Raw genomic sequence first — 72,089 nt, forward strand, 5'->3', positions numbered from 1 at the left:
ATTATAATAAATTAAAAAAATAAGGTACGTCCATAACGTATATCGAACAAGACATCGTGAATGATCATGATCGACCTTAACTGTGTCGTCGGTCCACCCGGTCTGGTTGACCCTCCAGAACTTTCGTCACCAAAGGCCGTGTGCCACACTCACTGCCACTATAGGTAAGCAATTCTCTGATCTACATCGGTGACATTAGTTCTTATGCGAACATCCTCATTTTTCAATGAATCATAAAAATCGGCATTGAAGGGAACCTTAACATTAATATAAAGGTAACCTTATCTTCACTTTAGTATATTTTAACATCAAAAATTCCAATTTTTTCAATAACTTGGTAACAATCATTGTAGAAATTTTGACCTTTTTTGAAATTTTAGCTAAAATTAGATTTGAGTTCTTTTCATCGAAGAGGACATGTTTTATTAAATTTGTTTTTACTGTGATCGAGTGACTTTTCCTTCTCCTCTGGGGTTTTAAATTTTTAGCAGATTGTTTGTCTTGTCGATAGGCTTTAGTGATCTTTTTACTTCCCGTTTATATTTGTTCTCTTTGATTACTAAAGTATAGAAATTGTAATCGTCTCCATAAAACTTTCATGAAACAAAACCCTGGAAAAAAACAGTAGCGGAGACTGACAAATTTGACCACGATCCACAGTCATGAGGAAATGATAAAAAAGAAGAAAAAAGGAATTAAGAAATGTTTATAACCATATTACTGTCATATATGAACACAGCAAAATTTTATAAAAATTTTTCGATGACATATATATAATAGAAACAATTACAACATTTTTATTTAAGAACCACTAGAGAATGGACCTTTCATAGGTGTCACTTTCAGTATACTTTGGAGAGTTTACTATCACTATCCATCAACGAAAACTATTTATCTTGGTATCGCTTTACAACGCGCGGTGACGAGGGTTTCTCATTAATCAAAAGATGTTTACAAAAGTACGCTTTAAGCGATTTACTTTTTACTGTCATGCTTGTAAAATTTAAAACAAAAGAAATAATTCTTCATGGTTCCTATTTATTAAAGGCACGTAACTAAAATTTTTCTAGATTTTTTTATTATAAAAAATCTTGCAACACATAGCTAAGAATGTAAAATATATAAAAACACGACATAAATTTATGAAAAGTGTACAAATATTTATTTGCGTGTAGTCCAAACTTGCTATCAAATTACCACACTTTCGAAAGTCTTCTGTTGCAAAACTTTAGCAAAAAAATTTATTTGTCACTAACATGAGATTTGTTTTATGAATAGTCAACTTCTTGATACGTGAAAAGTTACTATTCGTCCTTAGAGAATATTATCCTTGTATAAAATATGTAAGAATTTCGCAGATAATTTTAAACTTTTGTTATGTTGTGTAAAGTTGTTTGACGATTATAAAAAAATATTAAATACTTCTTTCCAGTTTAGTACGACCTTAGATTTTAATATACAATATCTCCTGCAATTTATTAATTATATTTCGTTAAGAGAATAGCTGACTTTTATAAGAAATGTCATTTGTCTAATTGCCTGCGATGTCAAATACCATTATCATTATTTTAGCCCTAGGACGTCCACTGCTGACACAATGCTACTACCCTAATAGTAAGTCTAACACTCCCTCCCGTACCTTCGGCATCTCCGTCAGAGCAGCAGAAATCTTGGAAATCCCAAGCTAGGTCTCCTTCTTCCGCCTATGAGTTCAAAGTTCTCGCGTGATATCTCGCCAATACAGACCTTGACAATATATATACATAAGCTGGGAATCCTCCGGTCGGAGGAGCGCTTTCTGTTCATTACGGAACATTCGACGCTTCTTGCTGCTCATAAATCGGAATTCAATTAAATTCCCCATTTGACCAGATTATGTCTTCGGTCCGCTTAGTAGGCGGCCTAACCACTCGTGACTCATAGTCGCATAATGCTCTTGGTTGCGATCTGCCGCGCCCACTGATTTTTCTTGCTTTCTGTTCTGTTGTTCTGTGGATCTCTCACCGAAGCTTCGAACATATTTCTTTCCGTTGACTCTGTTATATAAATTAAATAAGATTCATGAAAATTATTCCTTCCATAATTCAACTTTATTTCATTACATGGAAAATAAACGAACGGTTTTATGAAAAATTGTAAATAGTTGCATGGACTTTGTATCAGATCGAGGTGCGGGTCAGTCACCGGCGGAGAAAACAGGTTATATATCATTGACATATTAGCCGATAGACCCCCCACTGCAAGGCATACGCCTCCATTAAAAATCTCCAAGATGACCGGTATTACAATAATTAAAGCATATCTCAAATATTTCTTTCCTATTAAAATCGTTGTAATATTGATTGACCTCATGTATTCCTAATATTTAATTATTTAGTATATAACATTCCCTGCTGGATTTCATGTTCTAGGAAAAATAATTGTACCTATTTGTTTAGGCATTCTTCTTTATATAGTAGACATGAAATGTTTGGCCATCAGTTAAGACATTTTTGAGACAAAAATTCTGTTATCTTTCTCCGAAAGAATGTAAGGCTAGAAAAAAAAAGATAAAAGTGATAAAACATTCTGTATATTTTGACAACTTAATTTTTATCGGAATTCCAGTTAAAGAAGAAATTTTATTTTCACATAATATTTGTATCAAAAAAGTAATATTAGAATAACATTATTAAAACGGATTTATTAGAGATGTAAAAATTTATAAAAATTATTACTTGAAGTATAAATTCATAGATCGATTCTGAGTAAATAATTTGATATTTTTCTAATGTTAATCCCCAATAAATGTAAGTAAAATTACGGAACATCGCAAAAGCCAAAAGAAGACAAGACAAAATGGCGAAAACGTGCCGTGTTTCTATTAAGGGAGCTATATTGTTAATACGATTTAAGAAGATATATGTGAAACTCGGTATCTGTAAAGTAAAATAAACAATTAAGTTTTTTTGGTTTTTATTGGGTATATAAATTGATTCACTTTTTATTTAAAATTATTTAGGTTTTTATTAAGCAACATAAAAATATTTTCACTACCGGTAACGGACGTTGTCAATGATTTCAGCTGTTGAGTTTGAGAAAGCGGACATGACTTATTTTTAACCAGCAATCATAAATTAAAAAAAATCTATAACGTACACAAATTCATAACAATCGTCAACATGACAGCCGACACATGACCACTGGAAGGCATAATAAGACTCCCCCAAAGACCGCCACAATCACTGGTCTTATCCGAATCCAGTGATTTCCCACGACCTTTACTATTTTAAATTATATATTAACATTAACAATATTGAAAAAAAGTGTAAGCATTTATCGTTTTAATCACTGTCAGCTTATGTCTATAACTTTAAATTGTTTAATATAAAAATCCTTCCGTAGATGTAAGATTCTTAAGAACTTTTTATATCTAAATGTAAATAACACGAGGAGGTGTATTACCGTCTAATTTGACAGTAACAATATAATATTCAATATGTCGCGTTAGTAACGGATCGTTTCACATGAATAGAAATGATATATAAGATCTGCTTTCCCAATAAAGAATATTCGCTCACTGCCTACTCTCACAATCGCGTTATTGTTTTTTCTTACGAAAATAGTTCAATTTTATAAAGAAAATTCTTCCTATATTTTCGAATGGCAGTATTGTTAAGAAACACGTCAATAAAACCTACAACTGCTGTAAATGTCAAAACGGTTCTTAGTAGAACTAATTGTATCAAGGCAATCTACTAATTTAGTTGTTCCGGGATTTCCTACAAAACAACAACATCGCTTTTCGTACATATTATTTTTACCAAATCTGCGAACTTCCCGGTGTTAAGAGAAGCAAGACTACTTTCATTCAGATAGAGCATCTCTCGATTAGGCCTCGCACTTTCAAGGTGCTTGCCGTGGCAGTCTGAGCAGAGTATCAGTACACAAGGACGTTCGGACAGGACCTTTCCTTGTAGTCTTGTCGGACATGCTGGGCCAGTCGGCATGAAAGGCCGTGACCTCCTTCTGTGAGTCTATTATGATTCAGGCAGTTGAACAGGAGAGGAGACAGGTGAACATGTGTTTTGTGACGCCACGGACCGACAAAGGCTTTACTCTACCACCTACGGACCTTCATAGTCACAAGTGTTTAACCGCCGCTCGCTTCAGCTACTCCGAGGCGGACGATATACACATATAGACGAGGTTACGATCTATTGTGATAGAAGTAGCTTGAACAACGCATACTTTTACCGACTGTCGCGAAATCCGAACGGAGTTACCAGAATCGCTGTGGACAACCACCGATGGGCATTTAGTGGGTAAGAATCCCTCATATTCGTATCCTCTTCCCTAGAGACGAGTATCTTTAACATGCTGATGGATTCTCTCTTAAAATAAAAAGATAGATGATCCTCCGAGTTTCCTCTGAGAGGTAAATTCTACTGATAGTAATATACGAGTATATAACTTGTGTATATAGCTTGTAATGTATCATAATACATTATTGTACAAGCTTTTGAACTACAAAAACCTCCTTACTACCGCTATTTTACATCACCACAGAGGTTAATTCAATAACAATAAATGTGAATAATTGCTTACAAATTATGATTTTGTTTCGAATTACACGAAGACAAAAGTTAAGAGCTACAAACTTAAGAGACAAAACTTAAGAGCTTAGAAAAAGGATTAATGATTATCTTAGTAAGGTTATTCAATGAAAATTAGCAAATTGATTCGCCGGTCTAACATAAATTTATTTACTTTAAGAAACAACAATGAAAACTTTTTTCTGTTAACCCTTTCAGGACCATAAGGTTACGGTACCTTATTTAATTAATTTAGCTAGATGTAATGAATTAATAGGCATCCTAAAAACATAATTTATACTAAAAATTCAAAAAAGTTTTACAGTTTTTTTGGAAATTTATGGGACAAATATGTCCCTATGGTCGCTAAGGGTTACTTTCTACTTAAACTCAAAATTTTGGTTTACTTGTTGGTAAGTCTGTTTTGTTGTAAATAATGTACATTTGTTACTTAGTGTACTTTTTTTTACTTGTTTATGAATAATATAAATATAATAGGGCAAGTTATTTGTGGTACTCGGCGAAACAATTCCTGTTGTTAGATGATTGGTTAGTGATTAGATGGATTGTTTTTTTGAGACGTTGAAGGTTCAGGTGATTCTTGCCGTTGAAGAGTCGTCGTCTCTTCAACATCGACATCAAATACCCTTTGGTCATCATCCTGTACTAGAAGTCTTTGGTCTTCGTCATCAAGCACTAAGTCATCTTCCTCATCGCTATTGTCGCCCACAAAAATTTGAAGAATTTTACTTTTTCGAAGTTCAAAAACTCCACGTCCCTTACGAAACATATTCTGAGAAAAATATGAATAAGAAAATGATAGCATTTTGGTATATCACCAGGCCAAAAGTTAAGAAATTCCGTATAAAAAGTATCCCTTTACGCCGACAGGGACATCCGTGTCCCATAATCTTTATAACGATTTATCACAGAAAACAACATAAATACATTACTACTGAATATTTAGGATAACCATTTACTTACCAGGTAATGATAATTTGACACTGTAAAAACTTGAAAAGTACTTTTACAATATCAATTATTTATTCCAAACAGCAGATCATTCGCGCCAAAAGAACTCTAACGTTCCGATGACGATAAACAACAAACGGTGTTAGTTATCCTATATTGCTAGTAAAAAATAATAAAAAGGTACTTTCCGAAATATTAAAACAAAAAAATAATTTACAATGGTTACGTAAATATTTAATTAATCCATGATTTTTGCTTGGGACACCGGCGTCCCCGTGGTCGTGAAAGGGTTAATATCCTGTAGTATTACAAATTTTATTACCAGGGTAAAGTAACTTTTTACAAGCCAAGCGAAGCTGAATCTAATATTTTGCTATTAATATAAATAATCACCATTTCTATAAATAGTAAACGTAATCTTCTAACCATACCACGTAATTAACGATTATGAAAAAAAAACCTAAACATAAGCCCTTATCGAATTTAGTACTAATTGTACAATGACTTGTATAAGTCAATAACGATTTTGGACACATTTTTCTTTGTGGTATTTTATTAAATACATACGGTAGCTATATAATTTAACAATATTTGATTCAGATACTAACAATAAAATATTAAACATTAGCACGATACTTGCGATGTAATAATTTGTTTGAAAACTTTTAGGTTACTCCGCTGGCTGAACATGAACATTTTAGATCCAAGAATTAGAAGACTGTACCTTGATAAGTTAATAATTTTGCTATTGAAAGATAAATTGTAGTCACTATTGTAAACGCAATGGTTACAAATTTACCTTCTTTTGTGCTAGTAAGCACTTTACAAGGCGAGAAATACATTGTCCTGCGGGATTGGCGTCTTTGAAAGTGTCAGAAACACAATGATGCCTTGCCCTATGTTCGGAAACAATATTGCTCAAGGACTACTGTTTGACTGCAGATATCGATTGATACTAATTCGCATTCCTGCCAAAGTCAAAATACCTGAAAAGGAATGTGTGATTACCACCATCATCAATGTACTCGCATGATGTCCAATGCTGGGCAAGGGCCTCCTCCGTATATAAACATTAGAACCGTTAAGAGCTGCCTTGCATCTTGCGTTTTAGACGAATATATCGAGGTCGTCTGTCTATCTTATGGGTGAGCTTCCTACGCTACGCTTTTTTTTTTGTATCGTTCCCGTATCTTTGGGAAGGACGGGGACGTTTTTTGTCGTATTAATTTTTTTTCCACTGTCCTTTTCATTTTCGTTCTCTACTATCATTCTTCACAATCTATCGTTCCTCATTTATTTTTACGCCCAACCGGCATTTGGAGTCGACTTGGAGTCCTCTGAATGCGGGACAGTGGGTTACCAGGTGGACCACGGTCTGGACCACGCCCGGTTCACAGAAGCACGAGGGGTCCTCTTTGTGCTTGAACCGGTAAAGATACTTAGAGGACCCCCCGTGAAGAGCTGGACCAAAACTGCGTCCACCTCGACACTGCGGAGCACTCGGTAGGCTGAGATGGCGTCCGGGAAAAATTTCCGCGTTGTCAACGCCGTCGTATCTTCCACATACCTCCTATTCGACACGTCAAGTGTTCCCAGCCTAAGCTGTCGCTTAACGAATGAAATGGGGCATTACTCATAGTCCGGTCTTCTTTTGCACTTCAGGTCCGCGTCCTTGGCCAGTTGATTCGCCCTCTCATTCCCCTCCGTCCCCGCGTGCGCTTTCATACAGTATAATCTTACATCCTTCCCTGCTTCTCTCACTTTCATAATATTCTCTTTCACTCTTAACGCTAAAGGATGGAGGGTGTCAGATACTGTCAGCAACTGTCTGGAGAGCGGACCGCGATTCCCTACGCTGCGCTTGCCAGTTTATGGGCTCCATGCAAGTACTTTAAGGACCCAGTAGCCATTCGTCCTGTGGCTTGCCTACTGCAACTTCCTCGTGCTCCGTTAGACTATGCCAGTCTTCGGATCTGCTCGTTCCTAATTTGATTTCGTAGAGAAATTCTAATCCGAGTCCTGTCTATGGCTCATTGATCAAATGAGATCTTGCCAATGAGGCTAGAAGTAAGAGATCACATTTTAGTGCTTTAAGTTATTCCTGGCAACATAAATTTTTCATAAACTTTCGTATAAGGTTTTAGATAATATTCGACGTTTCCCGAACGCTGCTTTGCTGAGATGAATTCTTTGATTGATTTATTAACTAACGAGTTATTAATAAATTATAAACATAAATGTTTACAGTGTGCTCAATTGAGATAAATTAAAAAAATATTATTTTTTTAGACTTTAACACCTTTGTTAGAATAATTCTAAAATTTCAAAGCTTTCATTTAGTAATCTCACAATAAATTATCACTCACAATAAAATTCTGTTAAGAATTACTTTGTACGCGGAGCTATTGGTCTCATATGTCATGAAAATCTTTTTAAAAATATTTTATTCTTAATCGAATGAAATATTCTAATTTACAATATAATGTTCATTTACCACCATAATAGAGTAGAGTTTAATAGAATGATAAAATTGACTAGTAAATGTCGCACAAGAGTATTCCAATTGAACTATTTTGATAATTAATGAAGATAGGTCACGTCGGAAACGACTGCGAGCCGACTTTCATTATTTATCTTTATTCGTTTCAATAAGAACGGAAATGGGTTTTGTCAGGAAAAGCAACATTTATTGCAGCCTGTTTGTTAACTATTGACGAAATTTACATTTATGTTATTTATTAAATATTAAAAAAACTATTTGTGTACTAGTGGGTAAAGTATATGGAGACGATTTAAACGGTAATTCTATATGCTGCTCAATGTAGTGACTGCTAAAGTTACTATGATCTTAGTTTTAAATTAAATTTCATTTATTAATATTTTTTTTAATAATAACATCGTACATAACTTTATTAAAGGACTAACTAGCTATTAATATTCAAGGTATGACTACTGTCCCTAAGCACTAAGGTTGAAATTGGATGCCGACTCGCCGGTGAGTTAATAAAAATGAATAACCCTTGGGAAATGTCGATGTTATGATCACTGGTGTGATAGCCACGATTTTTTTTTAATATTGATGTTGAACGCGTTGTAATATTAGTGAATTTAAAACTAATTGTCATTATTAACGTATCCTCTTGTTTTAATTTGGAAAAAGTAACTGTTTTTTTTTAGGTTACAACTTTCTTTTTTTATATTACTATTTTTTTTCTGTTATAGTTTTCATATTTTTGTATATTAAGGACAAAAACATTCTCTACAAAATATTTATGAAAATTTCAAAGTTCTTGAATTTTGTTTAATATTACGACGGGCAGAGTTTTATAGAGATATTTTATATATAAATTTAAAAACTGTTTGAAATATAATTGTGAAACCAGCATGCAAATTTAAACGTTTAGATATATGAATATTTATGACATAAGTATAATATCCCCGTCATCTGTCACGGGATTTGGGCCGGGTCTTATTATATGTAGACTCTTTCCTAAGACTTCTCTCTCGTTGCCCAGCACAGTCATCTCTGTCTTTTCATCTTTTTCTGGTCTAGATATATTTGAAATCAAAAACTGAAATCGATCTAGACGACATTATTTTTTCTTTTGTATGATTATTTTCCTGTGTTATATTTAGAATTGTTTATACATACATAAAATACAGTATAATTATTTTTACTCTAAACCTAGATTTAGATTTTACTTGGGAAGACACCGGCTTCTGTGAATTTTAGTTGGACCTAGCTTCGTCTTTAGACGTTTTTGGGCTACCCGCATCCAGCAACTTCTCCAGACCTTAACTGTATCGTTGCTCCATCCAGGAGGGGACCTACCCACGCCGACTCTTCCTGCTCGTGGTCGCCACTGAAGAACATTAGGATTACTAGTATTAATTCTAATTACAGAAAAAACACTAGCGTGTGCATTGTAAAGATATCGTAAACATTGTAGAAAGCGAAATTAAAACTTTCATAGTAAAATATTTTTATTCTAAAAATTCAGTTTTATTTTGCTCTCGTTAAATGAAAAGCTCGCAGTTATTTAAAAAGATTCACAGAAGGTTTATTTTACGACCGTTAGGATTTTATGCCGCTTTCATCGAGAATGCTAAACCAAATGATTTATAAATTTATATCCTTTAAGCTGTCCTGTTTTATACAGATTATTAAATTGAAAGAAGAGTAAATGAAATTACATTAGCTTGCCGTGATGTATCTAGAATGCATTGTAATATAATTTACAAATTACAAAAAAAAATTACAATCAATGGAATATAACTCACAAATGTTTTTGAAACCAATAACTTTCTTCCATATTTTAATATGGTAATAATAAATCATGCACTTAATCGTTATTTTTAAGAACAAAAAGAAAATCGAATTATAAATGGTGAGAAGGTTACGAGGACAGCAATTATTTTTACAGAAAAATGCTAAATTGAAAATATGACAACACGATCTTAAAACGATTCTAATGAAAGATAAGAAAATTTCCTCCGACGAATTTCCTTGATTATATTTAAATGAGATTTTAATGTTTCAAACTTGAATTAATTGAAATCAGAATACTATTAGGACAAAGCAATTTTTAAATGGATCTTTTAATTATAACATAATATTCAAAAATTTAAAAGGTATTCTCCTTAAAATTCCTGATATATTATGCTTAAAATAACATTTTTTTTAATTTCGTTTTTTGACCAGCATAAATGCCAAAATTTATGGATGCTATCATTCACTCATTGCATTTTAATTAGAAAAAACTAGTTGAAATATTTTTGTGTTATCCCGTTTTAATTTAGTCTAGTCAAACTTTGTTAGCAAATAAAATCACGTTCAGACAAACAAAACAAGCAGTACATTAACCTACGTACATTCGTTTGCAAACAATGTTTGGTGACCTACGAAATCCAGGTTAAGTGAAATAAAATAAATGCTATTTCCTGTGTAAATTCTAAGCATTTCATGTTAAGTTTTATATATTTTTTACGCTTTTGATTATCGATGTTTAATAACAGCTAATTAAAGAATAATTTTCGTGTTAACTATCGAGTAAATAAGAAGTATTTTTAATAAGATACATTTCTGCAATATGGATCCTGCTAGAGTAGCTTTTAGAGATTTTTATAAATATCTTAATGCTTTGTACATAAGTTATATATTAAAATAAACAATTATCTTTTGATATCAATAAAAATCTCTAGTTATCCCAATAATTAAACTTCTATTTTCATAGTACGGATACTACTTTTTCCTGGTCTTTCTATAGTAGATACAGTTCTATTAGGTGTAGACGAAGGTGTTGTTTGTTTAATACGAGCAGAAATCAGTTTGTAAATACAGTTTGTAGAAATGTGTTAATAATTAAGAAAAAGAAGTTTTATGACCTTGTAGGAGTTAAAGCCTATGAAAATCCGTGTCTTGGGCAATGAATATAAATGGCCTTAGATGTGTAGTGTTTATATTTGTATTTACACTTTTAGGTATTTAGTTTCCAGGGTTAGCAGATGATCTAACATATTTTGTCCAATTTTAGATCAAAATTATTGAGACCAAACTTGTTCAAGTTCTCAAGTAATTAAATAAAAGATGTTTTTTTATACAACAATCAAAACGATGGTCGTAACATTTAACTATAAATGCGAAACTCCTCACGATTGCATGAACTCGCAGAAATGAAGCACGTGCACGTGCGAGATTATTTGGCAATGGAGCATTGGGTTGCCAATTTTCGCTTATTACTACTAAGTCCCTCAATTTATTTACTACAACTATACCGCTTTACCCTTACGAAACCTTCATAAAATTTATATTCTAAAGGGGTCAAGAAGTTCTACTCTAGATTTTTAGAACGAAACGTTATTGGGTTCATATTAGTATACCTTTTATTCAGGGGATAAAAAAACAATTCCAGTATTTATTTGTACGAGAATTTTGTTTCTAAAGTAAGTTATCCAACATATATAGTATATATACTAACCTAACTATATTGAATCAACTATACTTAGTGGAAAGTCTTTAAAGTAAACATGCAATATACGTTTACCTACGCACAACAATTTCTTACGGGTTATTTCCATATCCATAGAATAGAGACAAATATTAATAAAAAGGAAAAAAGTGAACGAATTAAATAGAGAAAAAAAAACACAATTGTTTAATCAATAAAAGTGTAAAAAAATAAAATTAAATTATGAATTTATTAAATGTCATTATTATAGAACACTTGGATGATCGATCCGACGTAAAGCACGCTCGAACAAGTATTGACTTAAGAGCATAAGTTGGATCGCGCCGTATGGAAACATTTTCGAGCTGTGCCCTTAGTCCTATCCGTTAGTTTCTCTTATGCAATTATTTTACAATTTACTAATAAATTATTGTATTTTTTCTTTCTTAATAATTACTAACCATATACTACAAATTTTATACGATATCAAATTAATAAAATCTTGGTAACGTGCGTATGTAAGAAAATTATTGAAAGTTGTTTTTATTAAAAATCATGACTATTTTGAAAAGAGGACGTAAATTTTCTTTTAATAAACATTTTCTAGGCAACGGGCCAGTTTTTGCGTCAAGCGAATTGCTCTCGGACAATAAAGCAATACGAAACGTAACGCCGCTTTTATAATTAAAATTTCTTTCAGTTCACTCATTTAAGTCTCAATGACGTAAGTCCTTTTAATCCCGTTACTGAGAGAATTTTATTGATTTGATACTTACCTTTATTTACTTTAGCTGTAATTAGCGAAATAGGACATCCGTCCACGAGGACAGACAAGCTTGTTAATGTCGTCAGAAGGTGCTGGATTTAAGGCGCTTCCAGCCGTTCATATAAAAAATCTACGAGTAACATCCTGTGGTATAATGATGATTATGAACTATGCACAAATTGTGCAAAACTCTAAATATCTATAAGAGAGAACAAGGCTTTTATGTAATAGTGTGAAAGTATTATTTAGGCAATGATCGTACTAGAATTATATTTTTTGGTTAAAAGGACACTTAAATATTTATAATATATAGGGTGGGCCATAAATTTTTGCACTTTTGAAACATGTGTAGAAATAAAAGTACAAAAGCTATTTTGTTTATGATTTATTTACCGTAATTATCATTTATTAAAATTTATTTTTTAAAAATTACATCGTCGGGATGTGCTCCGTCTCGCCGTTGGCACTCCTGTAATCGACTACGTAAACTTTGGAAACTTGCTATTTGCAAAAATTATTGGCCCACCCTATGTATATTTAAGTTTTTTTTATTTTTAGTGATCGGTGTTCAAGATTTCAAAACCGGATACATAAAATATTTTTGCAACACGGCGGTCGACTGAATTAGTAATCCGGGATTTGAAAAAAAAAATAATTATTAGTCCTTGTTGTTTTGTTATTTTGAGATCCCATACTTTTAATATATGAAACACTCTTTAGTCCTACTAGTCTATTTTCTTGATCCAACAAAAATTTACACGGTATAGTTTATACTATAAACTAAAAAAATCAATGTACACAAAAACATCGTGTAGTTACGATGTAAGGATTTTAAACCGTTCTGTTAAAAGACTCCAATAATTTGAAGAGAGAGGAGAAAAGAAATAAAAAAGTAGACGAGGACGAAAAACCTAATTGTGAACAAAAGAAAAAAAAAACGAAATGAGCAGGTGACCGTTGCACGTGACGACAAATGATAAAAAACACACAGTCATAAAAAATTCAAATTTGTGGGGAGAAATGAAGAGTTATTCACAGAAAACAATGAAACTATTTATGTAAATAACACCAATAAAACAAACGACAACTGAAGGCTATTTATCAAAAATTACAAGAAAGTTCTCGATTGTATTTGTCGTTAATGCCTAAACTATCCTTTAATGACACCAAATTATTATTATTATTTTTATTGTAATAAATAGACATCGCGAGGAGAAACTATATGCAGACTACGCAAGACCGGTCATCGTGGCGATCTTTGGGGAAAGCTTTGGCCGTGCAGTGGGCCTCCATCGGCTGGAATGATGATGATGAAATAATATATTGACATAGAAATGTAACGCTTTTACATAGTATAAATAATTTGTAGTTCAAAGATAAGAAAAAAGCTAAATTTTTAAGTCCTTGCCATGTAAAAAAATGTAAATAATGTGTGTTAATCTCAAATCTCATAAATAATACATCGCTAAATCATTAAGTTAATCAGAAGATCAGTCTACCACACACATAGAAAAAGTTTTTTTTTTCATGACAAGAAAAAGTAGAAGAAAAACAAACTGAAAACAATTTATTGGAACTTTGTTCTATCTCAAACTTTAATTATAGCGAACTGAAAATAATATCCACACGGGACTGAATAGCCATTCGACTCCCAACGAAGTAGACGAAATAGTATTTTACACGAGCAATTGATCTTATTTTTAAAATGATTGCATTTAAGATAAAATTGAATTGAAATCCAATGTTAAGAACTCTGTCTTATCTTGCATGAGTAAGTGTACAATTAAAGGAAAGAGATCAGAAAAATAAATTTATTATTATTTACGAATCCATATAACTTGTCGTTTGAATTAGAGTCCAACGAACAAATTTTAGTTAAATGGATGAATATTCTATACAAGTAAAGTTTTGCAATCCAAAAATTTAGATAAAATTTTCATCACAATCACTTAATTTATACCTGCTTCTAATGACATAAATACATAGACTTATCACGGTGAAGGATTCATGGGCTGTCTTTATAAAAATTATTTAAAACTATTTTTTTTTGTTTTCAGCCCATAGACTCGCATTGCAAGACATAGATCTCCTCCAAATATATCTGTGGAGGATATATCATAATCGCCACGCTTTGCAGGCGGATTGGCCATCGCAGCGTGGTATTATTGTACACGGATGACGGTGCTGCCAATGTTCTGGAAATTTGTTTGTATGTAGTAGTAATCCTATATAATTAATGCACAAAGTGCGAATTATATAAAACTATATCGAACTCGCAACCTTTAAGCGCAAGTCTCATTCCTTTACGGTTGAGCTACCACTGCCCCTGACTCATATTTTGTTTATGTAATCATTAATTTTATAGCTAAATATAGTTTAATAATAGGCGGCTGGAATTTACTAGAATACTACTAATTAAAACGTTGAACTTGAATAACAAAGTATGTTATACTTTAGTTTGCAGATCACTGTTTCCGCGAACTCATTTCAAAGAAACTAAACAGCCTGCAAGGCTCTCAGCGTAAGAGGTACATATATATTAGGACTAAAAACCCACTACCACCAATTTGTGCAAGGTCCAAATAAGTAACTATTTACTCTGCTCTATAAGAACATGTCAAGTGATTGAATAAGTTAAAGCGCACCAAACAATATTAATAAATGTAAAACGAACTCACGTAATTTTGAAAAATTGGTCAAAGGAGTCGTGTTATTTATAAGAATTTGTCGTTTTGTTAAACGCAATAAAGCAACTCGTGGAGACATATTAATTAGAATTTAGAGTGAAAAAGGTTGCCGGGTAACGACCTTAGAAGAGCAACCAAGAAATAAGACACCTCATAAACTTGCGGTGCTAGATCAAAGTACCTAGGTAATTAGGGTTACCTAGTCTACGCTACGCTACTACTACTAGTCAAGAAATTATTAATTGTCAAAGGGCTGATCTTTACCTATGTACATAATTAAATTTAAAATAAATATTGAATCAATTTCCTTAGAATTTGAGTTATAATAATAATTATTTTTTATTTCCATAAAGCAAAATTTACAACAAAACTTGCTGCTTAACGTTTTGTTAAACAGGAACTTTTACTCTAAACTAAGTACATCTTGTCTTAGAGTGGATTCGGTCGTAATAACATTGGATTGCAGTGTTAGATTATAATGAAGAGTTTTAGATAAAGAAAAAGATTTTGATACAAACAGATGTTATTATTTCACAAAGTATTTGAAATTCAGGAAAAAAAAAATATTTAACATGTCTATTTTATTTGATTTTCATTGGACTTCCTAATCTATTAATATATAGCAAAGGTGGACTGATGACATAATTAAAGTCGCGGGAAGTCGATTGGTGCGTACAGCGCAAAACCGGTCATCGTGGCGATTTTTGGAGTAGGCTTATGCCTTGCAGTTGGTATCCATCGGCTGAAAAGAAGTAAAGAAGAACATAGCAAAGAAGCTCTACTAAATCACATAATCTTTTTCTTACACAAACATATATACTTTATACATATTAATAACAATCATGTCATCATAATTTTATATACTCTCTCCCCCATAGATTTCCAATTGGACAGATTGGAAGCAGTCAGCATCTTCCAACGACAACAGACAACATTAAAAATACGAAGATTAAAAAATATGACATAAAACCAAACAACAGTAGTCCTAAGAGTTGAATATATTTTACTATTAATTCTTCTTATTGCTACATAAAATATTCCGAATATATTACATGTAAATTAAATTTAAATTCGTAAAATTTTACTCCGCATATTTTATTAGCGATGTTTGTTGATAAATCCAATAGAAATTGAATAGAAATATTTACATCTGATTTAAGTCGACTAAATATGTTATTTTGCAAATATGTAAAGATTAAAATATATATTAGAAAAAATGAAGATGTATGTGCAGAACATTGAAAACAGTCTAAGCAATAGTGGTTGCTATTGCAGGAAAAAAAATTCAACTAATTGTAAATTATCAGTTTTTTATGATATTATTTAAAACGAGTTTTTTTTTTAATATTCAATAAAATAAACATATTTATACCTTTGACTTTACTTTCTAACCAATTTTAATCATATAAAAACAGAGATAGATTGGTAAAGAGATCGTAAAAGCCATTTTAATGAACGTCTTATAGCCGCTGGGTCTTCTTTTATGGCCATTGAATAGCATTCGCACAATAAAATTTAAGCAATTTCCAGACAGTTGTACGTTACTGTTTTCTTATAAGTGTTTGTTAAAATCATTATTAAAATAATAATTTTGTTGCAATTGTGGTATTTTTTACAAATATCAACACTTAATCGATATAAACGTAAGATCAATTAAAATAAATATTTTACATAAAAACGATATTAAATATGTTGTATCAAGCAACTTCTGGTGACTTGAATTATGTCGTTGGTCCGTCTAATAGTAGGACCTATCTATGCCGATCGACTCGTGGAGGCCACCCGAAGACCTTTCGGCCCCAACGATTGATCGCTGCACGAGTGATGCACTCCGCCCGCCGCCAATTCAGACGAGCAGTTCTAGCTACGTCCTTGACTTTGGTTCCTCTGTGTATCTCCTCATTTCTGAATTGATCTCAGCTCAAGACTGGATCACGGCGATCTTTGGTGGGGTTGACCTTGCAGTGGGCGTTTATCGGCTAAAAAGAATATGTGTTTATTAAATTTTTTACTTTAAACTACTACTAGATATAATTAACTAATCAAAGTATGATAATTATGAAAGATTTTTATAACGAATTTATACAAATTCGTTGTTATTGTTTGTGCATGACGCACAAGTCCTGTAATGTAAGAAGCGTCGCTAGTGACTTCTCCCAGCGCTAATGTATAATGTAATAATAAATAATGTATAATGTAAATAATGTAGTATAAAATGTTGTACTAATTATGTGAATTTTCTTTTAATAGCAGGACGGTGGTTCGGCATTTTTCGACACCTTATTATCAAAATAATAAACACATTTCCAGCGACAGTCGAAGCCTAAGCCTTGTTTCTTCTCTAGGAGGCTCATGCGCTCAATAACTCCAAAATAATCCGCGCCCTGCAGTGGATTTGGTACAGTACTTCCGGAATCGCTGTACAGAGCAGGAGAACAGAACATTGGAACTGCTTTCGAACGTTGACGGCGTAATGAAGGAATGTGGCGCTCGATACGGGGGGTATGGCTGTATAAAGCACGATACAGCAGTTGCGGTTGCATTATAATCAACCTGTCAGAAGCTTCTATTAGAGCGCACGAGCTTATTTACTATAAATAAGTTGTTTGAGGAGTTAGAGACTCCTACGGCGTTAGATTAAACTCGATGAAGATGTAAATGTCTTGACAAAAACTTTAAACTAAATTCAACTCTATTAGTCGTTTAGTGTTTGTTCAATGGCAAATTAGACAAAATTACAAAACACCTGTACTCGTAACTCACAAAGCAATTACCTAAACCTTCTACCCAAGCACTTCTTACTAATTTATTTCATTAAGTATTCGGACTAGTTCAAGAAAAAAACCTCAGAGAAACTTTCAGCTACATAGAGTTCAGTTCAGTACTTTTCAGTTAAATCTAGCATTTTTTGCATTATGTGACAATTGTAACGTAACAAAATGCATGTCGAATTTTTTTTAATTATATTCGGTCAAACAAAAAATTTATTTAGATCAACATATAAATTAAACGATTTAAGGAAAACGAGTTTTAAGTGTGTATGTGTATGCGTAAACATTTTTCTCTTTTTTACAGAATATCTGTAGTTTTTTAAACATTTCATTGATATAAATATAAACTAATCTGATACAATTTGAAAAGAAAATAAACGGGCCAATTTAAAAGCAATTGTGGAACAGAAGAAACTCCTCGAGAATTACTGTTCTATTCCGCAAAATAAAAGGTTTTAAAAGTAAATCGAGCTGTAGTGGGTCAGTATCCGATTGTTCGCTTTTAGTATCTTAAGATAAGAATAAATAGCGGAGAAAACATTTTGAAGAAAAACGAAAGTGTAAGAATTAAATGTAAGAAAGTGAGTGTGGCAAACATACTTTAAAATAGTTTATGTAAAAGAGATTTCACCAACACTTAATTACGCTACTTAAAAATTAATACAAAACAGTAAGATCGAAAAATGAAAATGGGGCAATATTTGTAGCACATTTTACTGTAATAAAAGCGTCGCCGACAGCGTTGTAAATTATTAACCAAAAGGCAAAATGTTATTTCTATACTTGACTACATTTCTACAGTATTTGCTTTTCGTCAGACGTCCCCTGAAGCTTTATAATAAATGGAATTTAATAATTTTCTCACACAGTATGTCTGTACACATGTTGTACATATAAATAACAATCACATCATCTTCATGATTTCGGTCTTAGGACACCCACTGTTGTAAATAGACATCTCTTGCCATTGAGCAGTACTCAACGTCTTCCGACGACCACACACATTCACATCGAACTAAAAGATACATACTCGTACATTACAAAGAAAACGAAAGTAACCCTTACAGTAGATTATGTTTCAGCGTTAACAATTATGCAAAATGAACACGGGTTCTACTTTATTTAACTCAAGACTGTTTGATAACAATGAAAATTTACCATATACGCATAAAGTATTTTGAATATATAAATATTTAAAGTAAATTAGAACTCCTTTCCTAAATATATACATATTTTATTCGCTATATTCGTTGAATCATTATTAAATCGGTCTTTAGAACTGATTCCATTTTTTTGATCTAAGTTGACTTAATATGTTATATTGAAAATATATAAAATAAAAACATATCTCAAATATATTCTGAAACGTGTTATTTTACTATTGTTTATATACTTTTATAACGTTCTTGAGTAAAGAGTTCTGTACTTTCTTTGTGTAGTGAAAGTTTTTTTTCAATATTTATTGAAATTGCACACATCGCAAAACAACCACGCATTTTAAATAAACCAACAAGGTTTGCGTAATGCGATTTTTTATTTATTTTGTATTTCATTTACGTATTTAAAAAAAAATAAGAAAAGAAAAAGATTTATTTAAAATGTTTACTTGTATCGTAAATAAATAAACTTAATAAACAACAGGCCTTGTCTTGACTATTAAGACACTTCTTTTATTAATGACTATTTTTAAAATTTATTTGTATATTCATAATACACCAAAATACTTTCTAAATTTATAAATTTCTTTCCATCACCGCATTGCGTTCGTGAGTTTGACGCAGTAGTTATTACGTCCAAAGAATGTCACTACCTACGGCGCTCTTCAGAAAGAAATTAAAATATTCTCTTGTTTACAATAATATTATGCATAATATTACATACATTATGGAACAAGTAAAAAAATATTACTAGTAAAATGTGAATGTTTTAAATTTTTCATATTCTAATAATTTTATTTTGACCTTACGATGATAAAAAATTTAATCAGTTAATCCCTCAAAATTTAGTACTAACATTACCAGTTGTAATAAATTTTATTCGTAAAAGAGAGTGTGGTAGAGTCTCTGAATACACAACGATAAAGAGATTTGGATTCGAAATTGAAACAACTTTATGCGGGAAAATTACAGACATTTTTCAATGAAATCCGGCACAGACTACCTAATACTTATTATTTAAATTTGCTTATTCATTAAACGGAAATATTAATGGGTTGAAATTCCTTTCTTATTGCTTATTATATTTATATCTATGGATATTGTAGCAATTTAATACTTCATCACTAATTTCAACACTTCATCACAAATCAAACCGAATGTACGCAAGATTAAAGTAAAGGAAATAGCATATTCATGGACTCCCTTAAACTTCTTTATCCCTAAAGAATTATAGCAATAAAATTGTTTACGTAAGTATCCAAGCGGAACTTTATTATTTCAAAAATTGTAAACCGTGTACAAAATTACTTTTACGTTAAAAGTATAAATTATAAGAGATATTTATTCATTCGACTAAAAAAATAAATAGCAACTACAACAAATGAATAATATAAAAAATATAGTTGTGTATATATATAAGAAACTGTTCTAATATTTATATATTTTATTTATACTCTTTTGTAAACCATAGGCAATAACTAGAAAAAATATTATAGACATATATGTATAAACATTGTTTTTAAAATTTTATAACCTGTACATACAATAGGTTCGTTAACTAAAACAAGGCGCTATTCAAATACTATTTTTATTTCACGTACTTTATTATTATATTACATTACTTATTTGGTATTATATTATCGTTATAACCTGTATTTCCTGTTAAAATCACCTTAAATTTATCTTAAAAATAAATAGAACGATATAAAATGTCCGTCACGTATTTCTAACGAGATTGTATAGGCGCTACTTCAACTCGCTCAGGTTTCACAGCAAGTAAATGTAAGCGGATTTCTGATTTGTATATTACAAAAGCTTCCCATGAATTTACTGTCAAATATCACTAAAAAAATTACTTTAACGTTTTTATACCATTTAAAAGTACATTTTAATATAATGCTTATCGTTGAAAAGATTGCACTATAATTTCTATGGATTGCATAAAAAGCTTTATTTAAACGACCTATTAGATGTCATTACGTAACAAAAATATATGTGTAGTTGTTTACACATTTCATGTACGTGAGGGGTATTTATAAAAATAAAGAGGCTTTCATTCCTCACCCTATTCTCTGATTCGACGTGATGTATGTGCAATAAGGCTTGAAAGAAATTCCAAGGAAGCCTCGAAAGCGTCGGGCGTACACAGTGAGACAACTCAACGTCCCCGTAACTACTTATTTGAGCAAATATTGCTTTAAGTTGTAAATCAAATATCATTAATAAAAGTTTTCAGCTCAAACCGAGAATAGGATATTTAACCTTAATTTTGAAGGAAATTTTAAGTCAAATGTTTATATTTGCATACGATAAAAATTAGTATTAAAATTTTTTAACCAGCTTTTCACTTATATAATCATTTAGTGCTATCTTTTAAACCAAAAAATCTAAATATCTACGAAGCTAATACGTCAATAACAAGAAGTTTAAAAAAAATTATAAGATAAAAATATTTAACAACTTAACGGGGAATAAATCTCCATTAATCTGCCAATTGACTTGCACTAATTGCTTTGCATCGCTAGAACACTTTGCGGAAGGAAAATTAGATTGCAATATTTTCCATTTACGGTGTAAAAAAGCGGTCGGCAATTAGCTCCAGTTGCCATAGATTTAATGAAACTTTGTTTGTTTTAACAAAACAAAATGTGTGAACAGAAAAATTATTGTATTATGGATAGAGTCAAAAGCATGACTATATAATATATTAACTACTTTTATAATTTATATACAAATATAAATTATAAAAGTGGTTATTGAGAAATCTTTTGTTTTAAGGAATTACCTCAAAATGTTTCGGATAATAACACTATATAAAAAATTATATTTATTATATTTAAAATGCTTATATAGGTACATGCAATGCGTTTGATGTTATTAACGTTTTAGCCGGTTTAGGCTTTGTTTAAATAGAGCTAGTGGAAACAGGAGGTCCACAAGCTAAGAAAAAAAAGTAGCAAAGTTTTTTCTAGTAAGTTATACATCATTAATCAAAATAAATAAGTACAGTAATATTTTGATACAGCAATCGTTAAGAACCTGCAACAGACTTTCTACAAACTACTTACTACAGGCCTCCGATCAGTAAACCAATTTGTTTACTTGGGTTCACTTATAATATCTGGTGGATATTGTTATGCTGAAGTAATACGGAGGGCGCAAACAGCATAAGCTTAAATAAAAAAATGGAAAACCAAAGTGAAACTAACGCAAGCCGTTATCTCCACGATATTTCTACTCTCTCGTGTAACGTGGACGCTTAAGTCGCCTATAAGCGAATGGATAGACACATTCGATATGATGTGAGTGATGTCAAAAATCAGCGCGATACACTAATTCGTATATCCTCAAGGAGTTCAAAATAAATACTCGACTATATACAGTTTGTTTGGGTAGGATCGTCAAGTACTTCGACCATATCGCAGAATAACTGAAGAGGTTTATATTGTCGTCAATTCAGAATATACGTAGCGTGCAAAATGATCGTGCGGAACTCTATAACAGTTTTAGAAAACCGGCATACAAATAGAAAACAATCGAGAAAATTGATATTATTGATCACGTCCCTCTTAACGATGAGGAAATGATTAAAGAGGAGTCTTACTACATCCTTTGTCGATAATTCGGAAATGAGTATAATATCCATCAATAGGCCTATGTGTTGAATAAGGCTTTTACGTTTTCTTCGAGGAATGTTTAATTTATACAGCGTTATTTTCGAATTTTTTTCATAACTTTTCATAAAAAAATTATTCTAATTTATTTTATAAATAAATAACCCGTACCGTGGACTGCCAGGAGAATCAACAGATTTGTTTCGTATCAACTTTGTATAAAGACCAGGCTATCCACCATCTACTACAAGTGATTTCTTGGCTACTCAGGCCACGTAGCTCGGGGGCAACCAGAGAATAAGCTGGTTGTCGTAGAAAAAGTAGGGGGAAAGAGATCAAGAGGGCAATCGCCAACTCGATGAGTAAACTCTTGTACCGTTGATTACGGGATGAGTCCCGTCCAGAGTTTGCTCAGAGTTTGTTATTATGAGCACTAACAGAAACACTCAGAAAAGCCTAACAGGAAGGGTGCTACTTTCAGCAATGAAAATAAACGATCAAAAAGAAGTTTAAAAGTTACTGGTTCTGGTTATCTCAGAAAGTACACCTAAAACCAACACCGTTAAAGCATTTCATTTTTCTTTCCTCAATTATATATAGATAATTACTTTTATAAGCCTAATCTATAAATAAATTGGCCATTACATTATCATCAACACTAATCCAAAACAATAAGTTTTGTTAAATAGAGACGTATGGATTAATTACTATTTACCACTTTATTTCCCTTTTAAAAAGTAGCTTTTACTTTCAATGCATGTAGTGGTATATATAATCTTTGACATATTATGTATTTTATTCATTATTATTGAAGAAGAGTGGAACCTAAAAAACTAATAAAAAACGAAAATCCTCTGATCAAGTTTAGGTGAACAAAAGAATTTTCGACATAGAAAGAGAAAAAAAAATATTTTAGTTGGATATACGTCAACACTGCAGACAAAATAGTTTTTCGGCTCTAATTTAACAGTAGTAGACAAAACGCAATTTGCGAAGTCCCATTTCGACACAGGCGATTGATCTTATTTCTGAAACTGTTTGGGAAGAAATTGAACTAGAAAATCTTATATTGAAAGCTCACATAAACTTAAAAGTAAATTGTCTTTTCAATTTTTATGTCCATCCCGAATTTCATTTAAAATTCTCATTGTTATAAAGATATTTATTCTATAACTGGTTCTGAACGTAAAAAGATATTAAATAATTTGCAAAAGTTATGTTTCTGTAAGTAACAAATTTCAAAGTTAAGGTAAAATAAAATAAAGCACTGTATAAAAATAAAATAACCTTACAAAATGCCGAAAATATCATTGATTTAATGTAATGGTACTTGTAAATATTAAGTGATATTTATACGAGCAAAATATTCAAATTGTAATAAGGGAACACCGAAAGAAAAATTATGCATAACATCTTTTGCGTATAAAAATAAAATAATGTTATGATTATTACACAATTAAGACGCCTAGTAGTTGAAATTTTATGTGGCAATTTGCGAAACAGCCTCAGGAATTGGCTATTTTTCTGCACGGAAATTGGTTTACTTTGTTTACTATATTGCTTTGCGGCTTTTCTTTAACTTGCTATGAGTATTCGAGCTAACTGTATTTTATTTTTAACTGCAATTGAGAGCAGGTGCTTATTTTACAAAAAATTTTAACTATTGAAAGATTTAAATCAATAGAATAAAACTGTAATATTGGTTTTATTACGATTTTCTGTATAAAAAATTATAATATTTACGAATTAAGAACGAATAAAAAAAAATATTAGTCCTTATTCCCTCTAGGAGAATTGAAATTTGGTAAGAATTTTTCTTTGGCGAAGTAGAGGTTAATCAACTAACTGAAATTTTACGAGGGGCAGTTAGTACGTAATTTATAAGTATTTTTCTTCATTTATGACCGAAAGACGCCTACTATAAGATACAAGCCTCCCTCAAAGATCACCTCCCATCGCATCGCCGGTATTGCGTTGCCTGCATCCAGCGATTTCTCGCGATCTTAACTATGTTGCCGGTCAACCTAGTGGAGGAATTATCAACGCCGCGTCTGCTGACTTGTGGTCGCCACTCGAATCGGTTACACGACTGTTGAGCCGCCCACTGTGGCTTCAGACGGTCACCTCTTCGAGCTACGTGGGTAATTTTTCATAGTTGTTTGTTAAATCATCATATTTTAACAGGAAACACTGTTGTGTATGTTGTTTTATGTTCGTACTTCACATTTTTTTATAGTAAAGTAACATTCGTTTTGTTAATTTAGGGTGGACTTAATGTATTGGTTACAAAAATAAATTAAAATGATGACCGTTTAATAATTAGTTTTTTCAAATATTTATTTATATATTTTTATTAAATTCTCGTAATAAGAGTAAAAAACTATAAAAATCATATATACGATCGAATTTATTGCATTTTGAGTACTTCATCATCTCCCGACATAATTACGCCAAGATACCAGTGGCTGTGTATATTTTATGGATTATTTATTGTATTAGTTTATTTTTACCTTTATAAATAAACAAGGTTTTTTATATTTAAAAGGAGGATTTGAAAACATTTGTTTTCACTTTTATTTCTAATTATTTTCTCTCAATGTCCCTAATAAGTCCTAAAACTTGCTATTAGAATCAATATCGAATTTTAAAAAGGCGTGGCATAAAAATAATACGATTCGCCACCCTTCACATTAATAATCGATTTGATTAAAACTGTGTTTTTAACGTAAAACCTTTATGTAAACATTTTAATAGTCACAAATAACTGTCTCAAAAACTTATCTCTTTTCTTTCTAACGACTAAAATAATATATAAATCGATCAGATCACATACATTTTTATTTTATTGCAAATTTATACTTCTTTATTTTTCTACTAAGTCTGGTGGAATCGTCAAATTATGTATTCCTTTGTTCTGGTTTATAGAGCACCATCGTCTTAGTATATTCGAAATTGCAATATCGAGTCTTAGATGCGCGCAACGAGACGAGGGAAAATATCGGCTGCTCCGCTCATTTTTCCCCGGCCCCCTCTTCATGCAACTTTCCTATAACGCGGTACAGCTGCTTCGGTACTTCGTTAATTCAATTTCTGGGTTGGTTATATATATATATATATAATACTAGGTACACAAGGTGAATTACGCAACGAACTCTTAAATTGTTTTTCATAAACGGTTTTGCATTCAAAAGTTTAAAACGCCTGAAAATCTTGCAGGAGTTAATTCCATGATTTATTTATCTCATTCTATCCGGAGAAAAATAGGAACCGCAGTAATTTCGTTTCAAGAATTTATTGATACCTTATTAAAGAGTCTTCAAGATTTTATAGTAAAGTACAGTTGAAAAACTGGGTCAAATGGAAACTACAATATAAACAATTTTAGAACTAAGTTGGAACTGCAATGAAGTTAAATATTTCTTGGCGTTTATTTTCTCGCAGTTATTACTAGACTAGAGAGCTAGGAACAATAAATCTCACTTCGGTACAATTGTGTTTGTCGGCACTAATAACTACAAAGTTCCTAATGTAAAGTACGAAATATTGTTCTGTTCAAATACTGATTTATTTTTATTTTTATTTGTAACTATTTGTTTTACTTAAAACTTTAAATTTATGTACACACATTCATGTTATAATATTCCAAATGAGAAAATATAAAGTTCCATTCTCTTTATACTAACGTTCACGTACATTTATGCTAATGTTCGTATGTTGAACAATTAATCATCATTTGTTATAAATTGTATGTAATAAGCCATTTAATGTTCCCAACGTTAGCACAAAATTCTTCTATTAGAAAGAGGATGCGAGGCGTAATTCATCATGCATCGCTTAGGTGATATTCACGTATCTTCCATTTCTTTCCCTTTTATTTACAGTTTTCGGAAAGGGACTCATTATTTCAATATACTTAAATACATAGACAAACTTTTTATGTAAATCCATTACACGATTTTATCTAAACTTTTTAAGAATATTGGCAACACATATAGTTAATTTTTAATTTTGTGGCGACGCAATTGGGTTTCCGCTCTCTGTGATCGTGCAGTTGGTATTGTTTTGCAGACGCTGTTATTATATTGAAATATAGTGTAAATGACAATAATTTTGTAAGGAATGCAGAAACTCTATCAAACTACATCTAAAGAGAATAGGAAGCCAATTTAGGCGTCTATAATTTTTATGCAAAGTAAAGAAAAATGTTAACATCTCGCTAAGAAAATTCTACTTATTTTTGAATCAGCTTTTAATTCTCAATTTTTATTACATCTTAAAGCGATAAATAATAATCTATTTTGTTACATTTTTAATTTCCACGTTTTATTCTTCGTTCAAATTTTTTTAAGAAATATTAAAACTTACCTTATCAATTATATCTGTAGATTTTATAAGATAGGTCGACAAGCGGAAATAATCGTTTTTGTTTTATTATTTATAAGTTCTTATGATTTTTTAACAAGGATTTTATAGGAAGAAAATGTACATTAGCTATGTACTTTACCCTTTATGCCCAGGAGATTTTCGCTAAACAAGATGTTCAAAGCAATAAGCCGAGGCAAATATCCGAAGTTACATTTTAATCACAAAAGATTATGCGATTGCTAGCATTACAAACGACAATTCGTTATCAAAATTAATCTGAAAGTCAGTATGGGTTAAACCTTATCTTAGTTATATTGGCATTGTTCTTTAGTTTAATTCTTCTTGTGAACTTTTGAATATAGTCATCACTCCCAATTTAAGATATCGAATTATTTTCACACATCAAATTTCTTTCAAAGGGAAACATAATTCTAAATATTAATAATATAAATAATATCCTTTATATCATTCATTTTTAAAATGTTTTACTAAAAAATGAAAAAGAAAGAGAAAAAAAAAAGAAAAAGTAAAAAATGACTCGAGGCAGTATTGAGGCAATATATTATAATTAATTCTTGTTGATAGTTAATATTAATGGAGTTGATTTCAAAGTTTATCTAGCTGACTAAATATTTTGTTTACATTTTGCATGCTATTACACACAGCATTGTCTATAATTTTAAAGTGCCCTTATCTTATTTTTGGGATAGGGACTTTTATTTTCTATTTTTTTTATATTCTATTTACTTTTATTTCTGCGCTCTTCTTTCATTCATCTTATGTTTTTTCGTACTTTTCCTTTCTTTCTACATTTCTTCTACCTTTCCCTTTTGTTCGATTCTTTAATTCCTCACCTCGTTCCTCATGTTTACATTTCTTTTTATTTTACTTTATTTGCTATTTTACTATTTACATTTTTTTTCTACATTACAACTCTTTTCTTTCTCAAACTCTTTTCAAAATTGAAGAAATATTGGTCTCTTCGCTTTGTCATTTATTAGCGAAGCTCTAGTAACCTGGCAGATCTTCTTGCTTAACCAACATTTGGAGTCAACTGGAAGCCCTCCGAATACGGGACAGTGGGCTACCTGGTGGACCACGGTCTGAACTACGCCCGGTTCACAGAAGCACGAAGGGTGCTCTTTGTGCTTGAACCGGTGAAGGTACTCAGAGAACCCCCCGTGAATCGTGAAGAGCTGGACCAAAACCGCGTCCACCTGCGACACTGCGGAGCACGCGGTAGGCTGAGATGGCGTCCGGGAAAAATTTGCGCGTTGTCAACGCCGTCGTATCTTCCACATACCTCCTATTCGATTCGTCAAGTGTGTTGACGAATGAGATAATGCATTCCTCGTAGTCCGGTCTTCTTTTGCACTTCAGGGCCGAGTCCTTGGCCAGTTGGTCTGCCCTCTCATTTCATCCCCGCGTACGTTTTTACCTAATATAACCTTACGTCCTTCCCTGCGCTTCTCACTTTCATAATATTCTCTTTTACTCTTAACGCTAAAGGATAGTTACTATAATACTCGTATGGAAACCCTGACATGTTAGTAAAAAGATTTCAGAACTATTTTAGCCAATTGTTCCGCATAAATCTCACGCGAAAAAAACCGACTTAAGACTTAAAGCAATTTTTAAACTATAACCATATAAAACACTTTTTGGATGTAACGCAATTAAGCATTTGACAATTTGATGTCACGCCACACTGATTTGATTTTTCAGAGGCATATGAGTATATATTTTTAAAATAGCTAGTGTAAATTTAAATTTAAAAAAAAACTATTATAATTGAACATTCTTTATTAACATTAAAAAAAAGAATTGTGCGGATTTGGATAAAGTAAAGACAAATTCGTTCCAAATTTAACAACTCTTATGTTATATCAATATTATAAAACTATTATGTTTGTGTATACGAAAAGAGATCTGGTACAGGATCGTTATAATTAAATGCTTTTATAAGACTAAGTCCAAAAAAGTTTTTAAAAACTTAAAAATTGTGATTCGTGATTTGAGACAATACTTCTACAATTCATATTTATTATTTCACGCTAGAGTAAATCAAAAAAAAAAATGACAGAGGTAACTCGGAGCTATATTTTACCATGAATACATATAAGTTCCTGATTTATTACATTCCGTGACCGAAGATAGTAGTAGCAGGTAGTTCGGATGACAAGTCGCTCTTATAAAATGCCAGGAACGTGCTTAGCACGGTCAACGATGAACGACATATTAATTTTCTCCTTAGAAATTTTACCAGTATTTAGTTATTTACTAATTACTAAAAAAACGATTTGGCAATAAAAATGGAAACATTCGTTCATAATCATCTTCCTAATGCTGCAATAGACATACTATTTAACCGTTCTTAAAGAAACCCAAAATGGCATACTTTCGGACTATCGCAATAATTTTTTTTAAAATAATTACATTTTACTATAAAATACATTGTACATAATTGTAGTTCAACTAATCATTATAAAAATATTATTACACGTATAATAATAATTTGGCAATTATTACTCTGTTATTTATATTACAAAATGAATTTTGAAACATAAATACGCACGTGAAATAGAATGGTTAACAGTTATGTCGCTTATTTCGAGATAATATACATCTTTTTTGAGGCAAATATGCGTAAAAATATGTCATAGTTGCAAAAGCTTTAAATGTCCTTTAAGGACATCCCTTTAAATGTATACTTTATTTGCTGTCAGCTGATGTATGGTACACGCTTTCCAAAGTTAATGGTTTCAGAAATAATAAATACCATACAGAGAATGTAGTCTAATATCTATTCCTGCAGACTTTACGGCTAGAAATTATAAATCTGTCGCATTCCAAAAGATAAGAAATATGTAACATTTCAGAGTGGTCACTTTATCCACTTTATCCATAAATGGGTGTAAAAGCTTCAAAGCTTATTGCTGGCAAATGACCAATCATTCTGTACAAGTCACAGTTATTTTATTATAAACAGCTGTCTCCACCGACTGAGTACTACCAAGAAAAATAAACCTGTCGCAATCTCACGCAAAATAAACAAGTAATTAAGATTAATTTGTGTAACAATGATCACATTATTATTTAACTTAAAGTCATAGAAATAAATAGTACAATACACTACAAAACTAAGGATTTCATTAAAATGCCTTTTAGTACACTTAAGTTATTTAATTTACTTTGCGCTTTTATAACAAAACAGTAGTATTGATTTGGCAATTTCCTTACAAGTTTTCTATTTTTTATCTTCTTTATAAAAATCCTTTCGCGCGCCTTAATAAAAATATAAAATGTATTCTGGAATTTTACGCTAACCAGATCATTCGGCGAATTATTTATATAGATATTTAAATATTGTTACATGAATGGTAATCTTTATAAGATATTGTCCTATATACTATTTTATTTTGGATAAAAGATGCGCTTGAATTGTCGCATCATTTTGGATATTGACTTTTTATTATACTTATTAGTCATAAAGATAAAAATAGAATCAGGATGATAATATCGAAGCAATACAGAGATATTAAAATCTTCATTGCTGTTTGCCAGTAGTAAATAACTGAATTGAACGTTTCGCAAAAATGCTTTTGATTGTAAAATAAAACTTAAACTTATGTTGGTTTCCAATGTTCTTAAGGAACGTTCATCAAACTCAATAAGTACGATTCAAAATTTCAATAAATTTTATTCCTAAAACGTAACTTTTCTTATGCGACACTATGGAGACTATTTTGAACGCACCGGTCTGTCTTATTTCCCTAGAAAAAATTCAATACTAATACACTCATTCATATAAATAAAGTCAAAATTAAAATAAATATTCTAAAAATATGGACAAAGGACCACAGCTATAAATCTAGAATAAGCTCCATGAGTATCGTTTTGTATATATAATAAACAAATAGATTGCTATATAAGACGTCAACAGTGAAAATTTATTAAATATGAAAAAATAAATATTCTTCTTAAGCACTGTGACTTAAAATCAAAGATTGCAGGTTCAATTCTCCATTGGGGCATATCTTGTTTTAATTAGAAACTTGCAAACGGTGACTTAAACCATTGTAAAGAAACCGAAAAATCTTAGAACCAGAAATCGAATATTCGAGTCATTTTTCAATTTCAAATTTCAATTCGCTCTCGAGACGACTGGGGGATTTTTTTAAATAAAAGAAATTAGTGTTTTAAATTCCTTGTCCACAAAAACACTACTGACTTTTCCCAGAAGCGTGATATACGCAATGTATCAGAAGCGAAAGGAAATTTTGTATACCTATTACGCGATTTCATCAAGTTTGTAAGTCTTCCTATGAGCAATGTATACAATTTTACAGGATTCCAGAAAATGTCCAAAATGCTTCTAACTAGATTTTAAAAATACCAAAAAAAGGTTGGTAAGCTAAGGTTTGTTTGTAAGCTTACTACACTATAAATGACTTCATAGCACACTTTGGGAAAGATGTTTGCCTCCTGGATATTTTAGTGTTTTTAATAAACATATGTTATAATACTGTGTAAAAAATTAGCCCCGTCGAGTTTCTTTCATGTTCTCTCAAGTCGAAGGCATTTATTATCCGAACGGAGTATTTAACTTGTCATCGACAAGAGATGGAATCTATTTTTGGTCGAATAAAGAAATAATTTATTTAAATTGGATTGATACCAAGTTTACTAATATTTTACAATTTTGAAGGCAAAGTGTAAGTTACTGTCATTTTGCATAGTCGCTTCGCTTATTAAATTTTCAGTACAATTCACACGAACGTCATGTGCGATAGATATTTCTATTTCCGTCTCATGTTCCATTACCCCACGTATCGTGCAGGAGAAACCAAATACATGTGGCACGTAACTTGCGCTAGGTCAATAGCCTCTGTTGATATTCACGAATAGCTTTTTTCGTAATTAGCGGGAGTAACTATTAAATCCATAGTTTCGTTCTTTGTATCAAGTATAAATTTGTGAATTAAAAATAAAATGGTTTAGACTTTGTCATGCACTGTATTACTGAATTCATTTCTTTTTAATATTACTTAAAGATGTTCTCGGCTCTCATTTCATAAGTCAAACTATGTAGCGGAACTGAATTTCAAAATATACCATGTAACTAGTCATCGATGCTGGCGCCTTTAAAATGGTGTTAGTTGCAAATTTAATTTTCGAGAATTCATACCCAATTTTTTTCACCCGCCAAAATAAATACTAACTGTTTAGATTTTTTTAAGATGAAATAACAGTGTGGTTGTACTAATGAAAATATCCCTTGTAGAAACGAAAGTCGACTTTTTTGGTCATAACAGACAGGTAAGAAATAATATGCAATTTTGATAAAATAAAAAAAATAATGATTGTAAACGTTATATCCCTTATTTTTTATCTTTATTATTTTATATAGTTTTTTTATAAATTTAAAAAAATGTAAATAATTTTAGTTTCTAAATAACAATAGACGTCCAGTATATTTGCATATAAAATCTAATATACTAACTCTAAATGTTTTGATATATCTGTCATTAATACAGAAAGAAATTAAAAAATATTATGTTCATCAATATTTCAATACCATTTGCTTGAAGCAATGTTTTTAATCATACATCAATAAGAATATTTTTTCTAATAGATCGACAAGTGACCACGTTATCTAATTGTGATTGCGGATCATCACTTAAACAAAAGACAGAACGCCTCGATAGACTAATAATCAGTAGCTACGGTGACTTTAAACAGTATCACCGCTTTTAAAACGTAGTCTCTGCCTTTCGACATCATTGACAAACTCATAATCGCACATCAAGCCACGGAGAGGGCTGTGGATTTCTTTACGAGATCTCATCAGAAATGAGAAGATCCGTAAACGAATCAAGATAGTCGATGTGGCCTGGATTGGCAAATTTAATACTACAAGAGCTACCGAAAGTGGTTGCTTTCAAAGTGTCTATTTCAGAGGCTTACTCCAAGGAGGGCCCACCCCGAATCGTTAAGCAAATCTTAATGTGTTTAAAAATATGTTAATGTTAATCAACGTTTTATGAGTTCTGTTCCAAAAGTAATTAAAATACTCAAGTAGCTGACTATATTTTGGATTAAAATATAATTAATGACCTATGTTTTAATTAAATCAGCTGATTACTGTAAGGACGAAAGGAAAATATCTACAAAGAAATGTTGTCAGTCTCATATTGTCAGATGTCAAATAAAGCCCTGATTTTATTACGTCACAAATAATAATTTAAAACTATAAATGTCACATAGATCATTTTTTTATTAAAAAGATATCGTGAAATAGTAGGTTTTCAGGCAGCATTTTAAAACACTCGTGTATACGTTTTTTTTTATACTGCGCAAAAATCTTTTAATATAGGATCTTTGCTTTCAGGTACTGTTTTTTTTTTAACAAAGGATTTTAGGTTACAAATAATTACAAAATAAAACACAGTCAATGTTGGATATTTATTCGTCTAATTTTTCCTCCTCGTGATCTATTTCTAGTTCGTCTGATAACAGCACGTCGTTCTGAAAATAAAGAAATCCAATTATTTCGGTAGATAATTAGGAAAAACGACATATTATCTGTTCGATCTCTTTCAATGAAACATAAAACATTGTTAAGTTAAAAGATTAATTGCGATAATATTGTGTAATTAATTACATTTGTTTCAGTATGTCAATGTTATTTACTATTAGTTTGCTTCAGTGTTTCTGTTTTAAATAATCTATCTGAATGAAAAATAAAATGCCTTAATGGACAAATTATAATAGTATTTCATGAAACTTAATATAGTCCATGGGTAGAGCCTTCAGTATGTGGACGGACGACATAGTTACGATCGCTGGAAGTCGCAGGATGCGGGCAGCGTAAGACCGGTCATCGTGGCGATCTTTGGAGGAGGCCTATGATTTGCAGTATCTAGCGACTGATATGAATAAATGAATGAATGAATTACTGTAAACTCGTCGTACAACTTTATGCTAATATAGTACAAACCTCTCCCCCTTCCCCTTGATCTTAGAAGAGCCCACAGCAAACTTTTTTTGTAATAACATTCACAATTATTACATTAGTTAAAGCAATTAATTCCCAACCTTAATTGACACTTAAAAATTCTTTAAGTACATATAAAAATATTTTACTAGTTTTGATTAATAATTAAAGTAAAATAAATTAAATGTATACCGCAAAACCCAAAATGTGAGTAAAGTAAATTTGTAAAACTACAATGAATAACACTTATAACAATAGAATTTATTCATTACCTTAATGTTACTAATACTTTCTGTTTCCATGGCATTTCTTGAAGATTGTTTATTTCTATAATTTTGCTTGATTTTAATTGTGAATTTTTCTATGAAATCCGCTTGGTTAATATAATCGTCTGGTCTTTCCGCTTCATACATACTGTTTATCACTATATCTGAAAATAATATTAATAAAAATTATTCATAAATTTAAATTTACAGTAAGTAAACAATGGTTAAAGAAAATGTAAAGATAGCTGTTAGGCTTATATTCGTCTGATCATAAGCTTTAAGAACGCGCTAAATATTATAGTACAATTAGATAATGACTTAATTATATACATTTAAACGAAAAAAATACAAAAAATATGTTTAATTAATAAATAGGTAATAAAATATTTAAATATGTACATTTTTAAATATTTTAATTTTTTTTAAATGTACCTTTAAGAAGTAAATAATTTAAGTACACTTTTAAGTCTTTAGATATTGTTCTTCTGTATGATAAATATTACCGATAATGCTTTATAAGAACTTTATTGCAAAAGTAAGACATGTATAAAGTGTTGTTTAAGAACTGCGCTTTCAATGAAGCTGCACAAAGCCTAGATCGGCTAGCAGCATAACTTCAAATACATCAAATACAAATACAGAACTGCGCTATAAATTATTTCTTGATAAAATTAACAGAACAACTTACTAATTGAACTTTTAAGCTTTTTCATTTTATTTATCGAAAAAAAGAGCTACATGAACATTATCATGATGTCAGCCGACAGCCGTTCACTACAAGGCAAAGACCTCTCCCAAAGATCGTCACGACGTCTCGGGTTGCCCTCTTTCAGGGAATGCCTTAGGCCTTGACTATGTCGTTAGTCCACCTAAAAGCCATCTAGTATAAATTGTAAAATACTTACGTGGTCCCAAAACTTCATTTACCATATAAGGGTATAACCATCCTACAAGTGGAGTCTCACCAGCCACGTAGTGTGCCTTTTTGTGGTAGAAAAGTAAACCATCCAATAATGGAACATTAGACTCAAAATGCGGATATTTCATCATAAAACTGAAACAAATTTGGGTTCAGTTCGTGCGTTTCAAATTCGGTAACCTTTTAAAATTTTGTTTAAGATAAAACAAAACGCTTATCTAATTAATTTTTATTTGAAGTAATTCGTATATATATATATTTATAAATATTGTCATGACATAATTTATTATTTTTTCTTAAAAAGCATCTCCATTTTTACAAAGAAATAACCGAGCCTTAATTAAAAAAAAAACTCTTATGAAATGCAGTATTTATTAAATTGATGTAGATTAAATAAAAATTTTATAACAGAATATTGATTAAACACTTACGTGTATGTCTATACTACTTGTTTGGCTTTTGCCGAGACAATGTTGATGTTGTATTACAATTCTCTTTACATTATGAATTATTAGAGTAGGAGTTTTAACAACATCTTAAAATTATTACAAAAATGGGTTCGACAGAGCCTTTTTTGACTGAACTCTTAACAAGGTCCCCTCATGGGGACCTAAGAACTTGGTGGGTTTCCACGAGGGGACATCGATAACATAATTTATCGATCCGACACAAGAGCGCCCGATAGAGCCAAACCTCGACTTGGTTAATTGCTATTGTCTGGCTAGGTCTAGAAGAAGTAGTGGAAGAAACTCCAGCAACTTCCATCAACTTCCAACAGCTTCCGTCTAGTACTATTGTAAGGATTGGTGTCCCTTGTTATATTCGATCCAGCCTCGTTCTCGACGAGACGGGATAGTCATGGCGACGATAATGCATCGTATCGTATCGCATCGTATTGGCTAATAGGTGACTGAGTCTCAGGACAGTACAGGGTTGGAATGTACCAGTTGTGCCTACAGTCAGTGAGGTTTTGGACAGAGCTCTTAGAATTAAAAGCAGGATAGATTTCAAGACAAATATTACCACAATTTATTTTACTTGCTTAATGTCATTAGGTTTTTAATTTTACACAAACCAAATGAATTTAATTTAAATAACAATCTTAAAAGTTATATTACATTTAAGTACATCAATATACTGTCTAATGATTACCTAACAAATAATAACTGTTACTTACTGATTAAAAGATTCAACATCACAAGATACCATTGGTAACAATTGAAAGGTGATGTTGTTTGTCTTACTTATGTTATGCAAATCTGATAGTTCTTGAAAGTGCGATTTCAGCCAATATTGTCTAAATTCTGTCTGAAATATAAAAGAAAATAAAGATAATATAAACTTCTGCTTATGCTTCTGCAGCATATAAGAAACTAAAAAACAGTGTAGTAATTAAATTTCATCCCTTAGGATGTGTAACTTAGTTTTCATGTTTTACTGAAAAATCATTAACATTTATTGCTTACAGGGTAATAAGTTACAAGTTTTTTTTATTAGCATCATTTCTTATCATCATTATTACAGATTTTCAAAAATACCAGGTTGAATAAATAACAGCTGTGAAAACATTTATAACCCAAAATCCTAATTGATATGTGACTTCTCAGTTAAGAGGTCATGTAATGGAATACTAAGAAATTAATTAACATAATCAACTAATTTTAGAGTCTCTCATGGAGACCTTTTTACATGAAGGTGATATTGATTGCCATTTGTTTATGTGCTGTTTTGTGTTTTTTTTCTACACAGAAGCCAACTCTCTGTATTAGATAAATATAAACCAATTGTAGTAATTATACTATCTTATAATATATGTAATTCATACCCATTATTTGTTTTTCAAAATATTTTTCAGGAATATATTTTAAGTAAATTATAATTCAGATTATAAAAATAAAGAAATGACAGTGCAATCTCAGTAAATATGTGATATAAATTCTTAGTGAATGGTTGTAATGGTCTAATCTTGTGTAAAGTAAATAAAAAAATATATACATACTTACCTCACCATCAGTCATTGGCTGACTATTCCATGCAAGAAGGTCCAATACATAAAAAGTATTAGTAGATTCAACTAAAAATCCATCTAATACAGAAAAACCTGTCCGTCTTTGGTTAAAATCACTGGGATTGCCTCCAGGTAATGCTGTGTGACATTGCTTTAGAAAACGACCATGTTTTGAAAAAAAATTTGTATTTCCCTGAAATGAAAATATAACTTTTGTATTGGTCAAACAATATACACTTTGACCTTACATAACTTTCATTGCAAACCATCCCATTTTATCTGTTATCAAAGGATTTTTAGGCTTGTATCTTTGTAGCTCATACAGAATTAACATATATTCTCAAAATCTTGTTGGGGATATCACCATTATCATATCAGGCAAGATATACCCACTGCAAAGAAAAGGTGTTCTCCAAAGATTGCCACAGTATCAGGTCATGCACTGCCCATATCCAGTTCATTCAATCCAGATTGGGACATTAACAGGAAATATATAAATATTAAATTTACATAAGCACCTCATTTCTCATTCATTTTATATGATCTATTTTGAAGAAGTATAACATATGATGAGATAAATATTTATTTAAAGTTAAAGTGTTAACTTATTACACTTACACTTTTGTAAGGACAAAGACCCTACCAAGAAATGGGTGTGAGAGATGGATAACTATAACTACTTGTAAAAGTGAGATGACCACTACACGTGATTGTGTGTAGGAAAAGTATGTAAATATTTTCATTAATTTATTTATTTGTAACTCACTGAATTCATCTCCCTACATAAATATACATCTAAATATGTAATCTCTTTATTACATAGAAGCTTAATTTTGCTTCATTAATTTAATAGATATAGAACATAATTCAAAAAACATATTTTACCATTTACTTACTTTATTTGAAACTACTAGTACTCTGATACCCTTGGGACAAGGAACCACATACCAGTTTTCATTGAAATCATTTGGTTTTTCTATAAGCCATTCTGATAGCATGAGAACTTTTTTATATGAAGATGCTTTGTTGAAACCCGCTACATAAATATTTGGTCTATATAAATCCTGAACAGAAAAAATACATAGTTACTTCCTTTATTCAATGGACTTCTTTGATAAAATTTCTGTTTATTATATGTACCACATTTCTTTCAATAACACTTACCTTATAACTTTTAAAAATTTGATGGTTATCTGATGCATTTACAAGGTCCAATATACCTCTAAAATTGTCTAAATTGTCATTTCTATTTCTGTAAATGTTATAATTAAACAAACATTTTAAACTAATAAGTGTGATGTATAGCAAAAAATAAAAAAAATATATTGAATTTTTAAATAAATCATTTTTAATTATTTATTTGTTGCAAGCCTTTAAATGAAATGAAAGAGTATCGCTCTTTCCATGAGTCATATATACAAGCAGGGACAAGTAACCTTGGTTATCTAAATTAACATTAAAAAATGCTGTTTTCTTTCATTGCAACTTTAAATGGAAAAGGAAAGCTTGCTAAAAAAACAGACTAAAATCAAAAACAAATTCCCACAGTTTATCCATTTTAAAGCATTCATAAATCACAAAGCTTACAGTTAGCCACAGCCATTATAAGCATTTATGACAGACAAAAACAAATCAATAAAACAGAAGGGAAAAATTGGACTACCTTTTCTGAATTGTTAATATTTCCTTCCGTCTTTCTTCTTGATTACCACCCTTACCCCAGTTTTTAAACAAACTTTCATGCTCATTTTGTTTTAGATCGATTACAGTTCCATCTTTATTAAAAACTGATTCAAATTTATTTACGACTTCATCCATTTCAAGCAAATAAAAACTAGAAGATAAGAAGATAAAGATAGACAGATAAGATGAGGAATATAACCAAATAATACTACTTCTTTTTATTCAATAAAATTTGTTAATACTAATTCATAATTAACTTCACAAATGATTGTTATTAAAACTTTAAGCAACTGATAGTCAAATGAATTTACTTGTGACAGTTTACTTAATTCTGACAGATGTCATTTCACCTTTTTTTCTAATTACTGTCGATAACTCTAAACCTTTTGCCAATATTACGTAAAATCCAAGAAATTATTATACAAAATCTGCTATTCTATAATTTCTACAGCAATTTAAAAAATGGTTAAAATTCGTTAAAGTATGAATAAAACGAAGCCTTCTATTGAAAAAATGATTATTGATTATTAAAGTAAAAAAAAACCTAAAAATTTCATTTTTTAAAATGATATTATTCAAAAGCAAGCATTACGTCAAAAGGTGAAATGCATTATTAGCAGAAAAAATTAAGAGATTAAAACAAAATTATGAGAGTTAAAAGTTTTAGTTGCTAAGTTACCTTTAAGAATGTGGACATTTTGAAAAATAGGACGATTTACTTCATAAAAATATATTATTTTTAGTACAAACATCCCAACATAGACTTTGTAATTTAGCTTCCAGCAAAATAGTTTCTATAATTTAGTTCAATTACACTAGCTCAGGGAAAATTATTACACAATTCAAAACTTTGTATATATATCTTCCTTTCCAATAACCTCGCACAATATCGTAAACACAGTGTATTGAAAACTGGATTAGTTAACTTGTATTATTTTACTATGTTAGTTATGCCTCAATAATTTTTGTATAGTATTTTGCTGTTAAGTATGATGACGTTGTAATTAAGTGTGACTTGAATTTTCCATAAAATCTACAAAATAAAATAATACCATAAATCTTTATAAATTTAAGTAAGCAGGTCTGTGGGGAACTTAGAAGTATTAAATTCTAATAGTAATATAAAATATATACATAAGCATTCAGCGTAACAGCTTAAACTGTTAGTTTTTATTTTTATTATGCTTATAAAATTTAATAAGATTTACAACGTGTGATTGTTTGCTCTCTACTATTATCATTAAACCTGTATAATTTTTTTTCCTATGGTTATTAACGAATATATTATTCTTTAATTGAGGTTATCTTAGGCCTTCCACATAGATTTCCAATAAGACTATTTGAAAGAGGTCTGCATACCGCAACTTCAGATGACTTTAATAAGGTCAAAGTTTGCTGCAGTGGTCTATCATGCGGATTGACAAACGCAATTTTTTTATTAAAAATATGTTCGAAAGTTGCTGATGCCCAGCGCCCGTCATTGTTCCATGCGCTGATACCACTACTGCAAAAAGATCACCCAGTAGACATACACATATACAAAAAAGCAAATTTTTTTTTTACATTATCCTTTGACCTTATCTGCTTGTTAAAAATAGTTAAAAACCTGTAATGTTTATAAAAATTGTTTCATCTTAAAATTCAACTAATGTATGTCCATTTTTAATTTTAATATCCAGGTAATAAATATCATTAAAGGATTCATGTAATTAAAAGGACGCTAAAGGACTTTATGATAATGTGTATATGACGTCTTTGGATCTCCTGAAAACTAAAATATAACTAAAGAAGTTAGAAGACAAGTAAACAAAGAATTTAATAAAAATATGATTTAATAACATTTGTTAATACAGTGTTAGTGACCTATACTTGTGTGAAAAATAATATAATTATAATTATGATTCGCGTTTATGCCGAAGCGTCCAATGCTGAACCCTCAGCATAGATTTCCAAAAAGACTTTTGTGAAGTAGTCAAAATACTCTATTAAATAAAATTTGAGTTTATTGAAATATGAACTTAAACGAATTTAAACAAATTATATTAATACTCTTTATAAAGAAATTATGTTGTGAAAAATCATAAACTTGCTTCTTAATACCATTGTACTCAGCTATTTTTTTAAATGGTTTGTCACCGCTGCCCAAATTGCCTGCCCATTTGAAGATTTCGCGGACTTGAGGTGGCAGGGCGTAGCAAAGCTAACTCCCGGAGGAACTTCGGGCTCAGTCCGCTACTACTATTTATCGGATTATGAGGCCGCGGAGCTCTTAGATCGCTTCGGTGAACGCTTCATGGAGTAACTAGGTTCTAAGGCACACACGAGGGCTACCTTAAAATAATATGTCAATACTTTGTGATGATATTTTATGAACGCATCTGTCGGCAGTTTTAACATCCTATTTATCACAGTTAGTATCCGAATCATGCCGCAAAAACTAAATTAAAAAAAAAAAAGAAACAGAGAGAGTTTACCTTTGTTCTTGTGTTAATGTTAATCTTTATGTAAATAGTAGTTATATAGTTTTAAACGTTATACTTAGTGTTTATTGTTTTAAAATATAATATTAATAAAAAATTTTGAACGTTTTCCTCCATTCTACTTGTAAAAAATAATTTGTGTGACATAATTTTAGAACATATCAATGAATATTTTTAAAAAGAGCAAGCGGTCAAAATCTAAGCAGGGCTACATGTGTACACATTAAAAGTATATACTCATATACATTAAGTATATTTGCATTACGCAAAGCATTTTACTTACTGTACTAATAGAGTATGTGAACCATAAATTATATTTTATGTTATACAGTTACTGTAACAAGGAAAAAATTTAAACTGTAATAAATTTACTATTTTATAATAATCTAAACATATTTATTTCTTAGGGATGTTATGCTTCTTCGGCGAATAACGCCTGGCAGTTCCGTAAACGGATGTGTATTACACACTCTTTTTAAACAATTCGTCGTAGACGTTACAAATATAGAAAACCTAAATAAACTCCTTACAACCATATAACAAAATCCCGCGTATCAAACATTGGTACAATGTAAGGAGTGCATCTGTAATACCGTTAAATTCAGAACTTATGAATGAAATTGTAGATCGTAAATAGTGAACGATGTAATAATTACGATGTTTTCGTTGTATAATTATATTCAACTAGCAAATTCCGAACTTTAACGTATTTGTTTGACGCCGACATGTATTTACCGACTTTCATTATATTGTATTGGCTCCAACTTTAACAGTTTATTCGGTATTATAAAAAAACAAAATAAAATTAAGTTACCGCACGTTTACATGGTTAAAGTTCGGTTTATCTTCTTCAAAAATTTAACAATACATAGCCCTGCGAAGGATGGGTAGCAGTAATATCATTAAATTCACTTACTTAAGAAAAGAAGGGTACTAATATATTTATGCCACCGTAGCATAAGTTACGCTAACGCCACAACTATCTCAAAACAGAACAAAATGGAATTCTCTTACCCTCATAGTAGCGTTTACCGTTTTTTTAAGTTCCGCTAACACCACACCCTCATTACAATTCCAAACCTTATACTTAAAATAATAAAGTTTCATGTCGTTGATATTGGCATATTTTCGTTTTTTTTTTTGGTAAAATATTTAACACCCGAAAAAATAAAATTGTACCTTGCATTTTTGAAGCTGTAACAAAGTCCAAAAACCTGTGTATAACAATGAATTCTAAATATAGCTGCTGTGATTTACCGCAAGTTCTGCGTCGATGGCGTTAGGACGAGTTCTGCTGCGGTGGAGTAAACGCGACTTCTGCTGCGGTAACTTTAGCGCAACTTCTGCTGCGGTGGCAATAATACATAAGTACCGAGAGAAGCATTAAAGACACCACTATTTTAACTTAAATAGCGAATCTAAGCCTTCTATATTAATGACATTGTAATTATTAAATATGTTTTCTTCCTATATGTTTATAGATAAAGTTAGCAAAATTGTAACTAATTGTAAGTCACAAAGCAAGGGACTCTTCTAATACGGGTTTTTATAAAATTAAAAGAAGGGTTACCCAAACCTATTGATATAGAACTTGTAATAGACAAATAAAAAATGGCAAGAAATGTAGTAGGTAAGAAACTCCTTAAATTAAAGTGTGGTGAATTGGACTCGCAATTTGATCAACGAATTTATTCATTAATAACTTGAAATAATGTGAAAATATTGTATACAATAAAAATTAGCACTGCATTGTTAAATTTATGACTTACCAAATTTTTGGATACTATTTTTGCTAGAGGTACTTTAATACGATTTTACCGCAGCGTATGTCACCGACCTGTTTAAAAGAAATAGGCACTGTGAAGAATCAACATCGTCTTTATTATTTCAGCCGTTAGACGTCCTTCCAATAAGACTAGAAACAAGCTACCTGCATCAAGCCTTTTCCGACGACTTCAACAAAGTCATCTATTAACCTTGTGGGCCGCTGTATGGTCTGTCCATTTCCGCCCGCACTTGCGTTTTCATTTGCTGATTCCTGATTTATCTCAAGAGTAGTAGTTTATGATAAAATTAACATCTTCCAGAGATTTCCTATTTATTAGACAAACTCTCGACATCAAATGATTTCATAAACTTATACTCTCTTTCTGTGGAACATAAAAAAGCTACATAAAACAAAGAAGCCAGCACTTCCATTCAACAATCAAAATCTTAATTTTTGTTACTTGACTTTTAGTGCTGTACAAGTCGCATTTTCTGATTTCGCGAGGTCATTTTAATCTTAGTAAATCATATTACAAGTGCTCATTCCATGATTTAGTACTCCGATGTTTATGAATTTTCGATAAAACTTCCTATTTTTGGGCCATGATATAACATTTGTATCGTCTGGCAAGATAAAAAATCCATGTTGTATGAAAATCAATAGACATACGTTTTGTATGCTATTAATAAACTTCAAGAATTTAGACATATTGTATGGCACCAGATCGTTATAACGAGAGATTTCTCTTAACTTTAGGTACACAAACTGCTTAACTTACAAATTCAGAAAAATATTCCGTATCTGTATTATGACGGGACAATGTAGATATTAATAGAATCTTGCAGAAATATATATATATATATATATATATATATATATATATATATATATATATATATATATATATATATATATATATATATAAAAGAAAGAGAGAAGAGAAGAATACCATTACAGGAAATCTTTATTTGATTCCAGTTTATACCTAAGAGGGCTCCGGTGACATTATTTTTACGACACACCAAGTGGTAACTGTAATACGAATAATTAATGACAATAATATTAATAATTGAAATAACCGACATAACCCAGCGTATTAACAAGTAAAGTTGTAGTGGGCCACATAGCAAGCAGAACAGGGGGCCGCTGGGGCCTTAAGGTTTTCGTGCACGCACAAAGTGGACTACCTGATTAAAGTATTCGGAAGACATTAGTAACAGGCCACTTCCAACTCTATTGGAATGTTTTGGGAGAGGCTTAGGTCAAGCAGACGTCTTACGGCTGAAATGACGATAATGTTCATGACGATGAAATAAAACATATGTCTTGCTAGTAATCCGGTATATGAAAAATCTTGTATAATAAATGTTATAAGCATTTTTTATTTCCTATGTCTTTATTATATTATAGAGTCTATTAAAACAGGGAATAATTGTTAATTAAACATAAAAGTTTACGAAATTCTTAGTTTCTTGACTTTTATCGCAAATTTTTGTTGATGTTAAAAAGCTAAAATTTATTATTAGTAATGTGAAGGCTTTTTCCTAAATACAGGTGTAAAATAGATTATTGGATTGTATTACCAAAACAATTAAAAAATCATGATTATGCAGTGATTCAAACTAACAAATAACTATTATTATCATTATAATTATGAAACGATAACTACAAGATCTTATAATTTTTTTAAAAATATATTACAAATTATGAAGCAAGTACTATTCGGATAGTAAATATACTTCATTAAGAAAAAGAAAGGTACAACTGTACACGTTAAAAAAATGTAAACTACCTGATTAAAAATATTAATTTCTTCTAAATTTATAATTTTTTCATTGAACACTTCTCTAGGGTCGAGTATGTTTCTGAATATAGAGTTTTTAATCAACATTTTATATAAAATACAAAGAAAAAACTAACGATTAAACAGCGTTTGGAAATGACTTTTTTACTTTAACTTAGTAAAGCGTAATATCTGCGAACCATTTTGATACCTACTGGATAAAAAGTTGTGTACATCTATGTTAAATTGCCATTTAAATGCAAAAACAGCTAAAACTCCTAAAATATGACACGGTGCAATAATTCTGAGGAATAAAAATAAGTCTTACAATTAATTCATTAAAATCTCAAGATTAATGCTACCTTATTGCATAATATGCTTTACTACCTACGTAATAACGACTGAAATGCTAAAAAGTTGTTAAAAGAGTGAAAACGCTTTTTAATTTGTACCTGTACATTATGTGCAATGCACACCCGTTTGCACCTTTAATGTGTAAAACTGCTTCAAATAAACCTGTTAGAGACTAAATACAGAAATAGCAACCTTGCCTTTAAAAACGAATAAGTTTAAAAAATAATGATTAGTACGTAATGTTTTAATTTTAATTGATATTTCTATTGGCTTCGAAAGAAAATTTCTAAATTGTTAATAACAGGACTTGAAAACTGTAATGACCCCGTTTTTGAATCTTTCACAATATTAAATATTCTCTTATTTATAAATTGGTTAAAAACTAGGCATGAAGAAGACATTTTAATAATTAATAGATTAGTTAATACGAGATGTATCATTTTAATCTTTTAAAAATTATGTATAGATTTTTAGTTTTAATTTTGCGATAGTTATAGATTTGTGTTATTAAATTTGAATATAAAAATCATTTTTTGCTTTTATTACTAACAAACATATAAGTAAGTCGAAAATTTATTCGTTAAAGATTGTTTGAATCATTTAAAACTGCCGCGTTTACTTGGAATGTCACTAATATTTTTTAAATTAAAAACTAGATAAACGTATAATTCGCAATAGTAAGTCTTCTTTAGTGTTTTAAAAATATTTTGTAAATTATGAACATGTTCTTAATAGATTTAACAAATTATTTATAAATCGAATGATTCGTTTCATTACATTTTTCGTGCACATACTCAGCATAGAATGTTATTACACTTATTTCGCTACCCGATTTTAAAGGAAATTTTTAATACGAAACTATAGCAAAGCACTATTAAAAATTTCATAATGTGTTCCTGGTGGTCTATAAATAATTGTTATAATCATATTTTTCTTTAATTTTTTAAAAAGGATTTTGGAATATGTACATCAGAGAATTTTATATTTCAGCATTAATTTTTTTTTTATAGACAATGATTGTAGAAATTAGATTTAGACGTGAATGTTTATTCTGTACGTGAGGCGTATTTCACATTAAAGTAGAAAACCGGTAAGTACGTTTTGATTATTTTGTTTCGGTACATGTGTACGAGCCTAAATTTAAAAAAATACTTTTTTATTTGGTAAAACAATGTCTACCGGATAATGTAATACGTAATAAATAAAAAATAATATTAATTGTAAACCTTGATTTGCATAAGTTAAGAACAGAATTCAATACGAAAAAAATTATTAGGCAGATAGTTTTGTATAGAATGGTAACACTGAAGCCTAGCTACGAACTTTGCCGAGCGTTTTTCTATTGGATGCCGAGAATAGCCGAACGTATGATTAGGTCACGTGGTACTTTTGGAGTCTTCGTGGCGTAGCTTGTTCAGCTGCTCGTCGAAGCGGCTGTCGGACGGTCGCCTCTCAGCGAGTCTGCGTACAATGTAGCGGCCATTTTTGTTCTTAGTTCATAATAGCGTGCGCATATTTTAATGTATTTAGACATTTAGGAAATTTTTCACGATGACTATAATAGTCTTTTTAATAGATACATCAGCTTCTATGAACCAAAGAGCTTATTTGGGCGGACGCCCAACGTTGCTCGATGTAGCCAAGGGCGCTGTGGAAACGTTCGTAAAGGTACGTGCAGTGTCATCGACTCTTCAACCGTTTCATTTTTGTGATCGATTTGTTTATCGCGTATTAGTGTACTTAACTAAATAATTTCGTTTCTTAGGTTCGTCAAAGATCTCCTGAAAGCAGAGGCGATAGGTATATGCTTCTAACTTTCGAAGAGCCACCCGCGAACATCAAGGTTAGTAAATCAGAGTAAACACGTTTTCGGTTAATTTTCTTGTGATTTAAGCGTCATTAAATATTCAAACATCGCTTTAGTACAGTATATACATCGGGCACTGTTATCTGCAATCCAGAACATTTACATACTTTGATTGTGCGAAATTTACTGAAATATACAGCACGACGTAAACAGGACGATCCACCGCCGTAGCTGTCTTTGCGATAGCGCTCGCGACTGCGCTCTCGTTAAACTCCTATTGGTCGAAACAAACCACAACGAAATGGCGATTTGGGGGGAAATATGAAATTGAAGATAGCTGTTTTATGATTTGTTTATGATTATATGCGTTTACTTAGATGGAGAGCGATTAATTTAGTTAACATTTTTATTTTGTAATGTTTATAATATAATATTTGACATTACAGGCGGGCTGGAAAGAAAATTTAGCCACTTTTATCAACGAATTGAAAAATTTACAATGCCTTGGTTTGACTACTATGGGTGCTGCGTTAAAACATGCATTTGATGTTCTAAACATAAATCGCATGCAATCTGGTATTGATACATATGGTCAAGGTAGATGTCCTTTTTACCTTGAGCCTTCAGTAATAGTTGTTATTACCGACGGGGGAAAACTTTCAAGCAATGCTGGTATTCAAGAAGAAGTAAGTTAATTTTTAATTAATTTATCTGCTGAACAAAAAATATACTCGTTAAAAGTTTTTTCAGTTTGTTTTTGTTACTACTAATAGTAGACCAAAGATCATTGCATCATTCAAATATTAAATAGTATGAAGTAATTTAGGGTTATTATGTCTTATATTATCTTTGTACAGCATTTGTTTATATACAACTTGCAGATGTAATTATAACACATAACGAAATGAATGACCATTTTTTTGGTTCTTTTGTGTATTTAAGTTTTAAGTTTCATTAATCCTTTACAATGGTTTAAAGTTTGTCCTAACCAATGTTACAAAATATTTACCGAAAATAAGTCAGTAGCTTATTTCAACAGAGGATGTCATATCTTATCTTGTGGTTTAAAGTATGGTGATCGCAAGCTCATTGCTACCATCTAACTTTAAGTATAATTTTTTGGGTGTAGTTGGTAAGTTTAATACACATCATGTGGTTAGTTGGATATTAAGCATATTAATTTAGAATTTCACATTTGAATAATGAAGTTCTTGTTAGGAAATTAATTATTGTGTATAAGATTAATATTTTAGACAATATAAAAAAAAATTATTTATAAATATTATTATAAGATGAAGTGATTTTACTATAATTTTATGTTTTTATTATATTTCAGTTTAATTTACCAATGAACTGCCCAATTCCTGGATCAGAATTAACCCGAGAACCATTTCGATGGGACCAAAGACTGTTCTCCTTGGTGCTAAGGCTGTCTGGTACACCAGCAGTTGAGAGGGATACTGGTTTGGTGCCTTCTGACTCGTCCCCTATTGACGCTATGTGTGAAGTGACAGGGGGTAAGGATTTTAAATTTCATTAATAAAAATCATTTCATGATGGCTATTTTGATAAAAAAATAATAACAAATTTTGAAATACATGTTACTGATTAAATAAATGACCTTATTAAAGAAAATAATTCATTGGGGTACTGATTTTTTTTAGTAACTGTTGATTAAACAATAGGATTATGTGATCTTCTTAGGACTATGTAATAGTGAAATTTTTGTTTTATAATTTATTTGTAAAAAAATATCTTATGTAGTTTAAATGTGAGTAATCTTTAAAATAGACATGAAATATTTTAAAAATGTTAACTTGTGGTTTTCTCAATAATGTTAGGATCTCATTTTTATTCTTTTAATGGTAGCCATTAAACATGATATCAGTTGTCATTATCAAAGTAATTAGATTAGTATATTCTTAATATACATCCTCGGTATTTAAAAATATATGAGCATAAGCACTGTTAGCTTTCTTGTAGGTTTTAATTGTGATATTATTAAAGATAGATGTTTGATCATCAAATGGTATTCACATAGATTTTCAAAACTCATTCTTATACTGTCTAGAATTAAGTAAGACTAGAGGCGCTATATTATTTGTTTACTAGGAAGTTAGTTAATGCAGTCTTTTTTATTGAGGGCTTGCCAGTCCAGGACTGACTGAGGTCAAGTTTCTTATTTATCTTGTATGATTGTTGTTAAATATATTTTTGTTTATGTAACAGTTGGTTGACCTATAAGAATCTCTAATAAGAATTTTCTTTGACTTTGATATTTTGTGAACATTTTCTATATAACATTAATAATCTATTTTTGTAGGACGATCATATTGCATTACTTCTCATAGGATGCTCATGCAATGTATCGACAGCTTAGTTCAGAAGGTGCAGAGTGGAGTTGTTATTAACTTTGAGAAAATAGGTCCAGATCCACCTCCTATCGATGGGAGCAACAACAGAGATGGAACTGAACAAATTGATGAAATTAGTCATGAAGCTGACAAAGAAATTGATGGTGAAGCAGAGAGAAATGGGGTAACCTCACCTTGTTTGCTTTTAATGTTTCTTGCTTATTCAGTAGATTATTGAATTCTTAGTAATATTTTACAAGAAAACAACTATTGATTGCTTTTAAAAAGAGAGAAAAATCTAACAAATATTTAAATTAAAGTAACAAATTTTTCAATTAGTTAGTTTTCATGTTTTAAATTTTAAAACATTTGGTACATTTTTAAGCTATCCTCTTTTCACTCTGTGTGTTTCATTTCTCACCGAATCCTATTGGAAAAAAGTGTATTTAGGTTTCTTACTTTGTCATTTATCCAACAACATTAGTGTCACATTTACAAGAGAGCTTTTACAGATACACTTCTATATATTAACTCATAATTTCTCATTGGTACGTAAATGTTCCTAAATGATGGTATTGTTATGCAGAAGTTAAATTTAATAAGTGTTTTGTTAAATAATTTTAATGTATGCAACAATATCAATATAATATGTGCTTAAAGATGAAAATAGTCCTTTACATTAAATAACACTTCTTTTTATTTTACGAGTTTCGATTTTCCTGTAAGAAATATTGATGGCGACATTTATGAGGTTATTTTCATTATAAAATTTTTGACTTTGTTATGTCTTAGAGATGGAATGGCGGCGCATATCAGTCTACCATCACGAATAATCAAAATTCTGGCGCGCCCCAGGCGTGGCATTCGTGTCGTCGGCTCATTTATGTACCACGGACTGTGTCACAAAAAGGATTTGCTGTTGGATTTTGGCCAATTCCTGAGTCGTTTAGACCAGACCCTAATGCTCCATCACTGGTGAGCATATTATATTTAGACTGAAGAAGTTGTTCCACTGTTATTTATAATTGATTATTATACATGCTTGATATTATTAATATCGATTTAAAAATTTGTAGCCTCCTCGATCGGCCCATCCAGTTGTGAAATTTACATGTTCAAGTCAGGAACCTATGGTCATAGACAATTTACCCTTTGATAAATATGAACTAGAGCCAAGTCCACTCACACAATTTATATTAGCAAGGAAACAACCCACAATTTGTTGGCAGGTAAGCACAATTATTCTGGAGATATAATATTTATATAAGGTTATTAATAATTATTCTCATATAACTATAATATTTCAGGTCTTTGTAGTGAACAGTGGTTGCAAGAATTCTGAAGTTAGTCATCCATTTGGTTATTTAAAGGCGTCTACTAATCTCACGTGCGTCAATTTATTTGTTCTGCCTTATAATTACCCAGTTTTGCTGCCTTTGCTTGATGATTTATTCAAAGTGCACCGATGTAAACCTACACCAGAATGGAAGATAGCATTTCAACAATATTTGGAAAGAATGCCATCATATTATGTTGCAGTAAGTATTTAAGTGATATTTTGTAATATCATAAATTACATTATTTAATTAATTTGTTTCTGAAATTTTAGCCCCTTCGGAGAGCATTGACTAAAATGGGAGCATCGGCGCCGTTGGTACAAAGTCTTATTCCTGACACACAAGATAATTCACTAAGCTTTTCTGTACTAAACTATCTAAAGAGAATGAAAAATCAGGCCAAGATGGAATTTGAAAAACTCTGTGCTGACGTAATAAACAAAGCTTCTAATGGGAATTCTCAGAAGGTAATTTCGTTCTTATTAAATATATTTTCCCTTTTTTTCATCCTTAAACTTTAATATCCACACATGGTATAGTGTCTAATTTAGATGGACATTTATCATGCATATATTTATTTCAGTGTTTTTTTGTCTTTTAAAGGAAAGGAAGGTACACTCCTTAATATTTTATCTGTAAGAAATTTGTATCTGTAAAAAATTGTCTCGACTAATAAGACTACGTATTTTATAAAAATACTAGGTTTTTATCACCAATGGACATGTACAATAAAGATTATTTCAACGATTAATTTAACTTAATTGTTTAAAGTTAATTTTTAAAAAACTTATTACAAAGTTTGGCTTATATTTAGTAATGTTTTTAGAGTGAATGATTAATTAACAAATCTTCTTCAGAACAACTGCTAAACATGGCACATTAAAATTTCAGGTTACAGAAAGTGTTCGCGTTGTGCCTAGATCACCTTTAAAAAAGGATTTAACATCCCACCCATGTTTGCAAGATAAATTTAGCGCATTGCGCGACCAGCTCAATGAGTTTGGGGGCTTTGTTGTGGGATTATCGCGTGGGAGGCATAAGACGCAAGCCCACACGTACAGAAACCCTTTTGATATACAAAGGCGGGACCTATTGGATCAAGTGAGTTTATTGATAATTGTTAATTTTACATTTCTGTCTCATAATTAAACTATCTTCATAAAATATTATATTATTATATTATAATTATGGTTTATTATTATAGTAATTTTCTTAAATATGGAAATCTAAAACATTTTCGCCAAAGTGAAAAATATTCTTAAAAGCACTTTATTTATTGTTTTTCAGGTAGTTAGAATGCGCGCAAACTTCTTGCAGCCTTCATTAGCGCACACACGTCTAGTCGACGAAGACAGTGTTCATTCAATGCCCGTGGCGCAAATGGGTAATTACCAGGAATACCTCAAGCGAATGACGCCGCAATTAAGAGAGATTGAGTCTCAACCAGTTAGACAACATATGTTTGGCAATCCGTTCAAGATAGATAAGGTAACTAATTATTTGTTAAAGTATGCCATATACTAGTGCGGGAACAGTTAACTTCAAAAAAAGATTTTAAAACATTATCATTATCAAAGAAAGACAATTTAAAGGTAAAATTTACTGGTATGCTTCCATCACATTATTATTGTTAAATAAAAGAGTAAGAAAAACATATTATTACTTATTTGGGAATATATAATTTCCTCATAAAGTTACAAAATATTTGCAAAGATGTACTTAGGAAAAATAATAGCTAAACATGAAGAAATATGAACCAGAAAATTTCCTTTTTATTTCTTGAAGATGGTGATATGTAATATTACATTGATAAAGCAATTGGTGTTCATTACCTTAAAATTTTGATGACGGGACAAATGTACAAAATAGTTTCATATCTATACAATGTTGCATTGTATGTTAACAATTAAAACTAAGAAAAAAGGTAATAATTATTTAGTATTTGTTCAGTGGATTTTATAAACAATTAACAATTTTCATAAACAATCAATATTAAAGTCCTATTGTATATGAAAACAAATGTAAATAATAATATATTTGAAACAAGTAGTCAGATGTTTCTTATTTCACGAGGTTTTGTCAAATTTGTGGTATGATTAATACTGCTGAAAACTGGCCCTTGTTTAGTAGAATGTGTGAAAAAATCAGGACTCAATTTGTGCGATTTACATTTATTCACATAGTATCATTTAAGATTACCTCTTTGTGAGTTCTGAGAAGAATGCCAAAAGAGCCCAATTTGGTAGAAACTAGAATCTGATTGAATAGGTTCCCAACGCGCCATGATCTGAGAAAGAGCCTATAACAAACTGAAAGATTTTATTTGTGGTCACTTTTATAATATCCTGAATACACAGTAGTTAGAGTAATTCATTTCCAAGCACTAATATCACTTAAAAATTCTTCACACTATAAAAGGATTTTTTGATGAGTTTTTGTTTAATGAACTTTTTGAATTTATTACAAGATATTTTAGAGACATTACATGTATAGTAATATCATATATAGTTGTCAACAAAAGAGTCGTTATTTTTAAATAAAGCATAGGAAAAAGTATGACGTAGAAGTATTAATTATTCTTCGGTTCTAGTTAGTGCTAGAAGTAAAATTTACATGGTTATTAATATAAAAACATTAAAGAGGTGAATAATGTGATACTACAGATTTAAAAATACCATGTGGTTATTATTTTCAGTGTTCTATATTAATATCTTTTATTAATTTAACACTATTTTATTAATTTACAGCGCATGATGGTGGATGAGGCTGATATAGATCCTTTGGGTGCGGTGCGCGGTTCGGGTGGCGGCGGGACGGGAGGAAAGCGCGGTGCGGAGAGCCCGCGCTCGGCACCGCCTAAACGGAAAGCTGGTCCGCTCCCGCTGCATGTGGTCGCGCGCCGTCCCTCCTCCCCCGCGCCCTTGCCATCTCCTTTGCCCGCTGCACTCGTTGCACCGCTACCCTCCCCGCCCCCCGCCGCACCGTTGTCACCAGTGTCCACACGCCGTCCCGCTTCTCCACTTGCACCTGTACCATCGGATCTACCTTCAGGACGACCGCCAGAAGTAAGTTGATTATATAATTCTAATTTTATTTGTTAAGGATTGCCACCAATGTTGCATGTATTAAAACAAAGCAATTAGAAATGTATAGGACTTATTGCGTTTAATGATAAACAACCACGTATAAAAAAAAAAAAAAAAAATGAATTTTAGAAATAAAAATCATATCGACAATAAATCATTCCATGCATACTTTAATCAAATTTAAAAAGTTGGGAGACAGTTATTATCCTATAATTAACTATTTATTTACGATTTCTTTAAATATCATCAATATGTTCTAAAATATTTTGTTGGAATTAGTTGAACAAAAACTACATTAACAGACTTTAATGTAATGACATCTATAAATAATTTGCATTATTTGTATAGTAATAGTCAATATGCAGTTTTTGAGTTGTGATTGAAGAGCCACTGTCTGGTCTAGCTAGTAGCCAGATACTTCCCGTGACCTTGACTGTGTCGTCGGCCAACCTTCAAAGTGGGTGGGTTCTCCACTGGGTATTGGTAATCTATAGATCTTATTGGTAATCAATGAAGATCTTTAGCTAATATACAAAAGTGGACATCCAACGAATCTAAACCACTAATAGTCTGTCATTCTGGGAAGTCTTTTTTAGATCCTTAAGGTCTGCAGGTATACCCTTTAAATCTATTGATCATTAATTAAAAGTAATCTATTAAATCGTTTTTCAGGAGCCACCCAATGTGGATACCGGAGGACCAACTGTTACCTTACCAATTTCAACAGCACCGCCTCTTACGCCTACTAATTTACCGCCTGTAGTGAAACCATTCCTTAATGGAGGTGTGTATTCTATTTGTACTTGTGTTATTATATTTTGTTATATAATTATTTTCCTACTCCAGATCTAGTAGTAAATATATATTTAATTCTTCTTTCACGTGGTAAAGTTTTAAAAACTTGTAGTTATTAAAACTACAACCAATTATATTTTGATTCTTGTCAAATATTTCTTTATGATTTCATTTATTAATGGGAAGCCAAGTGAAGATAATACCACACAAATTTTTATTAAAATTCCAAAAAACTTATAATTAAATTAAAATAATGCTTTTTAAGGCTATTGCGTGTAAAGAATACCCCATCCATTAAAGTGGGCCTGTTTCAGTAAAAAAGGACTGTCGATCCGAAAATATTTATTTTGTTTCTATGTCTAATATTGCCTCGCTAAAAAAATATGTGACGCGGCCCAGATAGCCTGTTATGAAAAGCGAATATTATATGCATATTTATATAATATAGTTTTCTGAATCAGTCATTTCATTAAAACGAGTTAATGGGCTTGATAATTATTCTTCTCTTGTGAATCTATGTAGGTGATATTTCAATTTTGGTAACAGGTCTTGGGCTTTCTTGGTTTTATTGATTAAAAATTTAATCTTTCATCATCACAGATGTTTAAGCAAAAGTCCTATGTGTTATATCCTTTGCCAGATACCACAATTTTTATAAATTTATAATTTTTTTTACAGATGCATACACAACGATGGGAAGCAAAATGCCTCGGTCGCCATCACCGCCAGCAGACACTGCCAGCATCGGCAATACGACGCCGAATACCCCGCCTATAAGCTCAGCCCACGTCACTCCTCTCGCACCTTTACACGACTCGCAAGAACTGCAAATAAACGCGATATTACAGGGAATAGCGGCTGAAAACGACTCTATTTCACGGGGGAAAAAGCGGAAAAGAAAGGTGAGTTTTACTTATAACATTTTTCAAGTTTCGGACAAATTTCAAATCTAAAAGATACAATCACAACGTGTCTAGCCAATTGCATAGTTTTTTCTAAAAAAATTTCGTCTGAATAATGTTGCTTAAAACACACTAAAATTTTAAGTGTCTTGTCTAGTAAATAAAATTTTCAAATTTTCTACAAGATAAAATTCCAAAGAAGGTATTAAAATACGTATAACACTTAATTTGATAAGCATTGTCTTTTTACCACAAAACATATGTATGCTTCGTGTTTTTTCTTGTGACAAGTTAGTTTTTTTTAGAATATTCTTTATTTATTCGAAATTATTCTTTTCTTTTTCAGAACGAAAAACCTCAGATTCAATTGCTCTTGCCACCTCAACCTTCGCGGAAGGAGCTTGCTGATATCAGGAAGCACAATCTTAATGTAAGAACTGAAGTGTACCGCGCTGTACGACGACCGGGAAGAGGTTAGCATTTACTTATTAAACAATTGACACTGCCAAAGGTCATTTTAAAAAGATAATGTTGAACAATAGGAAAGTTTTATGTTAATAGTACTTCATTTCTTACAATGTGTAGAATTTTATAATCCAAAATTTAAAATCTTTTATTTAAAAATAATGACAGATACATGAAAACACACAAGAAATAAAATTAAACTGGTAATCTCTAAATTTAGTGTTCAACAAGCTTACAAACCCTTCATGTGTCTGTGACCTTGTTAACATTTGTTTATATTTTTATGTACATGCATTTATTTCTATGCATATATAATGAAGTTCCGCAAGATAATTTCTTTATTTTTTTTAAGTTTAAAATCTAAAAATAAAATATGTTGTTGAGAAAGGAGGAGGAATCTTATTAAAGCATTCAAGAGTTTTTAGTTGAATGAAATCTGTGGAAAATAGTTTGTTAAATCATTTACATGGTTGGCATTGTAATGTAAAAATCAAAATTTTTTAAATTTCATTTAAAAGAACAACTGTTGTTTCTGGCTGGTTATTCTCAGCAGATCAGTGTTTCGAATCGGTAATAGCTTATTTATAATGTTAAAATAAACGACAATTCAAAAGCGTTTGTAAAAATGCTTTTATATATATTATATATATATATATATATATATATATCGTTTGTATTATCGTTTATTTTTTAGAATTATGTAAAATTCTTTGTTAGGTCATTCACTTGGTTATAAAGTTCAAACACAATTGGAATGCAAGTGAAAGTGAAGATGTTATTCAAAAGTGAAAGTTTTATGTCTCTTAGCATAAACAATTAAGAGATCTGTGTAGAATTAACCTTCGATCTTCGAACAATCGTTTAGCCACAAGGCAATAATTATCCATGTATAAAATTTTTATTTCAAATTCTATTACTCGGAGACATCTTAAATTGTTTAGGTCAATACTTTCTGCAGTTAAAATGTTTTAAAAATACAATAACTTTCTAACACTATACTAAACAATCTAAAATTCAGTATAGACACCACTTTGTAAATGTTGTGACGGCCACGAGTCAGTAGACGCGGCTTGGGTAGGCCCCTCTCTAGGTGGACCGTCGACATAGTTAAGGTCGTGGGAAGTACTGGTTGCGAGCAGCGCGAGACTGGTAATCGTGGCGATCTTTAGGGCAGGCTGATGCCTTGCAGTGGGTGTTCATCGTCTGAGAAGACGAATTAATTTTTAATTTTTAACAAGTCGGCCATATATGTTAATTTAATAAACATCATATATCAATTTAGTTATGTAAATAACTTTTATTATTCTGTGTGCTGCTCGGTTGTTAATTAACATAATGGTTTTTGTTTCAGATTTTACGAAATTATTCGAATATTTGAAACAGTTAAAGGGTACTGTGGACGTTAAAAAAGAGGTGATACGAGACGTAATAAGTGAGTCTTTAAGGTTCAAGAGAAAAGGCCTCGCGAGATTGTTAGAAGACTTTTTAGTGAGCCTAGAGAAAAACGGGAACAGTGCCTCAGTTAGTATGAAGAGAATAACAAACTCTGTGTATAGTAGTAACGCTAGTAGTCACAGCTAGTGGTGCCGGAATCGCGGACAACTGACTTTTTAGTGTAATGATAGCTATTTACCACAATTGCAGAGCTGTTTTGTACGAAACGACTGTGGAATGCGAGTCTACAGGTGTACTAGTGAATTTTATTAGTTGTAATATACAGATATATTTTCAAATAACATGTTGTAGGCATGATTGGTCCACAATTCATTGTGAGTTCAAATATGTACAAGCACATTTACAACCATTGCTAATATTGGATGTGTCACTATAAGAAATTAATTACACTAAGTTTCAGCGCTAAGGGATCTAAAAAGCATTTACTTCTGCAGTTTTTTTTCTCGTAGGTTTACTTGTAAGAAAATCTCAATTAGTTTCACCCATGAATCTGGATTACAGTATGCTGTAGTATCATTATATTATATATTTTGTCATTTATAATTGTGGTAAATGGAAACGAAGCAATATGTGTGTTGTAAGATATGAAATATTTTACTGCAAAATGACAGTGAAATGTTTCAGAATTTTGTAAATAGCACATTGTATATATTAGATTTTATTACAATTACCAATGAAAATAATTTTATTGTGTAGAATGTTTGAGTGCGTTATGAAGTCCGACCCGCAGAGCCATAGGTCTTTGTGGAATCCTAGTTTGTATTCATATACAATTTGTAAACAATGTACTTTCTACATATGAAATCTTTCAATATGGTTACAGTGTGATAATAGATGAAGTTTTCACATTTTTAAAGTCTTAAATGCATTTAAATAATTATACAAGTTGGATTCTATAAGGGGCCTTTTGCTCTCAGGGTTGTTTGGTCAATTGTAAAGTGTATATATCATTTTATAAATAAATTATGATCCTTATTGGATTTTTCACAACTAGTATTATTTTACCCCAGGATAGTGATAGCCTTCAATCATAGAGCTCGATAGCAACACTGATATAAACTGAAACTGAGAACTGAAAACTGTTGAATAAACTGTACTCCGATTTTCTTTCTTTGGGTTATGAATATTTCTGAGTACGGCTTTGCAGGCGTTTTTATACAAATTCGTGGTTCTCATATAGATGAGAAATATCATGATTTATAAACTTTATTACTTTGCTTAGTAAATACATAAATCAATTATATGACTGATACTACATCCATTTAATTCTTATTAATAACATTCAAATATTAATATTTCTCTTCACAAGTTGTTACTTAAAATATTGTAACGTCACAATCGTCACTCGCGGTTTTTGAATAAACTGGAGTTCATCAAATACATTAAAACACTAAATTAAAAATAATAAGTATTCTACTAGTAATTAAAATAAAAAATATGTTGATAAATGATCACATGACACGCTATTTGGGATGGTGAGAGGGATTTTTTTCAGGTTCGGTTGCCGGTATATATTACAATTTGACACAATTAAGTGTAATGAGTCATTTTCTTTGTCCTGAAATTTGATAGCTAAGTATAATTGACAAAGATAATTTTTGTGAAATATGTTCATATAAAATTATGAAAATAAAAAAAAGTTGTTTTTGTATGGATGGTCACATCATCCAAAATTTACAGATTTAGAGGGTTTGTCTCATAGCTTCGCGTTGATAGTCAGAGACAAGTGTCTGACGACATTTTGTGGTATTTTCCTTACATGTTTTTTAATCAAGTGGTGGTAAGAATCCTGTACATGCAATACATGATTAATTAATGGTAAATTGCGCGTTATTAAGGTTGTTTATGGCATATTGGGTGCCTTAACAATATATATGTATATGTAAATATATATACATAACTCTTTTTGCTTAATTATTTTTTTTTCGATTTTAGGATTATTGATATACTCGAAGAAGTATTATTTATCCTGTCATGGAATATGCAAGTACCATGTATGAATTTTCAATTAATACATGATAATACAAAAATTATAGTGTGTCAACTTATGAAAGAATGATGTTGGGGTTAAAATATTTTCATAGTGTTACTTAAATTTCTAAGCAAATTGGAAGTCTTAGTTATCGTATGACCACAACTTTGTAAAGTAATTACTGATACTCGGTCCGCTAAATGTTCATCCATCGTAGAAATATAACAAAATAATCGATTTTAGCGCCACAATGTAAATTTTTTATAAACCGAATCTTTCAATAGAAATTCCAATTATTTTTTTTAATTTTCTTTTTACGACAGTGAAATGTTTCAAGGACCGTCTATGAATAAATAAGAATTTGATATTCCGCTACCTCTAACAATATGAGTGAACGTGTAAGGAAGACAGAGTAGGTTTTTTTTAAACGCCGATAGTTACGAATTGACGCACTGTTATTATGTTTTGCTCTCAACCTCATTGACAAGCTCTGGATAGAAGTATGCTCGAGATGTCTCTAGCCGCTAAGTGTCTAGAGCGGAGACTACGCACTAGAAAGTGCAGCGTGTGGCTATCGCTCACAAGCTGGACAAACAACTTTGGTCTACTGGTCTTTTGGACTAAGGTCATCAGAGACTTTGGACTTAGCTCATTTTCGATAATCTTAAGGCCTACTGATAAATCTCAGAAGGTCTGGGATCAGCAATGGACGTCTTACAGTTGAAATGATAAATGATGATGATATTTTTTTTACGAAATTTGAAGGGCTCCCTCATATTTGATGGATGATTTAATGAAGCGAAAACAATTAGATACCGTAAAAGGAAGGGCATTGTACTTTTATAAAACGAGTAATCATCAAAATGTAGGTGTGAATGTTGTCCGCAATCAAAAAGTTAAAGCTTCAAATGAGCTTAAATAAAATTTCCTCAATATAACGTTAAAAGATTCCTAATACAGAATATAAATAATATCATAAAACGTCTACGCGGAAAAATCTGCACTCTTCTGCGCTTGAAATGACACCATTAATAAATCATAAATAAGGTTTTGCATTTTGATTAATTATGTTATTATTAACAGCATCTATAAATTTTGAAAACATTAAATTGTATTATAATCGCTGTAAAGATTTTATTACCAATTTATTTAAATCAATCCTTAAGGTACTTGGTAGTTTTCTTTTCGGAATTACTAAAACCTTTTTTTTAGATATACATGAACATACTTCAAGTGCAAACTGCTTGCATTTTATAATAAGACATAGCGTGTTAATTCCGTGGCAAATGTAGACGTCTTATTTTTATCGGCTCTTACACATGGATGCCTATCCATTATGTTATAAATTGATTAAGTACAGCATTTATCAGAGCGCGAAAAGGCATTGAAAAATTGTACGTAGTAATTAATTTTCTATCTGTGGTGTTGAAAGAACAATCTATTTTTACTATGGAATCTTCTCTATTTTTAATAAACACAACCAATTTTTTTAATCTGTTTTATGAATACCTTAACAGTTAACTGTCATTTATGATATCCATTGCTATGCATGCAAGATTTGTACTAAAGTACAAATGAAGAAATGTACAAATACCCCCTTAAAAGTTAGTATAATTAAAGTTTGGGTATAACTCAAATAGAAAACCCTGTTTGTGTATGAACTTTTCACCGCTGCGTGTCTTTAAATATCACGCAGATGATTTTTTCCCGCTAATATTGTAATGCATGTCTTAAACTTTTCAGATGTCCTACAGTAAGATCGTTAGTGGCTTGAAATAAACATAACTTAGTGACACATACGTCTTATGGTGTCAAATACTTTGCGGCGCGTGAGCGGCGAATGGCCTGTGTCGCGCCAGTCGTTCCCATAGGCCCGTCACGTCTACTTGTGTAACTAATATTAGAGTTTCCTGTTTCCAAAAATTTTACATCTCCCATAGCCTTATAGACCTAGTGAACACACTGAACTCACATACTCTACAATAATATAGGATTCAATGTAAAATTATTTAATTGTTACATTTGAAGCTGCATAAAATGTAATTCTCTTTAAATTTACTTCGGTGCCTGTTCATAAGGTATTTGCCTTGCATTTGAATAATTCTCTTAGACTCACGAATAAATCGTTCGAAAACTAGTTACCGATAAAATCTCTGCAAGCTCAACGCGCGATTGTTTAAAAACTTCACCGTGTGTGGACCTTTATTGAGTGTGTGTAGTTTAAGAGTAGAGAATCTTAGGCGTATAGTTCTCTATCCTAAACGAAATGAAAGACTATTCTGTGAAGTAAATCGAATAGATGTTCCAGTGGAAATGCTTGTATTTGTCAAAGTTACATATGCCTATTTATACACTATATGGAAATAATATCAAGTTATAGTCCTATTGCATTTCAGCCGATGCTCGAAGTCCGTTTTCTGTCATCAAGACGATTATTTTTGGGTCCGGTGACATTTGCGGGTTAGCAAGCGCCCGGTAAAATATAAAGGTTCGAGTGGTAGCTACAGTGGCTTAATTTTTATTTTTATTTTTGGTCAAGTGAAATTTTATTACAAAAAAGAATAGAGTAGCGTGAGCGGTCACAAGCCTTGTAGATGTGTGCCTGATCATTTTTTGTTGCCTTGCGCAACAAAGATGCAGTAAAAGCATAGTTAATTTGCTCACACAAAGAATTTGAAGAGTGCTATCTGTACACCGAAACATATGTTTAATAATATGTCTTGAATTTTTTGTATACCTAAAGGAGATATAAAAAGGTGGACTTTTTTATTGAGTTAGATGGATGACTCAAAAGTCATTTAGTGATTCAGGTAAATACGTTAGTCATTAATGAATGCCGCGATGACGTCATTACGTTCGTTAAAATGGGACAGAACTCTAAAGTAAATAAAGCATATGCTGTCTTAACGCATCCATTATGTTAAACATTGCATCTTTTAAAATTATTTTTTGTATTCACTTCAATATAAATGGGCGATTGGCTAAAAGCGTAAAAGCTTTACTTATCGGGCTAATAGAAGAGCTTTGATTTTAATTAATGTACGGTAACTATATCAAAACTTATTAGATTCAGAAATAATATATAACGTAACTATAATATATGTTTATCTGTTCTTGCAGGCTTTGTTCTACCAGGAGTAACTGGCTAGAGAAATAGAAAAAAATATTATTAATGATTGGAAATCGGTATAAACGCTTTAAAGGTTTTTGCTCACAAACGTGATATACATTCACCCTTTTACCATTATAACCAATACCTGCATACTATTTTCTGAAAATGTGCTCCTAGATTCTATCTTTCACTTCTAATGGTTGCTTTCGGTGATATCGGTTTAAAAACTAAACTTAAGATTATGTTAAGCAAAGAAAATATTATTGCTATTGTATCGTCCCAAAACATCGATCATAATCTTTTATAATTCCTTATACTAATATATTCCTATTTACTAATAAAAATATTATTTTTAAACTAATCCTAATATGTATTATTTAAACTTTGGTTTGCAATGTAAATAATAGACATATTATATTTAATTAAAATGAAAAAGTTCCGAGTGTGAAAGTGCGTTTGTTGTTGCTGTTAGTTTCTGCATGAGTCAAATTTAAAATCTTTGTATAAATTGTTCATCGTATCATTTAAAATTGTTTTCGTCATAATGGATGAAAATAAGATATATTGTAAGTGGTTCGCTTTTACAATGTTCTATCTATTGTTACGAATGAGTTATCCCCGGGCGTGATTAATTGGTTTTCTTATCTCGGGCTCACCCTGTCGGATTGTCGTTTACTTGAGGTTACAACTACAAGCATGACAAGCGATTGTAAAAACCTGAGCTTGTCTTATTGATAAAAACAACGTGTCTCTAGATATACCTGTATTTTTAATATAACTATATGTATCTCTATATTACGAAATTTTTTAAAATTATCACATATGTATCTAGTGTTGTGCACTGAAGTTTTTACTGGACATGAGAATAGTAGTGGTCGAATTGACTAACGACCCCTTATGCTATTGCAGAATTCTCGGTAAAATCATATTTTTCTTTCTCTTCTTTCACGCGTGGGGGACTTTGAGCTTAATCCATAGCCAATCCATAGAGCGTCCATCGAAGCAACCTAAAAGCTCGAGGGCCTGTATATGCGGAAAATGGTAGTAAGAAGCGACCCAAGCAGAGGGTACTCCAGAAGCCCTCCAGTTTAATTATTTTAAAAGAGGTCTTAGGCAAACGTCCTTTGTGCCCCGCCAACTCCAATCTGCGGAATCTGCCAATGCCATTTGAGCAGCAAGTACAGTCCGATCCAAAAAAAAAAAAATCCTACACTCGCTAAGCAGTCCATGGAAAGGGACGTGTTTAGGGTTTCTTTACGAAATACAACCAGGAATGAGAACAAGCGTTGATAAAATATACTGACATAGCGCAACAGATTGATAAGTTGATAGGTCAATGGGCAACCCATGTGCGCAATGTGTAGTACAGATGTCTACTGGGATTTTAAGGCTCTAGGGCAGAGACAACGGATCGGCAAGCTCAGCGTAAGAAGTCCACCCGCAAGGAGGATAGACTCTCTTGTTTCCTTGCTTGTCTCCCAGAAAGGCGCTGGATGCAGGCCACTTCCAACAATTTCTTTTGAGAAGTTATGAGAGACGTCTGTGTACCATACGTGCCGTGTAACAGTAGACGTCTTCTGTCTCAACATTATGATGATGATTATGAACTTTTTTTCAATTATAAAGAAGTGAATAGTTTACAAAAAAAGTTAATATCGAAATTATTACACGAATTGCAATGTTTACATTTCAATAGATCGGTTGCAAATGAAACCGAACTAAATCCGTTAATCTCTCGAGAATAAGGTTTCAGCTTAAATTGAATTCCTGGTAAGCGCAGCTTAAGCGTATTTTTAAAATATTAAAAAATCGTGACATTTATCTCGTTGTATTAATTCGTTTATTACATGTGTTTTACAATGTTTAATATATAAAAACAACAGAGAAATAAACTCAAAACCAGATATAAAGTTATATTGCTTAGTCGCATGCTCCTAGAGCTGTCGGTGATCATGGTTGTCATTGCGCATTCGTCACAAATTCCCGCCATCTCTCTTTCTTGACACGTATAGAGCATTTATTATCGTCGTTGTCACGGCGAAGTGGCATTTGACCATAAAAAACCTGAGAGTTGTCGCGGGAAAAAACAACAGCATAGGAACACTGTTAGTTGTCACGGTGAAGTAACATCCGTAAGAGCAATTTCAATGGTTACGATGAAGTGGTAAAGGATTAAAGGAATACTATCAATGGTGACGATGAAGTGACAACTCTCCATAGGAACAAAGTCAGTTGTCACCGTGAAGTGACAACTCACAATAGTAGCACTTTGAATGGTTACGAAACAGTGACAAATGACCAAACGAATACTTTCAATGGTCACGATAAAGTAATAACTGACCATAGGAACACAGTTAGTAGTCACTTCAACTGACCAAATGAACACTATAAATAGTTACGTTGGATTGACAGCTGATTATAGAAATACTAAAAGCTGTCATGGTAAAGTGACAAGTGACCAGAGGAATATTGTCTCACCGTGACCATTGGAATGTTGTCTATAATTTATATTGTTACTTTAACGTGTACGTCTTACCTAAGGCATCAATTGCGAACTGGCTCCTTTAACATTAGTCTGTATAAGTAACGATACTGACATAGAGCCGATAGTTATGGTTTTACACTCTAAAGTAGTAATCTAGTTTTTGCCAATAAGATGGGTTAGTGTGTAACTTCTGTGCTAGTGTCATTAATACGACTTACCCGCATGTATTCATGATAATAAAAAAGGTTGGCGAACATAAAATTTTTGGCGAAGTTTTTTTGGGTAAGAAGTTATAGAAGATACATTAATTTAGAACTATATTTCATTGATTAAATACTTATAAGAATCTCTTCGTTTCTCTGATCGATTAGCATCCCAGGATCTTTTCGATACAAAAGTCTTTTTCATAACATATAAATTTGGTCAACAATATTCCAATATATGAATTTGGCAAATACGCATCCATAAATTTGATGTCTGATGATTAGTGTAAAATAGTTTTTTTTTTTTATAAATAATAGTTCGAATAAAATCGAAGTAATCAAGGCGTGCTATTAACGTCTTGTTTCTTTAATAATTACAAATAATCATGACCATTTTGCTATTACGATTATCGCTATCTAAATTTAAATCGTTAATTTAATGAATAAAGTATAGACTTTGTTGCATATTTATACCTAATCGCCGAATGACTTGAAAGTGAGCTTAGGTTATCTTATATTTTTACCTTTGTATTGCCTGGTGATACGAGTGTTTTTGACGGTCAGCGCTAAAAGGGCAGCGGGAGTTTGAAGTCTCACCTCCATTGTTATATGAATATGGCGTAAGGCCAATGTGGGCGTACATCGACGTAAGTCTATCGTAATCCATTCAGATCTGGGTGACTGTTCACAAACGATATTTTCTGAAGAAAAATCACAATAAAATAAATATTTTATATCTACTTATTTACATATAAACATAAAATATAAAGTAATTTAATTTAACTTAAATACAAGTAACTTAAATATAAGTTTTACTGATAATCTTCATCATTATTATTTCAACTGTAGAAAAATTCATTGTTGGACATAAGCTCTTCCCGATTGATTTTCAATAAGGCCTACTGGAAGCGGCTTGCATTCAGTCTTTCGACGGCTTTAACAAGGTCTTCTCCGCTCCATGCTTTTCAAACGCTCCATTTTTACAATCTCATAATAGTTAGTACTTAAGTGTAAAACAATTGTTATTTCTCTACCACTATTTTCATAGTTTATGCAAATAGCTCTCAGAGAGAGGAGAGTAAGAATTAATAAAAACACATAAAAAAACTTTTTGGTCCAGATTACACCATTTTAACGTTTTGCTGCCTAATACTGCACCCGTAGGATGTGTGCGTAGGATTTAAGTTTAAATTTCATTTTATATTTCGTGTAGAGAACGAATTGAATAGAGGTTATAATTTTAGCTGTAAAGAGATTTATTAGGCGATTTTAAATGAAAGTTAACCAATCGTGTTGTAAAAAAGATAATAAAAGAAATACGTTATTTCGTTAACCCGTTTAAAACATACTTACCTCATACAGTTGGCATTGGCCGATCATACCTGATATTTTACGGAGAATTTAAATGCGCAAAGCGATTTTTGAAGATTTTTGATCACCTAGAAGTGAAAACGCGATGTCAATTTGAAAAACCTCTCAATCCTTAACACTGGAAGGGTAGATGAAAGGCAACCATGAGGTTGCAGCTCCAAACCATACTCAACCAACTCACAGTAGCCAATCTAATGCACACCGTCGCAGACAAGCGCAAACACGTAACATAGTGCGCCAAAAACTTTACAAAAAATCTGCAGTAAGCAGAGATATGACGCAGAGGAAGATAATCGGAGTTATGTAATCAAAAGACTGTTAAAAAAAAGAAATTTGTCTAGATGTGAAATATAACCTTAGGTGTAAAAAAATCTAATGTCAATTTGTAATATTATACGATATTTGTTTTATAGTACAGTTAGTGCAACATACTTAGAGATACTATAATTACATGACATATTACGTTTCATATTTTATTCTATATTTATCGCTCAAGGATGATTGCTAGAAGCAGAGAAAATTTAAGCAATTTCTGCAGTGAATCTTTAACTGTTCTGTAGTAGCGCAGCGAGGAATTAATTAATTTCCTTAATTACATTCTAGTAACGTTTCTTGAAAATCTTATGCATATATTTATTTATGAATCAGATTTCAAGAAAATTTTTACACGACTTATCTTTTTAATACTTATTTTAGGTTTATGTTTTAAACGATGAATTTTATTTACTTATTAGTAAAAAATATGAACAAAAAAAAAGGGCTGGGCCTCGGCCTTTCAATGGGCGTCTATTTGCAGACACAAGGGTGGTGTTGATGTTGAGGTATGATTGAAGATTCCAAAAAATATTGTCTCATCTATCACACATTTACAGGTGGAACAGAATTGCTTTGGAGTTCGCGGTTAGTTAACAAAATCCGTACACAAGGGAAGCATCACATGAACTAGTTTGTCCAAACAACTAAAACAGTTTCTGCATAATTTTCATTTACAGGACGTACCCTTGCAAACATACACATAACATTAATAATACTTTTAATTTGAATGTACAGTCTTATTTAATATTTGTTTAATTGCATAACAGTTTAGTAACAACAGCTGAGCGGTGACAAATGTTTGACAACAGTGTCATCAGTGTTAACACTAGCGGGTTCGATTCCCTGGATACAATCTTATATAATTTACAGTTGTATGTGCATAAATTATATAGGAATGGCACTGCTCACTAACAAGTTTCCAAAGAATAGGCAGCAGTGTCCTCTGCGTACCGTTACATCTCACTGCGATCGTGAACACGAGTACCAAGCGTGGCGATTATTGTACATCCCCTCTTAGATATCTTTGTGAAAAGCCTATGTTTTGCAGCAACATGCTTATTAGGTAGTAATGGCTAATCTAATAACGAAATTATATTTTCCTAAGCTTCCAGAAATAAAAACCATACGCGCTATGTTTCCTTGTAATAGTGATTTTAATGATAGCTTTAAGTAACTGTTTAAATGGCCGCTAGGGCCTTAAGGTTCTAGAGTAGGAACAACGAATCTACAACTATAGCGCCGGAGGTGCACCCGCAACGGCAAATGAGGAAAGGCCACTAGTCCAATTGGAAATCTATGAGGGAGGCTTATATCCAGCATTGGGTCTTTGAGCTGAAATGGTGATGTTGGCAAATTGTTCAATAAATGAATGAAACAGTGTACCAAAATTTTAATCTTCTTATTTCTCATTTCTAGTATGTAAGCTTATTTTTAATTTAAAAGGTTTACTAGACGTAGAAGACTTTGTCGCTATTAGTCTGATCAACTAACAGCGACACCCCGTAATGCAGTACCGCACCACATTAACAATATTACTCTGTAAAGACCTATTGCACTGCTATTGGAATCTGTAGATAACGAGAAACTGTAGAAGGTATTAGCGGGTTACATCGATCGATATACAACAGTTAGCATTATATTACTTGTTTGACCAGATTAGTATAGCGAACTTAGCGAACTCTTAGGCCGCTTAGGTGGACGGTACATAGAGTGACTGGAAGAAAATGCCACCTGGCAGGTACCACAGCTTGTATTGTGTCCCGAAAAGCGTCTAGTGTTTTGATGCAAAGGTGCCCGAAATATCCGAACCTCGGCTTGATTTCGATTGCTATTATCGGTATATAGCAGCTCCTCGGATTGGTAGGTTAAGACCAGTACAGTCTCTTTGACTTTTCTAAATAGAAATTTTAAGATAAACACCATACCATTAGATTATTTTTAATAAATTATTCGTACAAGTTTTTAGTTACTTTCGTTTTATTTTTGGTACATTTCTTGGTATTAAACGGGACTGTACTGGTGCTACCGTGTTGTACAGTGTCATATCAAGTGAAATTAACTACCGGTCTAATGGAATATGCCATTGTATGTTGCGAAAGTGGTTAGCAAACGTTTTATACATATATGGAGAAACTTTATTTCAACTTTATATTAAACTCTACATTAAATTAAAAAGTAGATTTTCAATTACTTAATTATAAACAACTATTACATATAGAGGTCAGGTGAGCAGTGGTAGCTCACGGTAAGGACTGAAACTTGCGGTTGTTGGCCGTGGGTTCGATACCCGCGATACATTCTTATGTAATTCAAACTACGTGCATCAATTATTTAGGATTACTAATTATCATATACAAGTTTTCAGAGAACGGGCAGAAGTATCCTCTACTATATACACCGCCTGCCAAGCGTAGCGATTATGGTACGTCACCCGATAGAAATCTTTGGAGGGTGCCTAAGACTTGCAGTGGGCGAGATAGGCTGAATCGACACACAAAAGAAGTTTTGTGTGACGTTGACCGCAAGACTTCAATAAATTACTTTTGAATTCATTGTATTACAATACTTTATTTTATGATAACCTAACACCTCTTTTTTGGGTGTGATTGATATTAATTGTTTTAGTTCACTCTATGGTTCGTATTGTTTGTATGGTTGTATTGTTTTTATTATTTTCATCGATTTTTTTCTATTTTTTCTCTCATAAAAATAGTGTGCCGAGTTGATCGAGTTTTGTGCCTAGCAATCAATTTAGTATACTGCTACCGAAACCGCTTTACCGCGCTCGTTCGCTTCGTTCTGCTAGTAGTACGTCGTCAACATTCTCTGTAGCGGAGTTTATGATTTTTTTTCATTAATCCCCGCCTCGGTACAGCGATTTTGGTAACACTATTATTTATAGATGAAAATATAGCTGTAAGACGTCATAGTGAATAGAAAAACCAAGGTCATCGAGGTAGGTCGAAGAAGTGCCTGTCTGAAGTAACAGTGACATCAGACGGTCGTTTGGGACGAAAAGTTCTCGAGTAGCAAACATGAGCCGGTGTACGCAGCGTGGACATGTCCCTCTCTAAGTGGATAAACGGCATAGTTAAGAACGATTTTCCGGGGAGGCATATACAACTGCCGATATTTTTTTTTAAGATTTTCACAAAACTATTTTTATTTTAAAAGTTATGTAAAATGCAAGCTAAAGCATTTTACTGCATATGATAGCTATGCTTAGAATTGTGTTACAATCATTTGTACTGCCCTCTCTGTTTGCATCATTTGCACAAGCGCTTTATTGTTATCTTGTAAAGTTTACTCAACAGGTTACCATAACTGGAAATTTCATTACTTACTCTATTACTTAATTAACGCTTTAGTAAATTCATTTTAAAATCTGTTTTCGGTAAATTTATCCTTAAAAGTTTTTTGTACAAACCGTAACGGCATTTTTATTACACATTTACACAACGAAATATAATGAGTTCTTTCTAAGAGTATAGCAGCAGAGCTTCCTTTAACGGATGTTACCGAAAATGATGTTTTATATTATTAATTTTAGAATTTTCTGTTTCTTGTATAGAAGCTATTTGTAAAACTTAGCGATAAGAGATCATTTTTTTATAATCCAAAATATATTCATGATTCGAAGACATGTATATCTGTATGTATATTTTTTATAAAGAGTAGGACATTATTAGATAAATTCGTGAATAAGCAAATTAAAAATAAATTTTTAAATAATTTATAACGGTAAGAGTATTGTTTTTATTTAATCGTTATAAATTTTTAACGTTCCTAATCTTAATTAAAGGAATTTCGAATTTTATATTCGATTCGATTCGATTCGAGCTTATTATTATTTACTCATTTGGAAGTATTAAGTAATCATGTGGTAGACATAATAAGAAAAAAAATGACGACATTTACAGTTCATATGCAAACAAGTGCCGTGAAAGTTGTGCTAGAACTATTACGAAAATTCAACGCAAACTAGTTTATGTGATGTTTTCCCAGTGCACCAGTTTTGTCTGCAAACTACGTAATTCATGAGACCAATTAATTATTTATTTACCGTGTGTAAAAATAAACAAACGTTATTATAATAAACAAATTCAACATTTATTAATTGTGTATTTTCATTAACAACACAATAAATTTAACAATGACAGATATGGAACATCCTTTCATATTATGTGAAATGGTATAGATTAGTCAATAGTTATTCAATATTTAACAATATGTGTTTATGTAGATACTTCGGGATATATATATGGTAAGACTTCTGGAAATTAATTAAGATGACGACCGATAACAATCTGTATTTAAGGCGTTCCGAAATACCAGGGGATTGACAAACTGCTTCATTTCAAAGGACGGCTGCGCGCCCCCGCGAGCGCGTACAACGGGGGCGATCCGAGTTAAAATCCGGATCCCACCATCAATCGTCGAGTAGTCAAAATTATATTCACTAGACTCTACCCTCACATGTGTACAGTCAGGTACCTTCGCGTGATCGTCAGCGTGCAACGTGCAACAATAATAAACCAGCAAATTCTGTCAAGTTTGCGGACTCTTCGGTTCCTCGAATTCAATTCCGATGAAGCTGTAAAAGCCTCCCGCATTTACAGCAACTATAACTTCAGAAACTATGCAGTGCAAGTAGGGAATTGCTCTTTTGATTCGTTTCGGAGAACATTGTAAAGCTAATATTTAAATTAGGTGTCTAGAATAATAATTAAAGTTAAAGTGATCTTTCTCCAGAGATTCAATATAATGTGAGCAATTCCATTAAATTTATCAGTACGGTTTCATCTTTATCATTTCAGCCATAGGACACACACTGGTTGACATGAACCTCTCCCATAGATTTTGAATAGGACCGGTAGGAAGCGGCATTAAGCATCTTCCGATACTACGACTTAATGGCACAGAGCTAAACTTTCTTTACCAATATGTTTGTTTTTATCAATTAGCATACTAGAACAAAATGTACTGACGCTTTGAATAAAATATTATCTGTCTTTACACTACTTTAATATACCTATCGAACCAAATGATGATATTTAAATGAGCAAGAATTTTTGTTGAAATTTTAACATAGCAGCCACATTCATAGTTGACACTATTTTATTCCAGCAGATGGCCACCGCGAGCTAACGGAGTTGTGCAGTGAATTTTTAAAAATGAAATTATAAAATGCACATGCTTTTTACCAACTATTAATGAGATGCAGACGTAATTAAAACTATATCAAAGAGTCAGAATGAGATAACAATTCTATTTCATGTTATATTGTTTTTTGCCGATGGCGATAACGGTAAGACCCT

The 72,089-nt window shown here is 31.5% G+C and overlaps 2 protein-coding genes across 2 annotated transcripts; one reads left to right on the plus strand and one right to left on the minus strand.

The window, feature by feature from the left end:
• Positions 1–33,300: 33,300 nt before the first annotated feature.
• On the minus strand, positions 33,301–38,973 carry Snup (snurportin-1). Its single transcript, XM_068770729.1, has 8 exons — positions 38,708–38,973; positions 38,209–38,296; positions 37,941–38,108; positions 37,040–37,237; positions 36,214–36,344; positions 35,023–35,171; positions 34,124–34,281; positions 33,301–33,382 (listed from the first exon to the last, which is right to left on the minus strand). Exons 1-8 carry the CDS (start codon positions 38,860–38,862, stop codon positions 33,320–33,322), a joined length of 1,110 nt encoding a protein of 369 aa, XP_068626830.1. The 5' UTR covers positions 38,863–38,973; the 3' UTR covers positions 33,301–33,319.
• Positions 38,974–46,547: 7,574 nt separating this feature from the next.
• Positions 46,548–58,267, plus strand: IntS6 (integrator complex subunit 6). Its single transcript, XM_068770087.1, has 16 exons — positions 46,548–46,780; positions 46,878–46,955; positions 47,366–47,605; positions 48,256–48,436; positions 49,243–49,457; positions 50,066–50,248; positions 50,350–50,502; positions 50,581–50,811; positions 50,883–51,077; positions 51,502–51,711; positions 51,898–52,098; positions 53,358–53,675; positions 54,369–54,480; positions 55,170–55,393; positions 55,740–55,866; positions 57,210–58,267. Exons 1-16 carry the CDS (start codon positions 46,664–46,666, stop codon positions 57,437–57,439), a joined length of 3,015 nt encoding a protein of 1,004 aa, XP_068626188.1. The 5' UTR covers positions 46,548–46,663; the 3' UTR covers positions 57,440–58,267.
• The last annotated feature ends 13,822 nt before the right edge of the window (positions 58,268–72,089 follow it).

Source organism: Battus philenor, unplaced genomic scaffold (genome assembly GCF_028537555.1).
Source record: "Battus philenor isolate CCGP_79_NKW_IND1 unplaced genomic scaffold, ilBatPhil1.0.hap1 SCAF_3, whole genome shotgun sequence".
Taxonomy (NCBI): Eukaryota; Metazoa; Arthropoda; class Insecta; order Lepidoptera; family Papilionidae; genus Battus; species Battus philenor.

Excerpts from the sequence above, each read along its gene's own strand:
- Snup (XM_068770729.1), bottom strand. The coding sequence starts at position 38,862 with ATGGATGAAGTCGTAAATAAATTTGAATCAGTTTTTAATAAAGATGGA. Across the intron at positions 38,109-38,208 it reads AAATTTTTAAAAGTTATAAG|GATTTATATAGACCAAATAT; the intron begins GTAAGTGTTATT and ends TTTTCTGTTCAG. Across the intron at positions 36,345-37,039 it reads AGCCAATGACTGATGGTGAG|ACAGAATTTAGACAATATTG; the intron begins GTAAGTATGTAT and ends TTTATATTTCAG.
- IntS6 (XM_068770087.1), top strand. The coding sequence starts at position 46,664 with ATGACTATAATAGTCTTTTTAATAGATACATCAGCTTCTATGAACCAA. Across the intron at positions 46,781-46,877 it reads CTGTGGAAACGTTCGTAAAG|GTTCGTCAAAGATCTCCTGA; the intron begins GTACGTGCAGTG and ends TTCGTTTCTTAG. Across the intron at positions 54,481-55,169 it reads GAAACCATTCCTTAATGGAG|ATGCATACACAACGATGGGA; the intron begins GTGTGTATTCTA and ends TTTTTTTTACAG.